At 53.9% G+C, this 67327-nt stretch overlaps 5 protein-coding genes and 2 long non-coding RNA genes across 18 annotated transcripts; 2 read left to right on the forward strand and 5 right to left on the reverse strand.

Annotated features, from left to right (window-relative positions):
- Nucleotides 1–536: 536 nt before the first annotated feature.
- On the reverse strand, nt 537–7183 carry HOXA7 (homeobox A7). Of its 9 annotated transcripts, XM_033863106.2 has the most exons (4): nt 6579–7183; nt 5753–5895; nt 2267–2854; nt 537–1262 (listed from the first exon to the last, which is right to left on the reverse strand). In XM_033863106.2, the coding sequence occupies exons 3-4, from the start codon at nt 2643–2645 to the stop codon at nt 934–936; spliced, it is 708 nt and encodes a 235-aa protein (XP_033718997.1). In that variant the 5' UTR covers nt 2646–2854; nt 5753–5895; nt 6579–7183; the 3' UTR covers nt 537–933. The 9 variants fall into 9 exon arrangements, 5 of the variants coding, with proteins under 5 accessions (XP_033718997.1, XP_033718999.1, XP_033718998.1 ...); XM_033863108.2 differs by lacking the exon at nt 5753–5895; XM_033863107.2 differs by lacking the exons at nt 5753–5895; nt 6579–7183 and adding an exon at nt 5350–5692.
- Nucleotides 7184–8539: 1356 nt separating this feature from the next.
- HOXA9 (homeobox A9) lies at nt 8540–11911 on the reverse strand. The gene is made up of 2 exons (XM_019926425.3): nt 11003–11911; nt 8540–9922 (listed from the first exon to the last, which is right to left on the reverse strand). Exons 1-2 carry the CDS (start codon nt 11580–11582, stop codon nt 9684–9686), a joined length of 819 nt encoding a protein of 272 aa, XP_019781984.1. The 5' UTR covers nt 11583–11911; the 3' UTR covers nt 8540–9683.
- A 2617-nt stretch (nt 11912–14528) lies between these two features.
- LOC141279553 (uncharacterized) lies at nt 14529–18098 on the forward strand. The gene is made up of 2 exons (XR_012334008.1): nt 14529–15914; nt 17013–18098. It is a non-coding gene; the product is annotated as an uncharacterized lncRNA (long non-coding RNA).
- HOXA10 (homeobox A10) lies at nt 16768–21333 on the reverse strand. Its single transcript, XM_073809765.1, has 2 exons — nt 19513–21333; nt 16768–18338 (listed from the first exon to the last, which is right to left on the reverse strand). Exons 1-2 carry the CDS (start codon nt 20468–20470, stop codon nt 18064–18066), a joined length of 1233 nt encoding a protein of 410 aa, XP_073665866.1. The 5' UTR covers nt 20471–21333; the 3' UTR covers nt 16768–18063.
- Nucleotides 21334–24491: 3158 nt separating this feature from the next.
- LOC109548539 (uncharacterized) lies at nt 24492–35546 on the forward strand. 3 transcript variants are annotated; one of them, XR_012334012.1, is made up of 4 exons: nt 24492–25993; nt 29107–29213; nt 30027–30127; nt 34771–35546. It is a non-coding gene; the product is annotated as an uncharacterized lncRNA (long non-coding RNA). The 3 variants fall into 3 exon arrangements; XR_012334011.1 differs by lacking the exon at nt 24492–25993 and adding an exon at nt 28309–28416; XR_012334009.1 differs by lacking the exon at nt 24492–25993 and having other exon boundaries at nt 29027–29244; nt 34771–35540.
- On the reverse strand, nt 27412–31413 carry HOXA11 (homeobox A11). The gene is made up of 2 exons (XM_004312984.4): nt 30687–31413; nt 27412–29257 (listed from the first exon to the last, which is right to left on the reverse strand). Exons 1-2 carry the CDS (start codon nt 31411–31413, stop codon nt 29025–29027), a joined length of 960 nt encoding a protein of 319 aa, XP_004313032.3. The 3' UTR covers nt 27412–29024.
- A 3376-nt stretch (nt 35547–38922) lies between the features above and the next one.
- HOXA13 (homeobox A13) lies at nt 38923–46554 on the reverse strand. 2 transcript variants are annotated; one of them, XR_012334013.1, is made up of 3 exons: nt 45419–46554; nt 41046–44711; nt 38926–39735 (listed from the first exon to the last, which is right to left on the reverse strand). XR_012334013.1 is itself a non-coding variant. In XM_019930381.3 (2 exons), exons 1-2 carry the CDS (start codon nt 46332–46334, stop codon nt 44467–44469), a joined length of 1161 nt encoding a protein of 386 aa, XP_019785940.2. In that variant the 5' UTR covers nt 46335–46554; the 3' UTR covers nt 38923–44466. The 2 variants fall into 2 exon arrangements, 1 of the variants encoding a protein (XP_019785940.2); XM_019930381.3 differs by having other exon boundaries at nt 38923–44711.
- Nucleotides 46555–67327: the final 20773 nt, after the last annotated feature.

The following is a 67327-nucleotide window of genomic DNA, read 5'->3' on the forward strand; positions in this document are numbered from 1 at the left end:
TGCCTTACAAATGAGCTCCAAGACTATATAAATGACAAAAAAAATCTTGTTCAAATATACAATATTTGCCATTGTAGGAAAAGTCAGGGTGTACATATTCAACATGGCTGGACAGCAGGACACAGGGGCCAGGGGAGGGGCAGGGAGGCTGGGAGCATCTCTGCGAACCCAGAGGCCTTCAGCTAGCTTGAGAATGCTCCCTTCCAGAAATAGGGGGTGATGGGCCTGAACATGGGGTGCCCAGGTCAAAGAAGGAGGGATTCTAGATTGCAACACTTAGAATGCTTTGGAATAAATATATTATTTTTCCATTTAAATAGAAGCCAATGCCCTGGTCCCCGGACACCAGTGCCTTCTCAGCACAGCCTCAGAGACCCCAAAGACTGCTAGCCCGGAAGCAGCAGCGGCCTGGCTGTGGAGGGGGGAGGGTTCGGCACTAGGTAGCAGGCGAGCCAGCCAGCACAAAATAGGTAGTTTGGGGCGAGTAGGTAGTACTGAGAGTCAGGTCCTTGCGGGTATGGGGGAGGTGTTGGGTGTCTGACAGTGTTGGGACGTGTCTGGGCTTCCTGGGAGTGGAGGCCCTCTGGGGCTGGGCCCATAGGTAGTTTGGGGGTGCCTCTCCCCGAGGTCTGTGCTAGGTAGTATTTTAACCGTGCCAGAGCAAAGCTGATGGGACTGGGATTGGGGGTGTCTGTTCGGGGGTGGTCCTCGAAGGCAGAGGGGATCCCCAAGGGGCCCCAGTCTAGGTGGCTGCTCAGTCCAAATAAGCTGGGAGCCGGAGCGGGTAATGGGGTAGATTGGGTGCAAGTTGGGGACTGGGGTGTTTTTCTTTTTAACATTTTCTTTTTATTTTTTTCCACTTTTGTAAATAAAATCAGTCTCTAAAGACACTTTCCCGACTGTCTGGTGCAGCCAGGGCCCTGGCTCCAGCCCTCATTCCTCCTCCTCCTCCTCCTCCTCCTCCTCGTCATCCTCTTCGTCGTCCTCCTCGTCGGCCTTGTCAGCGGTGGCGGCTGCAGCGGCGGCGGGCACGGCACCCTCGGGGGCGGCGGAAGCGGCCGGAGCCTCATCCTTATGCTCCTTCTTCCACTTCATGCGGCGGTTCTGGAACCAGATCTTGATCTGGCGCTCGGTGAGGCAGAGCGCGTGGGCGATCTCGATGCGGCGGCGCCGCGTCAGGTAGCGGTTGAAGTGGAACTCCTTCTCCAGCTCCAGCGTCTGGTAGCGCGTGTAGGTCTGGCGGCCCCGCTTTCGGTCCAGCCCTGAGAGCAGACACACACACACACACACACACGGACAGACAAGCGACAGGGACACAGACAGGACAGTGCATTAGCCAGGCCGCCATCCCAGAGCGCGCACCTTCCTCCCGGCCCTGACCTAGGCGGGAGTCCCCCCTCCGCCCCGCGTCCCCAAACTGAGCTGGGGGAGGAGCGGGAGTGTTAGCTGAAGACCCCGACTGCGGTGCCAGACGCGCAGGCAGCTCTGTGAGGAGGGAAGGCGCAGAATCCCAACTTTACAACCGCCCTTTCCAGCCGGCTAGGCTTCCACAATGTCCTGCTTCCCCCTGACAAAGGGAAATTGTAAATATAGAGTGTGGGCAAGTGGGAGATGCTGCGCTTTTGCCATTCAAAGGAGAGCCGGGCCGCTTCCCCGCCTAGCTAGGCAAAAGGGAGACCTTCTCCGGCGGCCAGCACTCCAGGGGCGCCTGCCCTCCCCAGCAGCCCGCGCCCCCAACCCCGGACCTTCCCAGGGAACTCCGGCTCTCTGTCTCCACTCCCACACACCCATCCCCGCCTTTAAATGGCCCCTGGCACTGGGGCGTGTGAGGGGCCCTAAGGGTTTGGCTCTCCCTGCTTTTGAGAAAAAAAAAAAGCCTGGCTGAAAGGAAAAGGAGGAGGGAGGGAGAGAGAAGAAAGGGAGGGAGAAAGAGAGAGAGAAGAGAAGAGCGAACAAACTTAGTGTTGAAATTCCAAGGCAAATGGAGTTAAATAAATTTACGAGGATCGAACCCATTAATTGGGCAATAAAAAGTTTTATGAGCCTCATTTACATACAATGCTATGAGCTCTCCACGCTACGGCGCCTTGGCTCTAATTAAAACCAGAAAGGCAGAGCCGCCAAGAGTCACGGGGCAGCCGGCTTGCAGCCGCCTTGCTCCGCGCTCCTAGCCCCGTGCTTCGCGCTCCCAGCCCCGCGCTCCCAGCCCTGTGCTGCCAGCTCCCAGCCCGCGCGCCCACCCGGCCCGCCTAGCGGCTTCGCCTACCTGAAGACCGCATCCAAGGATAGATACGGAAATTGGCCTCGGCCGAGCCGTGCAGCGCGCCTTCGTCTGCCTTGTCGCAGGCGCCTTTGGCAAGGTCACTGCAGAGCCCCGGGATGTTTTGGTCGTAGGAGGCGCAGGGCAGGTTGCCGTAGGCGTCAGCACCCAGGCCGTAGCCGGACGCGAAGGGGCTCTGATAGAGGGGGCTGTTGACATTGTACAAGCCCGGTACGGTCGAAGGGAAGGCGCCAGCGCCCGCCCCGTAGCCGCTTCTCTGCGAGCTGGGCGCAAAGGAGCAAGAAGTCGGCTCGGCATTTTGGAATAGAGAAGCCCCCGCAGTATATTTGCTAAAAAGCGCGTTCACATAATACGAAGAACTCATAATTTTGACCTGTGATTTGTTGTCCGGCAGCTTTCAGTGTCGGTTTTACGAGGTAGCGTGATATATGATAACATTACACCCCCAGATTTACACCAAACCCCATTTTCTTTTGGACGGAGGTCGCCGCAGCACGTGACCGCCCACATGATCGCCTCCGCCAATCTCAGCAGCCCTCACAGGTGGTCTGGCTTCGCGGGGCCCGCGGCAGCCTAGAATGGAAGGGGAAGAGGCTCAAATATGTGGCCAACGAATCTGTCCGCGCCCGGCCGGCCTGGCGCGTCCTGCTGGAAAAGGACTCTTGAGGCTCCGCGCGGGCGCTCAGCCCGCCGCCAACCTGGACCCCTGGCCTGCAGAGGTCGCGCGGAGCCGGCTGGGCGCAGTCCCCTCTTGCTTATTACCGAACGCTGGACCAAGCCTGCGGGTCCTCCCTGCCCCTCTTTCTGCCCATTGATGCAGCCCAGGGAGGGTCTCTGCACTCCGAGTATCCGCCCGCCCCACGGTGGCCGGGTGGGCAAATCTCGGCTCTGGGAAAATCGACTCTTTGCCTGTGTCTCCCCCCTCCCAGGTCCAGTGGGCCGGAGGCCGACTTAGACTCTGATCCAGATGGGGCAGGCGCAGCGCCGCTTTCAGCTACAGCGAGAAAGCCACCGCAAACTGGAACCATGTGGTTGGAATAAAGTCAAGGTCTTTCAGCTTCCTTCCCTTAATCGGCAGCGCACTGTTTATCTGCCCTAAAGGAAACAGTGAAATATTTATCTATTAATGAGACTCATTTGCCAGCAGATTTATTAACATGAGGTTCCCCCCCCTCCTCCTGGACACCTCTGGCCCGGCAGGCTCTGTGCGTTCTCTCCTGGGCACCTGGCTGGCCTCTGGCAGCCTAAGAAATGGCTGGACACTCTTTTGTCCTCCCTGCAACCCTTGGTTCCCCCTCGCTCAAGGGAAACCAAGTCTCTTTCCCTCAGCTTGTTGGAACCTCAGGCCAACACTTTCCAGGTGCCAGCGGTGCTGTAAGGTTTCTGGTAGCTTTCACTGGGGCCACCCCTGGGCCTCAACTGGCTCCTCATGGGCCTGGATGCCTGCGAGCAATACATGCTTTAGAGCCAATTTGGAGAAGAGAGCGGGCCCGGGCGCCTGGGGACTGCAGCCCACTATAGATCTCCATTTCTTTTGGAGACCCCCAAAACAAATAGGGGGACCTTTCCCAAAAGGCCACCTAGCTCTGGCGGCTTCACCTTTCCAAGGACTGGCTTTACCTTTCCAAGACTGGAGCTCAAAATAGTCTCACTCACTCCCACCCAGGGCCTCAACTCTCGGCGCTTACCTTCCCAAGCCTCCAACCTCTGCGCAGGGTCGGAGCAGCAGAATGCCCTGCTGCCCACCACTCCCTAGAGGGTGGTGGGGTGAACCCTTCCCCTAAACACCTCATAAACTGCCCAGGCTTCGATGGAAGCCCAGCAGTCAGGTCAGTACGCATTTTACTGCTCAGCTCTATTGCACACCATAAACCCGACCTCACAATGGAATTGCCCCGGAAATTCTCTGAATTATAGAGTTTGATTCCTTGTATACAAAACGCTTCCCATCACTTTCAGAGGGTCCAGGCCGCCCCTGTTCACCGCACGCTCTCAGGGGGTCCCAGAAGCACAAAAGGTGGCAGAAGCGTTCATGCTTGGATGCAACGGAGCCCGAGCTCTGGCCTAGTGGACTGCCTGAGGCGTGGGTGGGGAGGCGGGGGCTGTCTGGACAGGTGGGTGCCTGGTGGTTTCCCCTGGGGGCACAGGGGCCATAGTGCGGCAATATCCAGGGATGGCCTTTATGGAGGACCAGGACGATGGTGTGTCTCCGCTGGGGAATGGTGGGGTAAGACTGGAAGAGAAGAAAATACCAAATATTCCAAATAGCATTACTCTCTGGCAGGAAATAAAAGCCTAAGAAAGTTAAAGGAAGACCAAACAAACAAGAAGAAGGCTAGGAGATCAAAGAGGCGGAATTAGACAGCTTTAGACCAATAAATTGTTCCTCGGGTGACACGGAGCAAGACGCAAAGAGAAAGAACGGGCCCCGCCGCCGCCGTCTGTCTAGACTCCGGTGGCTGCAGCAGCCGACAGCGATGGCGGTTAAAGTAGAACCTGCCTTCGTGGGGCGACCCGACAGACCGGGGGTGGGGGAGCGATTTCTGGGAGAGCAGGAAAGAACGCGTTCCCAGCCAAGAGGGCTGGGAGCCTGTACCATAGGCTCACCCCTGCCCGGGTTTTGTCCGGCGCAGGTCCAAGCCGTCCTGGCAGGACGCGCTGAACCTCCTCCTGGGCCAGAGAGGATCCAGATACTGCCGGCAAGGCCTCGGCCTTTCTGGGCCCAAGTCAGCCAACTGGGACGAGTCCCGCGGGTGCTGAAACCTCCCTTTCGTTTCTGAGCTTCTCTCTCCCCTCTTGCCTTCTGCAGCGGGGTTTTAAAACGAAAAGGCCAGACAAAAGCAGGCTTTCAATATGGCCTCTTGAACCGCGTGTTCTGGAGCCTCTGGTTTTCTATTTATTTGGCTGAAGAGAGACACCTGCACTGGGTTATATGTGATAATATTCACAGAAATACTCGTTGACGCTCGACTTGGGGCAGGCATGAGAAGGCGAGTTTCTAAGCAGCCGAGCTGTCTTTATTGAAAGACATTTTCTCAGCGCTCTCCTGGAGCTGGGGTCCTACCTACCAAGCAGAGAGTGTTTCCCCTGCTTCTCGTTCCGAAACAGTCCTCAATATTTAAATCCAGCTAAGAAGGTAAACCCAGTTTTGGGTCAGCGAATGGAGCCTGCCGGGAGTCGGGCGGCTGGCGATTTGCTTCTGTAAACTTTTCCACCCGCACCCGTTTCACGGGCTGCGCGTCTCTTCTCCACCTAGTGCGCAGTCTTCCGTCGCGGCGCGGGGGCGGATTCATCCGTGACAAGTGCAAAGGAGCTCCGCCTGGCTCGGGGTCCTGTCTGCGCGGCTCAGAGGGAACCGGTTCCCTGGCAGCCGAGAGGGGAGAGCCGCCTCCCAGCCACCGGCAGGCCAAGGGCAAGAGAGGCCCCGCCTGGCAGTCCACGAAGCAGAGTTCCCGACCGGCCTGCACCTACCTGGAGCCTCTGTGATCGGTGGTGAGAAGCGGTCGCCACCGATCTGCTCCTCCGCCATTTATTTGTAGTTACATAACTCGAGCTTTGTATCTGCGGCTTGGATACACGGCCACGGGCGGCTCTTGGGGAAGCTATAAAAACCCCTTTCAAAAAAAAAAAAAACCCTTTCATCAGAGGCTGTGAAATTTTATGTATTATATAAGGAAATATAATGAAGGCGTGTGTCTGTAATACCAACGTGTGTATATAAACAGAAAAGGGCAGAGAGAGAGAGAGAGACAGGAGAGATGGCAGCCAAAAACCCAGTCCCCGGTTTTACAGCGTGTACAGCGCGGAGATGCAGGTTGTAAATATTTGGTGGGCTTGATGGAGATTATTACAACCCAAATAAATGCACCGCGTGGTGTGTTCACAGGGCTCGGGAGTGCTTCGAAGTGTTCCCTGTTTGCTTTTGCGTTTTCCCTCTGAAACCATTCTGCACCCGGGGCTGATCCTCGCACCCGCGCTCCGTACCGCCTCCTGGAAGGCTCTGAGGCGTGTTACCCCGCCCAGGGTCGAGAATAGGCTGGGCCTGGATTGGGGTTCACTCCCTCCTCCTCCTCGCTTCCTGAGCAGGGGACGCCAGAGTAACCTCAGTGCCTCCACTGCTCAGGAAATTCGGGGGCGAGAGAAAGCAAGGGAGGCTTTCACCACGTGAGCTCCTATCCTTGAGCTGGGATGTTAATATAATTATTTTAAAGATCACATTTATTTTAGAATAACTAAAGCAGTTCCTGGTCTTTCTCCCGGGATTTCCCATCCTGCCATACCCACACCAGACAATTACCAAGAATGCCTTTATGCCCAATTTTCAGCCGCCTAATTTTATTGTCACGTTTTTAAGGCGGCCTAGTCCCGGGATCCTGGCTCGCCTGCGGGTGCTGGCTCTCCCGACCCTGTACCGGGGCGCAGACTTCGGGTCTCTCTCTCGGGCCGCCGTAGGACCCTTGGCCACCGTGTATGCCCTCTGCACACCCTCTGGGGGGGGGGGCGGTCACCAGGTCCACGGGCTGTAGGCCTTAGTCCTTGTGTCTGTCCGCCGGTCAGTCGCGTTCTCCGACCGTCGTCGTGATGCCCCGAGGCCTGTCCTGGGCTGGGAACGGTGACCCTAGATCGGTCCCCGCGCCTGGAGCTACTGCCCCATAGCAGCCGGACAGCTGCAGCCCCGCAGCGCTAGGCCCCCGGGATGGGGAAGAAGAGAGCGGGAGCGGTGCGGGTCAGGCGAGGCCCCGCCGCTTGCCTTTTTGTTTCCCAGCGAGGCTTCTGTCCAGGCGTGAGCAGCTCCAAAAATATACGACCACCGTTCGCTCAAATCTGGGTCTCCCATTCCGGAAAAGCTTGCATCAAGTCGACATCTTAGGAACTTCCTAGAGTCAAGGCGGCGGGAGATGGCGGCGCGGGCGCCTTTTGCGTGGAGCCATACTGCCATCTGCTGGCCGCACCCTGACACTGCAGCCAAGCCGCCCGGCCTGAACTTCGCCAGCAGCCGCCGCGGGTCGGGCGTCCCACTCCCAAAGCTGGGCAAGGGCCTATCCCCGGGGGGTCTGCACGGAGCCCGGAATCTACGCTGCCGAGAGGGCAGTGCCCATAAAAGTGAGCTGTTTCCGCAGCCGCTTTATCGGCGGCAGACAGAGCAAACAAATGAAAGGGCTTTGGTGGAAAATCTTAATTGGGGCTGGACAGTTGTAAACTCATTAAGGGCCGAATTCCAGACAGTTCGCAGACCCGGCCTTTATGGCACACCCTTACTGCCCATTCTTTGAAGTTCCTTCTGTCTGCAACAAACAGAGGGCGTCCCAACCTGGCGGCAGGGTGGGTTTGGGAGAGAGGGGACGCCCCATCCCCCGGCGCCCAGGCTCCCCTTTTCCGAGCCCAAACACAGATAACTTCGCAGAAATCGCGGGGGTTCGGGGTGGGGGGTAAGGCGAGAAAAGAAAAAGGGGGAGATGAGGCTGAACCCTCCTCCACATCTAGAAGGTGCTCAGGCCTCCGAAGTTGTGGCCGCTCCCCCCTCAGCCCTTTACACCCCATAAACGGTAACAGCCCTCATTTTCTTTTATGGCGCTTGGGGCTGGTCGGTTGCTTGGGCTCTGCCTCTGTCAGGACTTGTGCTTGGGAGGGGTGCGCGGGGCGGGGCCCAGAAGGGGCCCCCGGCAGGCCTGGCAGGGCGCGGGGGCGGAGGCCTTCAGTCCCCTGAGGGCCCCCGACTGTCCGTGCCCGCGGCCACGTTGGGGCGGCCGGGCTCCAGTTTCCCTCCTGGCAGATTCCTTAGGAGCCAGATACTCAGCTCTCGGTCCTGCCGCCGCCACCCCCACTCCAGCTCCCACCCCCTCCCCCTGCCAGGGAAGAAGGCCCCCCGGAATCGCTCTGGATCCGGTTTGGGAAACTCTTGGGGCTCCAAGATGAAAGAGTGGCCGTTCCCAGCCACTGGCCACCCGTACGCGACACCCCAGCCCGACTTCTCTGAGGCCTCCCCGCAGTCTCGCAAATGGACACAAAGCCGAGAGCAGGGCTTCGCCGACCCTTGTTATCCAGCGTTCATCCGCTGCCTTCATCGCCAGACAGCCGGCCTGGTAGGCAGAGCTGAGGCCCGTCCGAGCCTGGCTGCTGCAGGTTTGGGCTCCCGAAGGCCCGCTAGAGACTAAACTGAGGTTCTGTCCTCCTCCGTTTCAGCCCGCCCCCCACCTCAGACTCTACCCAGGCTCCCCTGTCCCGGAGAAGAAGGTGCAAAGAGCTGACCCGCAAAAATTAGAAAAGAATCAATATTTTATTTGGCAAAAAGTTAAATATTTCAACACAATTTGGTCAGTAGGCCTTGAGGTAACTATTGCAAAATATACAGTGTACGTTCAGCCTGATGGAAACCCCAGATTCATCAAGGATACAAATCTACGGTAGCCCCATGGCGGTTTCATAGTGTATAATTTATTATCAATAAAATTAACTCCATTACAATAAGCATTCATTTTCCCCCAATTAAAATTAAACGTAAACCATAGGTAGTAACCTTCTGCACATACGTATAGCTCCAAGTTTCCTCACTGTTTGGTGCAAAAGCAATATTCAAACTTGTTTGATTACTTTTTCTTTAATATGTGGATTATATATATACAATGGACAAGACAGGTCTATAGAGCATGTGAAGACTAAAATGTCCGCATTTCAAAAATGGAGAAAACCGTGAATCTATGCGTCCAGGAGAACCCTTTCTTTTCTTTTTAAAAAATTTTATTTCACTGGGAAATCCTTACAGCTAGTTTACAATCAAAGGTTAACAGCCTAGTTATACAGAAGACATATTCCACTACAGAGCTATACCCCTATGCAACTGTTTTCTCCCCTCATAAACAACCTGAGTTCAAATCGAATTCTAGCTTTCACAATCACAACGGGTGCATCACCCATCACAGAAGTTTGAGTCACAAAACATAATTACCACAATAAAACACAGTGTTCAAGTATCTGGGCAGATCGTTCTGCCGCACAAAGAGCAAATTAAATTAACTACACAGACTAAACACTATACAGCCCGCCGTCAACACTTGTGCATTATAAAAAGGTAGTTTTTTTTGTTTGTTTATTTGTTTTAAGCCAGGAACAGGTAGATTTTTTAAAAATATACACAAGCTAGCACATACAGCCATCAGCGCTAATACCCCCCCCCCCCTTTTTTTTCTGTCTTATAGAAAATGGAAAGCTTACAATACCTCCTCCATCAAAGCGGCAGGCCAAGGAACCAGCCTGAGCAGGGTTTGCCAGGGGGAGATGAGGCCTGGAATTTAGAGCCGCTTTCTGCGGGGTGGTGGAGGCCGGGGTGGGGTGGGGGTAGGAGAAGGGGACGGGCAGTTCTCTCTCTCTAGCTCGCTCTCTTTTCAAATTAACTTGAGTCACATCACTCGTCTTTTGCTCGGTCCTTGTTGATTTTCTTCATTTTCATCCTGCGGTTCTGGAACCAGATCTTGACCTGCCTCTCGGTGAGGTTGAGCAGTCGGGCCACCTCGTACCTGCGGTCCCTGGTGAGGTACATGTTGAACAGAAATTCTTTCTCCAGTTCCAGCGTTTGGTGTTTTGTATAGGGGCAGCGCTTCTTCCGCGTGGAGCGAGCATGGAGCCAGTTGGCAGCCGGGTTACCTGCGTGGGAGCGAGAGATAGGAGGGATTTAGGAGGAGAAGAAGCACACCCACCCCTCTCCGCTGGGGGTTAGGAAAACTCCTGTGGTCTTCAGCCAAAGTTCAGGACGCTGCTGAATTGGTTAGGGAAGGCAGGCGAGCCTCCAACACAATGGAACCCTGGCCCAGAGACGCAGGGACGGTCACTTACAATTGCATGCCGTAAAACCTCGGCTCCCTCCTCCCCTCTGAGGCCCTCCTTTCTCTTCCTCTGTCCTCCGATCCCCTCCTCTCCTTCCTCCCGCTCTCCGCACATTGTGTAAGAAGTGAAATTTGAAAACAGATCTCTTTCTTGCCACACAGGGGGAAACCACTCTGCCCTGTATTCCTTAGTGAGATTAATATTCTATTCTCCCTCTCACTGACTATCTTCCCTTCCCAGCTTTCCTTCTACTACTCTCCCCACTCCTTATTTTGACCTCCCTGGAAGGCCGTGGGAGCTGGGCAGGCCGGCACGGCGCCCCTAGGCACCCCAAGACCGTTGATCACTTCTCGGGTTTATTTGAATAATCTAGCATGGGGACCCTCGTGTCCCGGTCGCCTGCAGCCACATCTTGGGCAGGATTTACACCGCCCCTGGCTGGAGCAAGAAGTGGAGAGAATCGGCAGTCTTCCCCAGCGTCCCGGGTCAGGCTGCCCCGGCTGGCTGCAGTTGCTGCCGCCGCTCCCGGACAATCTAGCCGCACAAAAGACTTTCTCTGCCGCGCTGCTTTCGAAGAATCTCCCAAAGTGTCTCTGTCTTGGTCCCGGGCAGCCAAGGAAAGGGGCGGTGGGTCTTGGCTCGTACCCGCAGCGCCTGCCCCGCCCCCTCTCTCGGCAGCAGCCGCCTCCCCTCCCCCGGAGCCCGGCGCGCCCGCTTGTCACTGCTTTCAGGACTTGGGGCCCCATCCGAGGCCTCCCAAACAGCAACTTCTGGCTCCCGGCCTTTGCTCATGAGGCTCCCAGCGCGGGCGAAGGCTGGTTCCGGAGAAAGCTGGTGGGCCGGCAGATCCGGGTTGCCGGCGTGGAGGCGGTGGCTGGTCTGGAGGGAGGAGACACTTACTGGGATCGATGGGGGGCTTGTCTCCGCCGCTCTCATTCTCAGGATTGTTTTCAGAGAAGGCGCCTTCGCTGGGCTGTTTTTCTCTATCAACTGGAGGAGAACCACAAGCATAGTCAGTCAGGGACAAAGTGTGAGTGTCAAGCGTGGGACAGTCACCCCTTCTGGCCGACAGCGGTTCAGGTTTAATGCCATAAGGCCGGCTGGAGGGCAAGCCCGCGAAGGAGAGCGCGCCGGGCGTGGGCTCCAGCCAGGAGCGCATGTACCTGCCGTCCGGCGCCGCCGCCGCCACGGGCGCCTGGGGGTGCACGTAGGGGTGGTGGTGATGGTGGTGATACACTGCCGCGGGCACCGCATTGGCGCCCGCCGCGTGCACCGGGTTCCACGAGGCGCCAAACACCGCCGCCTTGGACTGGAAGCTGCACGGGCTGAAATCGGGGTGCTCCGCCAGCGCCGCGGCCTGCCGCGGGGGCTGGCCCAGGGCTCCCGGCGCGTAGCGGCCCGCGCCCAGCTCATCCGCGGCATCGGTGCCCAGCAGGAATGAGTCCACGTAGTAGTTGCCTAGGGCCCCGGTGGTGGCCATCGCCGTGCCCCGCGCCCGGCCGGCCTGGCCCGACCCGCGGAAATTATGAAACTGCAGATTTCATGTAACAACTTTGTAGCACCAGGGGGAAGTACAGTCACCTAATAAGTTGCCGGCGCCCGCGCCCCCATTGGCCGCGCGCGTCACGTGCCCGCCCGGCAGAACAATAACGCGTAAATCACTCCGCACGCTATTAATGGCCCAGTGTTTTGCAGTCATAATTTTTATAGCAAAAGCCATATGTTTTTATGCAAAGGGATCGCAGCGCTCCACGATCGGGTTTATTTTAATTGTGGCCAACGAAGATTAAAAGATCAAATCTGGCCTTCCCGCTGTACTCCCTTCCCCTCCCACCGCCACCACCAGACACACACTTCTTAAGCGGACTATTTTATATCACAATTAATCACGCCATCAGCAAGGCGCGGTCCCGCGTGCGAGTGCGGCCGGCGGAGCCCCTCACATAAAATTAGACAATAATTGAAGCCATAAAAAGGCAGCCAAATCGCATTCTCGCTCTACTGTATTTAAATCTATATTTATGATATTTCATAAGGAGTTATTGTTTCAGAAGCCACACAGGCTGGTGGGAAGTTGGGAACGACCAACAGATCCGTTTGACTCGTCGTGGCTCCCAGCTGTAAAAATTTACGAGGACTTGGAAAGGTTAAATTAAACTGTTGTGTTTGGTTGGCGAGCTCCCTGTAAATAATCCTTGTGGTCCCAGGAGATGCGAGTTTACCCGGGGCCGGTCGAGAAAAGTCAAATTCAACATAGTATCCGTCCCAAACTGAGCCACCACCTCCCCTGTCGGAGGGCGCTGGTCAGGGACGGGCCGCCGAGAGGGCAGCACCTATTGTGGGTCCCCGGAATCTGCCCGACTGGAGCGCAGGACGCCCGGACAGCAACCAAATTCGCCGCTGAGCCTCCAGCGAGGGCCCGACCGAGGAGCGGCCAGAAAGGGAGTGGCCAGCCGTCCCTGAGGCGATGGGCTTGAGGACCTGGTTGTGACGCGCACTCGGCCCCAACCCCGCGCACACGCGAGCCCCTCGCGCCCTGCTCGTGGTCAGCCCGGAATCACTATCCCCCACCGCCCCACCGCCCCACTGCCCCCCGCCCCCGGCGGACGCAGCAGGCGGCCCAGCGCCCTGCTCCAACCTCGAAGGCCCTAACGCTGAGCTCTGCAGGCCTCGTCGCATTCCCTGAATCTGAGCTGCGAAAAAACACGAGGCAGTATCAATGAAAGGCTAGCCCGATGGCAAAAAGGCAGACCCGCCTAAGAGATCCCGCGGCTCCAGTAGCTGGGAGGCCCGCACCGGAGCGGTTGGCCTCCGGGCCCCCGTATGAGTCCTGCAGGGCTCCTTCCTTCCCGGCTCCTATCCCGGGCCCGCCTCGGTTACCCACCCGCACCGAGGCTCGGCAGAGTTTCAAGGCCCGAAGCGAGGGGCCGCAGCTCAAGTCCAGGGCTAGAAATTAAAACGGGGAGGGGCACAGGGCATTGACTTTTAATCCCATTCCTTAGTTTGGCCAAATTGAGGAAGGTATTTCTCACCCCTTAGAGTCTTTCAGAGGTAAATTAAAAGGCCTCGGCCTGGATGTTAATTGAAAAACAAAAACAAAAAGCTACTCCAAACCCGAACAGAAAGAGGCGACTCCTAAAAACGGGGTAATTAAATTCACGTGTGAACACTGTGTTTGCAAGAGTGTGTTTCTCATTAGCCCGCTTCCCTGGCGGCGAGGGCGGGCGGGCGGCATCGGTCGCTTCCATCTTCTTTTTTGCCTTCATCCTCCCCAACTGTTCCAGTAATCCCCCAAACCCTGATACACCCCTATCCCAGGTGGGGACCCTCAAATGCCAGGCTCTCCCCGAGAATAAGGCTGCGAAGCCGCGCAGAGACCAACCGGGTGCCCCTTCCTCGGCCCGCGCCGGAAGAGGGAAGTGGCCGACACAATGAACTCCGACGTGGCCGGTCCTGGCCGCCTTGGCCCCCTCCTCCCTAATATTTTCCTTTCTCTGTAAATTCCTCCGCCTTATCCGCACCCTCACCGTAGCCCAGGGTTTCCCAAATATCGACCTCTTAGATTTTCATTAAGAAAAATTAACCCTGGAGGAAACCTTCACTCCTAATTGTAATTGCCTGCCAACGGGCTGGATACGCCTGCTTGCTGTTTCCTTTTTTTTTTTTGGTAGCCAGAGAAGGCACCAGTGATTATTAGTATTTTTTAAAATTAAAAGGCTGGGTTTCTTTAAATAGCCTTAGCGCCCCCAAATAGGAGGCTTACTAAATAATTAGCAGGCGTTGAGAATTAAGCAGTCTTTACTGATGCCTAGAAAGGAGGGAAATCACAAAACTAAATGTTATCCCTATTTAGCCCACAGGTTTGGGGAGAGAATATTCAGGCTTTTGTGTCTGCTTTTATTTTGGAAGTGAAAAGGATTGTATGTGCATACAGAAACAAGAAATGGGTGTGATTACAAACTGCCTCTTCTAGCCTGAGAGTTCAAAAACCTTGGCCTCCAAAACAAATCCAATACTCAGGTCCTGAAAATGGCAGGGAGGAATTGAGGCGAATGCCCTATGCCGGCCTTTCAGATAACAGGAGGGCAGGCTGAGCAGCGAAAATAGTTCCTGGGCTGCGGGAGCTGGGAAGGGAAGCGCTGCTCCGTGGGCTTTAGCCTGAAGGCCCACACGTGTGTTGGGGGATATGGAGGGGTAGAAGTTGTTTTCAGTTCCCTGTAGCGAGAATGGTCCCTCTGGCTTCAAACCATGGCCTACAACTTGGAACACGGACTCAAGTTTGTATTCCAACGGTTCTGGAATTTAGGATTCCTTTCCCCTATTATTTGAAACAGACTGGCACTGGAAGGGTTCCCTTCTCTAGCATCTGTCCCCACAAGGATGCCATATCTAACATACTCTGAACCTGACAGAAGTTGCTGGCAAGCAAGCAGCCAATCTTTGCCCTAGCGGGGCTCCCTTATCGCGGTTAAAGCCGGAGCCTGGACTCGCAGGCCGGGAAAGCCGAGGAAGCTTCCCGGCAGAGTTCCCTGCGTGACGCTCCACCGAGCCTGGCTAGGCCTCAGCCCAGGTCTCAGCCTCAGCTCCCCAGTGAAGTTGGCGACAGGCCTCCTTGCCCTCGGAGTGGGCACACAGAAACGCCGCGAATGCCCCTAATCAGATCTCCCAGGCCGCCGCGGAGTAGAAACGCCAGGCCGCCGCCATCCGGTCGTGATCGTAACCGAGGCCTTGTCTGCTCCGTGGCATACCAGGCCCAGATCCACAGCCCTCGACAGCCGTGCCCCTCGAGCCCTTCCTCTGCAGATTCTGACCTCTACTTGAACGCGCATACAAAAATAAGCTACCCCCCGCCTCCACCGCTCTCCCCAAGCAAGCCCTGGATCTCTCCCGGTTCCCTCCCAAAGGAATAGTTGGGGAGGAGAGGAGGTGGAGATAGAAAACTGGACATAGACCGAAGGTGAAAGAAAAACAAAGAAAAGGAAAGAAAAAAGGGAAGGCGTAAAGAAGAAAGAAAAAAGAGGAAGGAAGGAGGGAAGGAAAGAAGGAAGAGTCAAAGGCAGCTCATGGGAGTAGAGGGCGGTTTACAGAGAGAAGGGTAAGTGACAATTCCAGAATCCCAGCTCCTGTTAGCCCTGTCCCTCATAATTTAGACTGAGTCTGCACTGGCAAAGGGATCTTTCCTGATCTCGTACCCTGGATTGGGGCTGGAGGTGTCCCAGCCTTGCAGGAGAATGGCAGAGTCCCTAGCCAGGCGCAGGCCTGGAGCGGGGGAGGCTCAGGATTGAAGCGTGCGCCCCTGACCTTGAATGGCCCGAAGCCCAGAATTCCTACCACGCCCCTGGCGTCCGCGAAGGAGCAGCTAACCTGACCGTACCTGCTCCGGGCCAGGTGGGGGCGGGGGGGTTGAGGCCAGCAGCCTGGCAGAGCGCTGAGGAGGCAGCGTCGAGGCTCCTGCGCGGGATAAGCCGAGGTTGCCACCGCAGGCCTGGCACGACCAGGGCCCGGATGCCCCGCCCGGCCCGGCCCCCGCGCGCACAGGTACCTGAGACGATTTCAACTGAAGTAATGAAGGCAGTGTCGTGCTGTCGAGAGAAAGGTGGATCCCAACAACAGGAAACTACCTAAATCACCGACCAGTTCTGGTGCTGCCCGCGCGGAGCTGCCTCGCCCGCCGCCGCCGTTATTGCCGCCGCCGCCGCCAGAGGAGAACCCTGTGATCGCGCCCGGCCCCTCGCCAACCTGCGCCCGCCGCTGTCACTGTGTGTTCCGGGCTGCCGCTAAGGCATCACGGAGGGAGAAGCCACCGGCCCCGGTAAGGTAAACCTGGGAGAAGAAGGGAAGGGAGGTAAAGGAGAGAGAGGAAAATGGAAGGAGGGGAGAAAGCGAGAAGAGAGGAGGGAACGAGCAGTGTGCGGGCTGGCTTCCCAAATCTTGCAGCTCAGCGACCCGGCGCGGCGCCGAGCGGCGGCAGCCCTGGGCGATTCGAAAGCGCAAGGGACAGCAAGGAGTCCGGCTCCCTGTCTGGCCTCGGCCTCCCGTGCTCGCTCCCTGCCACTCGTTCTCCCCCTCTCTCCCTCCCCGCCAGCCAGCCAGCCAGCCGGGGTGCGCGCTCCTGCGCCCCCTCCCCCCTGCTGTCGCCCCCCCCACCTCCCGCGAGCAGGAAACGCGTGGCCCCGCCGAGGGCGACCAGGTCGGGGAGGCCTGCTGGGGGAGGGAGGACCCATGCAGCCCCGCCGCGGTCTACCTAACCGCTGCTGCGGACGCTAGTGACGCGCTGTGGGCCCAGCCTGCTCCCCGGAGTCCTAGGCTGGGGGTCATTTAGCACCCGGAGACCCACGAAATAAGCAGCCTCTGCGAACCTCCCGGGGGTCTCCCGAAAGAAATCCTGTTTGGCTTCCTCTGTCTATGCAGCTCCCCTCTCAACTGAAACCACTGGTCCAAGACAGCCACAATCCAGATATACTAGCAAGTCATAAAACTGAACAAAAGCCGACAAACCTTACGGCACCAGGGCTATAGGGCCCAGACAAATTACGACCGTCTAGGTAATATTTAAATAGATGCCTAAAGTAATTGCAGGGGGCGCGGGCTAGTCCTCCTGTTGTAAAAGTGGTGGACGGGATAAAGTGGAAGGTGAAGATAAGAAGTCAAAAAAAAAAAAGAGGTAAAATTAAAAAGCTTCATTCCACAGCTTTTATTCTATAAGAACATAAACATCGTCTTTTTCCACGCACAGCAGCATTACAATATTAATTTATTCTGATTTAAGATTAGAAGTAAATAGAGCTAGAACTAACATTTATAATAACGATAGAATGCATTTGCATAAAACAAGATTGGCAATTTTTCATAATAATAGACATTTATACAGATTTGTATTTTATAGTTTTTTCTTTTTCTGCACCTACAGGTTTGACCCTTTTATGCATGTAACTTCACAGTATAAAGGAAACCCAACAGTGTCTCCCTTCTCTAGTCTATTCCGCTTGCCCCAGCCCTCCTTGGCTTCCGTGAATTTTAGAAAGAAAAAAAAAGAAAAGAAAAGAAAAAAGGGAAAAACGAGGGAAAAAACCTCCACAAGATAGAGAGAATTATGGTGTGCTTGTTGTGTTACCAGTGGTAACAATTATTTAATGACAAAAAATCCACTAAATCTGCAGGTATAAACAAAACAACATATGATTATTTATCTACAGCCAGAAGGGCATGGAAATTCAGACTGAAGTAATTTAGTCCCACAATGCGAGACCTTACACAAACTGGAAGAGAAGTTTCCTTCTCCTGGTCATTCTTTTCTTCCTTTAAAGCTGGGATATCTTACAGAGGAAGGAAAAATTAATCTTTCTGACTTTCTCAGTTTTGCCAATCAGCCCACGTCAAGCCCTTTTGCCAACCTGTGTGTCCATGCCTGCAAGCCCTTCTCTTTGCCAAGGAAGAAAGGAAGAAAGAAAAAAGAGACCCAGGGGCCTGTATCCCCTGATTAAACACAGCCCAGCACTCCAGGCAGGCAAGCCCGGTGGCAGCTCCTTGCACCATTGACCTCAGGCCAGACACCTCAGCTGCCTACAATGCGACCTCCGCCTTCTGGCTAGGTTTGCCGGCCCTGCAGGAAACCAGCTCGACCAGGAGGACAGAGGCCATTTCAAGCAGTGGAACCCCAAGACAGCAAACCATCCCTGTCACCGCTTTACATTTAGGACAATATCTCTGTATATAGAATTTTAGCGCTATATGGCTTTTTCCCCCAGAAAACAACAAATAAACCAGCACCAAGCAAACAGAAAAAGAAACAAAAAGTCAGAACAAACCAGCCCTGCACAGATGGAACAGCCAGCGAGATGGTGAGTGTGGGAGGGAGGAATGGGGCTCCGGCACAGGTGCGAGTTCCTGGGCAGAGCCGAAGACAGAGGGGGCAGAACGGCCCTCTGGAAGCGAAAAGAACCGCATTGCCTGGAGCTTCATCAGGAAAAATTAAAGCTGGCTGTGAGCTCCCGGATCCGGTTTTCTCGGTTCATTTTCTTCAGTTTCATCCTGCGGTTCTGAAACCAGATTTTAACTTGTCTGTCCGTGAGGTGGACGCTGCGGCTGATCTCTAGGCGCCGCTCTCGAGTAAGGTACATGTTGAACAGAAACTCCTTTTCCAGCTCCAGCGTCTGGTGCTTGGTGTAGGGGCAGCGTTTCTTCCGGCCGCTCTTTGCAGTGAGCCAGTTGGCTGCGTTTTCGCCTTTGGAATTGCCTGGCATTTAAGAGAATAAAGAGGGGAAGGTTAAATCGAGGCCACGCGGGCTGCACACAGGGGTGAATTCGGATCGTGCCTACCGTAAGAGGGATGCCCTGAGTCACACGGAGAGAGTTATGCCCCCCTTTAGCTTGCCCAGGGAGAGCAGCTCCTCCAAAAGTCATGTGCAAAATCGAGTGGGCCTCCAATCTACACCTACTCTCCCAATTTACATTTGCCTCCGCTTTTTTTCCAAACACCTGTTTTAACACAAAACTGCCAGGTGCCTGCAGAAGGAACGGCCTGGGAGGGCAGGCTGTATATGTTGAACTTAACGCCTTTCTGTGCTTCTCGCCCCGAGGCAGACTAGCATTTCCTGCAGCCCCCAGGCTGGGAGCGCAGACTGGTTTCTTGGAAGGGGGGCGCGGGCCACGTGGCTGTGTCTCACTCCAGTTCCCTGGTTGCCCAAGGCCTGATGAGGAGAGGAAGAAGGACATAGATGGGACATGGGGAAGGCACGAAAAACTGATTGGGGGTCAAGGGCCCTGCCTCACGTCTCTCCAGGAGCCAGGGACGTGCAATCTGGGCGATTTCGAGTTCCAGGGGAAGCGAAATGGCCCCTTTCTGACTCTCAGAGCAGGGCCCAGGCATCCGGGCTGCATATGCCTTTTCTTCTCCCCGCAACGAGGATTCCCATCCCTCCGGCAACTTTGAGAAAAGCAAGGGGGATCGTAAACTCGAACTTCGCCGGTTAATGGGCTTATTTATTGGTGCTGGCGGCTGCTTATTTTGGACGCCTTACAAACATCCGCGCTATCTACGGGCGAGACACTTTCCCTCCCTCCTCCTCCCCCCCGCGTGGGCCGCGCCTGGCAGGCTGGGCCCAGACCACCGCTTAGGGTGCTCCGGGGCTCGGCTCGGAGAAGGGCACGCACAAGAGGGGAGTTGCTTGCCGGTGTCCTCGCCCCCAGCCGGAGGACGTCTTGGTGTGGGGCGCTAAGCCTGACATGAATTTTTACTGCGTTCCCACGCCCAAATATTAAAAAGCAAGTTCACAAGGTCAGCCTGCCTGCAGTTCGGGCCAAGGCCGACCGGCTGCCGTGCGGACTCCTGGCTCTCTGCTCCTTCCCTTCTCTGGGTCTGCCTGTCTGCTTGCCCGCCTGACTGAGGCCCTTCAGCGCGCCCTGCTTACCCAGGGAGTCCTTCTCGGGCGAAGCTTTGCTGCTCTCGGAAGGGGCGGGGGAGAGCTCCTCCGCAGCCGAAGACGACGCGTGCGCCTCCTCGTCGCCCTGCGAGCCCCCGCCGCCGCCACCGCAGGCCAGCGTGGGGGGCGGCGGCGAATCGAGGGCTCGCTCCTTCCGGGCTGCATCCGCAGAACCGGAGGCGAGCGCGGGTGGCGGGTCGAAGCCGCGCCCCGGAGGCTGAGCAGGGAACGGGCCGGCGCCGAGCTGCTGCGCGCCGCCGCCGCTGCCGTAGCCCTTGGCGGTGCCATAGGCCTGAGAGAGGCGGAAGTAGCCAGGCACTGGCACCCCGCTGGAGGTGCCCAGGGCGCAGCCGTCAGGCGGCGGGCCCCGCTGGAAGGGGCCCATCTCGGCAGCGGCGGACGAGCCTTTGGGGCATTTGTCAGCCGAGTCGTAGAGGCAGTAGGAGCTCTCCTCTTTGATGTTCTGCGCGAAAGAGCACGAGGTGGCCTGCGGCGGGGGCTGGGGTGGTTGCGGCGGGGGCGGCGGCTGCTGCTGGGGCTGCGGCGGCGGCGGCCCTTCGGGTGGCTCCATCCGGCATGACCGGGGCGCTTCCAGCCACAGATCTATAGGCGCGGGCGCGTAGCCGTGAGCCCCGGGACCCAGGCCCCCGCTGCCACCACCGCCGCCCGGCGACGCCGCCTCATTGCGCTTGCCTCCCAGAGCCGGGAAGAGCCCGCAGCTCTGCAGCCCGTAGGGCAGGTCGGCGGCCGACGGCAGGTAGACCCCGCCGTGGGCATAGTAGCCGCCGCCGCCGCCCCCCGCGCTGCTGCCACCACCGCCAGCCTCGCTTCTGCCGGAGCTGATGAGCGAGTCGACCAAAAAAGAGTTCGCGGCGGGGCTCTCCGAGCATGACATTGTTGTGGGATAATTTGGCGAAGGAAGCAGATAGCCCTTTCTGGCTGACATTTCTTGTGCAAAACATGCTGAATACGATTAGCAATCCCCCCGCACCGCGGCGAGCGCCCGCAGCCAATCCTGAGCCAGAGTTTCCGCGCGACCACTCCCAGTTTGGTTTCGTAGGCGCGGGGCCGCTCTACGAGGGCGCCCTCCGAGCCCGCGATTGATATAAATATGTAATCTGTATTGATGGGCCGCGAGACGCACACCCAATACCTCAGCCCAAAGGCCAGGAGCTGCGGGGGCAACCCCAACGTGGCTGGTGGGGGCCCTGGCCCCTGGGCTCGCTCCGCCCATGCCCAGACGCGCGCCCTCCTTTGGGGCCTGTTTGAAGGGCCCCTGGGCCCCGCGCAGTTAACAAGTGGGGTGTTTACGGTGCGCACCCCGGCTCGCCTTGGGTGCTCCCCATTTTAATTTCGGAATCAGCCACCAGACCTCGGTGCACTCTAGACACTAAGGGGGGCCGTCAGGGCCTCAAGCTCTTCCCATTCAGCCCTGGACCTGGAGCTGTCTCCCCAAGGTGGTGGACCTATTCCTAAGGTCACCAGGATCCTCAGAGTGTCCGAAATCCAGAGCAGACTGGAAGCCGGCAGTTGCTGCTTCTTTCTTGCATCCCTCACAGAACTCTCCCCAAAATGCAACGCCCTGGCCTCTCAACCCGGTACGCGCTCCGCTCCTCCTCCGCCCGTGGGTTGATCCAGTTAGGAAGTTTACCTATGGCGTGCTCACCTGGCTTGCCGTCTCTGCAGCTCCTGTCGGTGAACCTTCGCGGGCTGCCACGAGTGGGGGGTCGAGGCGACTGACCACTTTGACTGAGAGACTTCCCCACCCTTTTACTCCAAGGCCAGAGCGAGGTCCAGCCACCCCGCAGCCACATGGCCCTGGCAGCCTCCAAGCTCATACGCCTTTGGGGGAAGTGAAAGAAAACATTGATCTTCAGGGTTTTTGGCTTACCAGGAGGCGAAGACCTGGAGGGGGAAACTTGGAGGGGGGTGGCAAACGGACACCTTTGCCACACAATTCTCCTGGAACTCTCCCTTTAGCCTTGGCATTCGCACGCTGCCGGAGGCTACGACAAGAACGAATGTCACCACACTCCTGCCTCTTGGTCCCCTCCCCTCTTCCTCCCTCCCCTCCAAACCCACGGCTGGGGCATCCCTCACTCCCGCAGTGTGCGCATTTTAACGAGGCCCGCGGTGAGGAAATCCGTTCTCTGTGAGGCCTGGCTGGGCTCGTGGCCCAGTTATAGGCGCGTTCGGAGGCCAGGCCCTTTGCTCAACAGACACCGGGGCCTCCTTCTTCCCTGGCCGTAGGGACCGCGCTCTCAGTCAACTGGAAACGGCAGGCCCAGGGCGCTAGCCCCCAAGTGTGGGCCTCATACATGTCTCAGGAAATGCGACCTTTTCCGGCCGGATCCAGGGAGCCCAGGAGGCCGCTGCCTTGCCCCTGGCCTACGGGCTAGAGCTCTCCAGGATGCCCCAGGCCTGCCCACTCCGCCAGCTCCGGTCCCTGCAGAGGGCTTGGCTGGAGCTGCTGAACGCCGGGATCCCGCTGCGGGCGGCGGCGGGGAAAGACCCTTGCCTTCCGGGTGACTTGCCAGGCACTTGGCCTTGTTCCTCCCAATATGAACTCAGTCGGAGGAGGAAGCCGAGCCTGAGAGGACACAGAGAGCGCGTATGCGAGAGCTGGCGGCAGAGCCCTGGTGCTGGCTTCTGAGATGCAAGTAAGCAGTTGCGGTCTCTGCCGGCAGCGGCTGCTCGGCGCGCAGCACCCGGAGGCCGTGCCACCGCTTGCGCTGCGCTCCAGCCACTTACACCTCTGCGCCCTGTGGTGACCAGCTCTGCGGACTGGACGTCTGGGGTGGAGAAGAGAGAGATAGAGAGAGAAAGACAGGAACAGAAGGAAAGAAGGACAGAGGGAGAGAAAAGAGAGGGAGAAAAGGGGAGAGAGAGCATGAGAGAGTCGGCTCTCTCCAATCCGACAGGGTCTTGAGGCTGTAGTAACGACGCAGCCGAATCCAGTGAGGGGTCTGTGGCGAGAGATCAGGATCTGTCCTTCACTCTCCATATCGCTCAAACGCCCAAGGCCAAGGCAACTTTTAATCGGGCTAGGCCCACGAGGTCAACGAACTTGAGTACCAAAAGCTTCAGACCAAGCAGCCCAGGATCCTTCCCCAGATGGGCTTGGCCCTTACCCACCTTGCAAGGAGAGTGAAACTGACTGGAACTCTGGTGCTCAGCAGTGCTACTGGGAAATGCCACAAAGCTGAGAACTGCCTGAGAAGGGGGTTTTGCCCCTCAGCACTGTCCATACCTCTCAGGAAATCTCTGCCCAGTGGGAAGTAGGTTCCAAGTACAAGAGAGGGTCCCTTGAGGAGAATGAGCTCCAGCAGGCCAGTGAGCCAGGAGTTGGTGCCTTTTCAGACAAAATGCAGAAAGCGACTTCCCAGCCCACAGGTTAGGAAAGACCAGTGGCCGCAGCAGAGAACGCTTGAGATGGTGAAGGCTAAAAAATTAAGTGAAAGACAACGCTCTAAAGGATCTAAACCTGTCTTTCTTAACCTTTTTGGAAGTTAAAGCCCCCTTTGGTAAATCTAAGGCCACGTTCTGACTCTTATCCTGTGAAAAATGCACATCTGTGCATTCCCACAATTTGACCCGTTATTTTCAGGGAGTTCACAGACCCCTCAAAGCCTTTTCCTTGGGGTCTCCAGAATGTTCCAGGACTCTCCGGGAAATCAGCAGCCCTGCCAGTTTGACTAGTAAGACAAGCTGGGTACCCGGCTGTAGGCAGCTCAGGCCCAGTCTAGTTAGAGCTCTGTAGGGTGGCCAAATGGGCTTCTAGGCTGAACGGGATCCCAGAGCATGCACGCTCCAACCAAGGTTACAAATAGTCTGGTAGCGCATCCGCTATGAGAAGGCCGCCTCAGCTGTGGAGTAGAGGAGGTGGAAGGCCCGCTGAGGGCTCACACACCATGGCATTGGCACTTGGGTCTTCATGGACCTTTGGGGAAAGCTGGATGTTTCTCTCCAGTGTCTTTTCCCCCCTTCTAATAAACCAAACGTGACGTTGAGTTTGTGCTATTTCTTGCTTGGAAAAAAAAAAAGAATATGTAAGCCTGTGTGGGATCCCCTCTCTGGCCCAGACTGCCACTCCACCTCCACCGCTGAGCGGAGAGTGTGTGGAGAGCCCGCAGATGCGCCTGGGAAGCAGACTGGCCTGCCCGGCTGGCTGGTTCGAACAAGAAGATATCCACACAGCAGAAGCTCAAGTAAAACGCCTGCTGCCTTCTCAGTCTGTCTCAGAGCTCCCAGCATCCCCAACCGCCCCCCAAGCCTCCACATTCCCCAGACTGTAACACCGAGGTGTTAGCTTCCTCAATAAAATATTCCATTTATCGATCATCTCAGCTTTCCGGGGGTTCCCCACCCCCAAGAGATTAAGAAAAACAATTCAGTTGCAGCATGGGTTGGCTTCTGGACACTCTCTCTCCCTCTTGACCATTTACCTTCTTTTTTTCTCCTTCACCCTCTTTCCCAGCTGCCGAATTTCTCTCTTGTTGGTCAGGATGCCTTTGACCTAAAACTCTCTGGTGTCTACTTGCTTCAACCAGGCCTGTGCAGCTGCCAGGGCCCACGTTTTATTTAGGAGTAAATATTGCTCATTTCTACCTGGTTAATTACATGTCCCTTCAGCTATGGAGCCGAAGTAAATGCCAGGCTGGTGAAATAAGCCCTTTGGCAAGGATTACCATGCAGTTCACCAGATAGCGGATTGCTTCTCCTGAGTAGGCCCTTGCAAACCACGAGAAACAATAAACTGTTATTACCAAAAAATATTCTTATAAAAAATACCAGGTACTGAGATTGAGATAGCCAGTAAACAATCTGTATCTGGAGGTCACTCTCGATGTTTTCTGGGCTCAGAATTATCTGATCAGCTGTGGAGTTGAGGTGCAGCCCCAGAGAGGAAAAATAAATGCTACTTCCACAAATCCAGCTTTAACAAAAATTCTGGACTTTTTTGATTCACGCATTTACCGCATATTTAAAATTTGGGGGGTGAGCAGTAAACTTCTTCTCCTGTTCATCTTTAAGAATGTCAGCCTTTTCAGGGATACAGTATTTGATGTGTCTGCTTAGAATCAATCAGGTGCAGTGTGTCCCTAAATTTTTTTTCTATATCCAACCACTGAACTGGCCCTTCTCTCCTGATGGGGGGAGTGTTGGGGCCTTTTCATTCACCCCTCACATACACCCCTCAATTGCAATATCCTTAGTTTCATCCATCATAAACTGCCTCTGGCCTTGAAACTAGAGGCAGCTTTGGGATTTTAGGGAAGGCTCAGGCGGCAGAGAGCACCATGTGGGCGCCCACTCAGACCACGCTCAACAAAGACTAGTGACTGTGATCGGCAAAATTATACATGCACACACAGGCGGCACCTACTTTCTCTGAGACTCCCCCCCCCCACCACTCACCCATGCTGAGTATATTTGTGAAAAGAAAATAACCATTTCGAGAAACGAATGAAAACATACTGGAATAAAAAATTTAAAACTAGGAAAAAAGGAAATTTGAAGCTGGCCTCTGAAATGTAAGCGATATGATTATCTTAAACTTCTTTTATGACAACTCTGATGGAGAAATTGTTTGATCAGAGTTTATCCTCGGTGCCAGCCTTTGAAAATGTATAGGTATTTACCAAGACATTTTTTTGCGCATTTGCAAAGTGTGCAAAGGATCTCATTTTTGCATCTAAGAAATTGCTGCGAAACTCCAGCCAGGTTTATAGCGGCACATTCCAAATAAGCAACATAGAATTCCCTGGCAGCCTCAAAAATATAATGCTACTTTTCTGAATTGGCCTTTTTTGGAACAAATGTTACCCCCAATCTGCTGGGCAAACCTAGAGATCACACATAGTAGGAAACCAGCTACCTCCCAGACTTCTGCCCCAGGGAATAAGCCTGCCCCAGTGGCTACGGTCGCTGACCACATCATTGTTTCGAGTAGAAACTTTCAGTTTTCCCCAGTCCCGCCATCTCCCCCCACCCTTTTTTTTTTTTTTTTTTTTTTTTTACCACCACAGTCCCGTATCCCAGCACAGCCGGGACCCTTTTGCTTGGATGCTTCCCACCCCAGGCTCATCCCATTCTGAATATTTCTACAAAATCTAAAGATCGCCTTAGGTGAAATGCTGGCGCATAGAGTTAAAATCGTCAGCTTTTCCACTGAGGCCTCCCCCCCTGCTTTCCAACCTTAGGGGGTGACGAGAGAAGGGGGGTCGAGTGGGCTGAGCGCCTATAGCGTCACCCCCCAGCTCACAAACCCAGCCACTTTCCCAGCCCTGCTCAGACACCGGCCCCACTCCCGCCCCAGCCAGATTGAAATTGCTAAACTTGTGGCCTCTTACCTTGACACATTTCCGAAATCACTGCCAAGGGAAAGCTGGCTTCTCCGCGCCGCGACGCCTGCGAGGCCTAGAGAAGACGCGTTGCTTTAAATTACAGCACCAACCGCTACTTGACGGTGAGGCCCCCTTTTTTTGACACGAAGGAGATTGGGACAAGTGAAATAACGTAACGTGCCGCTCTTAGTATCAGAAGCGAACAAAGGCCAAGAAATGCGCTGGGGTTCCCGGCTCCCCGGCGGCTTTGACATTGATCGGAAGTGCGCCATCTCGTGGCGGCTGAGCGCCTAGGCCGGGCCCGAACTCCAGCCCGGAGCCGGGAAAGGAGAGCAGACTCAAGGCAGAGACAGAGCGAGAGTGTGCCCAGCCCGCTGCTAAAGAGATCTCATTTTTACATCTAAGAAATTGCTGCAAAATCCCAGCCGGGTTTATAGCGGCGCATTCCAAATATGCAAATTGGCCGGCCCCGGACGGGTTTACGACCACATTGTCACAGCCATCGGAGGATAGGCTTTTATAGGGCTCAGAAATCAAACCCGCGCCCGCTTGCCGCCCGCCCTCGAACAGTCCTCCTGGCTAGACTCTCTGTAGCAACTTGTGAGACTTGGTTAATCTTTAACCGTCCCAAAGGAAGTCTCCTTAAATCCTAGGCTTCCCTGCCCACTCCTTCCCTGCCCCCAGGAGAGTCCTTGTTCACCTCTGTGTGTCTATCAACCTAGGCATTCATCTCCGGGGTCCGTCCCATTCCTCTTTGAGTTTGATTTCCCCAGTCGCGTAAGTTAGACAAACACACAAACAAATAAACAGAGCGGGGCTATGGGGTCTGGGGCCTCTCTCCAAATTCCATCCTCTCTGCTGCTCTGATCCTGCCTGAGTGGCTAGGGAGAGAGTGGGGATGGGGGGGCGGTGGGCAACAAAAGGCTCTGGCCTTTCACCCTGCTCCTCAAGGTTATGGGTGATGTCCAAATTTAAGGCAGAAGTTCAAAGGCAGGAAACAAAGAGGAAACCAGTATCTTTCTTTCCCCAAAGGGAAAAGGCAGCCTCAACCGGGAGCTGGGGAGAAAAGAAAGTGCTCTTAGAGACTCCTAAGACTCTGCTCTGTCTTTGTACCCAGACCAGTCTCCCTCTTGCTGCAGGGCTCCCCAGGGCACCCTAGAGTGTTTCCACTTCAGGCCTCCTGGTCTTGAGGTAAGTGAGTCCAGCCTGGGATCAGACCCACTGGCCACCTCAAGCCCCAGGGCTTTCTCCCAGGGCTGGGGTCAGTTTGAGGGGATGAAGCCCCGTATTCCAGGCCCTGAGATACCCCATTCCTGGGACCCCACTTCCCCATGTGAGGGAAGCCAAGGACCTGGCCATTCACCTTGGCTTCCTAAGTTTGGCTTCTAATGGAATTAAATCCTAAGTCACCTCCCCACCCGCTCAGGGGCCTAGTAACTTGCCCCTTTCCTAAGGGGGAGTGGTGTTGGTGTTGGGGGGGGGCAGACATTTGGCAGTAAAAGGCAAGCGGGGAGAGAAATGTCACACCAGGACCCAATACTCAAGTTTCCACAGTCTTTATTTTCCTTGTGCCCTGTCACCTGTATACATGCTGCGACATACGCAGTGGGTGAGAATGGAGGACAGGCCAATACTCCTGTTACAAACAGAGCCACCAGACGCTTCTTAACACAGGGGGGCAGAGGAGATTTAATGGAAGGGTGCCTGCCTTTCTCAGCTGAGGTCCCCAGACCCTGGAGGGCCGAACAACCTCAGAGCATCTCCCTAACACTTTTCAAATATGCAAGAAATTAAAAAGACCATTCCCGACACACTTTCCATCCCCTCCAATACCCCAAAGGCAATCAACTAATGGCAAAAAATATATATATATTCTCAAACAAAATAGGTTATAGTTCCTTTATTTACAAGTCTTTTGAACACCATCCCTGTATGAAGCGTACATTCAAATATTTTTAGCAGTGAGTGAGTTTAACCATGGAACACTGTAAACAGATAGAGCCTTTAAATATTTTCTTCATCTTTTCTACCCCTCTACATTGCATCTTTTAAAATTTGCTTTGGTTCTTTCAGGGAAATATATATATATAATATAATATTTATCTTTTAAAATAATTCCAAATCACTCTCGAGCTCTTGGAAGGTCGCTGGAAGCTTCCAAGCTCAGTTCTGGGGTGACGAAGGGCAGAGCGCGGCGTGGGAACTGGGTGCTTGGGGGGGCTCAAGCCCCTCATAGCTGGGGACCGCTGGCCAGGCCTGCTGCTCTGCTGCTCCGCCGCTCCGCTGAGCAAATCCAAGCTTGATTTAAGCGTGCTGTAGACTTTGCCAAGCTGCCGCACTCCACAGGCATTTCCTGCAGGGATCTGGGGGCCAGCGGCCTGGGTGCAGCCTCTCGGCTTTTTGATGTCTTCCACCTCAGGGAATGGTCTGCTCTGTCACTAGGCTTTAGGCCAGAGTGGCAGGCCAGGACGAACACCCTAATCATAGGAGAAACTAGGTGAGCTGCAGAAGTCGACTGCTGGAAGCTCAGGCCTGGGACAGTGTGGTGAGTGGCTAGGAGGGGGTGGAGAGCCCCTAATGCCACCTGGAATAGTAGATTATTTTTCCCTCAAGGATCAGCAGCCCTCTCCCACCTCACAGCGTCCTCTTAGTCCAGTCGTCTTTCACATTGGCTTTGGAAAGGAGCCCCAATCCGGACGTCTAGGAATCCTCCCCCTTCCTTCTGCTCCTGTTCCCAAACTGAATTGGGTTTGGAGATCTTGACGCAGGGGTCCTGGAAGTGGACAGGCTCCATGTGGAGGGTCCCTGGTCGGGGTCATTCTCCAGGGGGTCTGGAGGGGGCCCAGTCCCTGATGGAGACCACACCCAACCCGAAGCTCTGCAGTCTCCAAGAGTGAACCACCAGGGGCCCCGAACCATTCATTCTCGCTGATGCACAACTCTCCGAATCCAATTATTGTTAGAAATCTTAACCACCGATGCCCAGGAGCGTCCCCGAGCGGCCTCCTTCCAGGCTGTCTCCGTGTAGCCTCCCCTCTCTTGCACATCGCATTTCTTCAAAAGTCACCGCGTGCCGTGACCTTGTCAAGGTCAAAATCTGCATATAATCTCATGTGTATGAAGCCCCCCACCCAGTTCCAGTTGGCTGGAGCCTTAGAGGAGCGGGTTGGCCGAGTAGTACTGTAAACGGTCTCTGTTAATTTTTTTTTCCTTCATTCTTCTGTTCTGAAACCAGATTTTGACTTGACGGTCAGTGAGGTTGAGCATTCGAGACAGCTGCAGGCGCTTCTCTTTGTTGATGTACACACTGAAGAAGAACTCCCGCTCCAGCTCCCGGATCTGGTACTTGGTGTAGGGGCAGCGCTTTTTTCGGGTTCGTTGGCCACCTGTGAAGGGAGAAAGAGGCAGGGAGAGAGCCAGGTGTGACGGCTGCAGTCCATCCCAGAGCCCCAAGTGGAGGAAAAGGGCTGGCCGCAGGGACTGGAGGCCCTGCCCAAGCCCCATCAAGGTCCCCCCAGGTCCCTGCCTCAGGTTCCTACTGCCGGCTGGGGAGAGGCTGCCGGCGGAGGCTCAGCTCCAGATAAAAGTCAGCTCCCTAGATAGGCCCCCAGGGAAGCTGCTTACTCTGCCCCAGAGCAGAAAGGAGGGCTCCTCACTGCAACAGGCGAGTTTGCGCCGCTGAAACCGCTTTCAAAGCAGCGAGCGGGGGTCGCCGGCTGTCTACAGCCTGGCCAGACTAAACAAACAGCCGCCCGCCCGCGGACATTTCACCTTCCAGCACCTGGGCGGCCAGTTCCCGAGGCAGTAAAGGCGGCCCCAGCCCCAGTCTTTCCCGGCTGCGGCGGGACTCGGCCCTCGTTAACATATGGGGCAGCTGCCGGGTCTTCGTCAGCCTGAGTCCTGGCCATCAGCTCCTGCCTCCCCGGCCAGCCTCCTGGCTTCCGCGAGGTGGGGAGGTGGCAGCGGAAGCCCCCTACCCTGGGCCTTTCCTGAACACCAAGGCCACACAGCCATCCTGGTCCCCCCGGCAGAGCAGGGGTGCTATTCCAATAGGGTGGAGGAACGAGGGGTTTCCCAGAGCTGCGGGCAGGCTCGACTTGCTCCCCTTTCAATAAAACTCCACCAGAAGTAAAGAAAAAAACCCGCTTTTGACAGATTGAATAACAACTGTAACATGCAGTCGGACAGAAGGCGGCACGTAATTGCCACCGCGCCACAGGAAAATGGCTTCCTTTGGACAAAAAGGCCAACTTTGGGTTAGTTTGTTTCTTTTAATGTATTACTCGAGCTAAGCGGGCTATTTTATCTGTTAAACACGTTCCTAGTGCCATCGTTAAACAGCGATGTCTTTGAATCCCGGCCGGGACTGGAATCCCGGCGCAACACATGGCTTTTATAAAAATCTCCGGATTACCTCGCTATCAAAGGCTCCGGAGCCCTTGCAAGGGGAATTTACAGGCGCCCACCTCCGGCTCCCCAGCCCCGACCTGGTCCCGAGAGGGGTCGAGCTGCTGGGCTTGGGAGCCGAGAAGGGAAAAAAGGGAAAAAGGCAGTTGTGTGGGGTTTTTTGTTTGTTTTGTTTTGTTTTGTTTTGTTTTTTTTGCAGGCATGCCTCGGCCGGTGGGTATTTCACGGCCAATTTCAGCACTCGCCACGTGATCCCGCCTTTTATAACAAAGTTTTGTTGGGGGAAACCTAAAGGCCCTTCATAAACCTTATATGCTTATAAAACAGCATATAAAAATTTAACAGCGGTGCTGCGCTAGATTTCCAACTCCCCTTTCATAAAGCGCAGGGCGCTGCCTTTATACGTACTGGAGCCGCCGGCCTTGTCCTCAGTGTGGCCGGAAGACGACTCGGGGCTGCTGCTGCTCTCGGGGCGCCGCCGCCGCTCCTTTTCCTCCGCCGCCGCCGCCGCCTCCCGGCAGCCGCCGGCGCCGCTGTCCGAACTTGAAGTTGCCGGCGTGCCCGTGGCCGCTGCCGCCGCCGCCGCCGCCGCCGCCGCCGCCGCGGAGGTCGCCGCGGCTGCCGGGGGCCCCTTCTCGGCGCTCTTGTCCCCAGGGTAGTCGGAGGAGGCGAGGTTTTCCGGGGTGCCGTAGGCCGTCTCGAAAAACTGGTCGAAAGCCTGTGGCAGGACGCCGTTTCGGCCCACGGTGCTATAGAAATTGGACGAGACGGCGGGGGTGGGGTGGTGGTAGACGTTGGCCGAGCTCTTGGCCAGCACGTCGCCAGGCACGCCGGCCGCGCTGGGCGCCTGCAGGCAGTCTCTGTGCACGAGCTCCTCCGCGGAGTAGCAGTGGGCCAGATTGCCGCGGGGGTGCCATTTAGTGGCGGGCTCAATGGCGTATTCTCTGAAGGTCACTTCGCGCACGGGTTGGACCTGGGGCAGGTTGGAAGAGTAGGAGTATGTCATTGGGCGCGAAGACGGGGTCTGGGGCAGAAAAGAAGGGAGGCTGGAGAAATCTGGACCCGAGACGTAGTAAGTACAACTTGGCAAATACATGTTAGAGGAGCAGGGACCACGCTCATCAAAATCCATCATTGGGCTACCTTGGGCTTTCCGCAGTAGCCGAGCTTAACATGATTCTCCACTGCAGCTGCCTCTTTGAAGCGGATCCGTGAAGTAGAAATTTGGAGACGTAAGCTGACGTGGAAATCTATCCCCATCCTTAGCAGGGAGGTGCTGGTCATGTGACCCGATGTTGAAATTGACAAGCTGCTAGCTAGTCCGGACCTTTCCCCCCCCCTTTCCTTTCCTTTCTTCCACACCCCCCCCCCCGCCCCCAGCTTCCTTTCTTTGTAGCCACCTCAGGGGAAGCAACAGATCGTCACTCGGTGTTCTCACCGAAAGCACGTAATCGCCGGTGTAACTCATGTTGGCTGGGGGGGCCTCCCGGCGCGCGGCGAGGCTGGGTGCTACCCCGTGCCAATTGCTTGTGCTCAGCTGCACGGTCCTGGCCCTCGAGTGCGCCGAGGGCGGTGAGAGAGCTCAACTCCTGCCACCCACCACTCCCCGGGTGAGGGAAGCCACAGGCTGGGGGTGGCCGGGTGGGAGCTCGTCGCTGCGTGGCCCGTGCGTGGTCTTGGAATCTATTCGCCTGGAGGCTCGCGTTCGCACCTCCTTCTTCGCTGTCCCCCTACCACAGGCTTGCTTTGGGAACCACCTCTGCCTCCGACTTTGGCCGGACCCCCTTCGGGACAGGGTTTGCAGCCGTGGATGTGCCTGCCTCGTGGCTCGCCCGATTTGCACGGTGACTTGATTACACGCTCGCATTCATGGTCACTTCCGAAGCGCTTTAGTGCCTTCCGTCCCTAAACCGCCAACAACCTGGGCGGCTTCCCCCGCGGTTTGTCAGGGATCCGCAGGTCCCGGAAAGCCCTTCGTCTCACCCGGGATCCACCTCCCTTTCATTCTCCCTGCCGGCCTCTTCACCCCACGCCCTGCCCTTGGAGAAACCCGCTCCTCCTCGCTGTCTGCCGGGGTTCGGAGTGACACCGCAGAGCCAGAGGCGTGGGAGCTGCGCCGCTGCGCACTGGTCCGCCCGCCCCCCTGCCTGGTCTTCTGGAGCTGAGGACTCGGGGAACCATGGAATTGAGGCGAGCCTTGGGCTGCTTTAGAGGCGCTGACATCCAAGGAGACTTCTCCTGGGTATGCTGCACCTTCCGGGAGCCCACAGCTGAGCTCCAGAGCTGTAGGGAGAGTGGGGGCAGTGAGCAGGGGGCGAGGGCCAGGGAGCCGTGGCTGAGAAAGGGGTAACAGGCCACCTTTCCTCTGCAAAGCTTGAGAGCCAGGGATGTGCAGGGCAGAAACTCAGAAGGCTCGGCGCCTTTCCGGCTACTCATCCCACAGAAGGGACACAATGCCAAAGAAAAGAGACGTCTTTCTGAACCTCCCAGCACCTTGGGTGAAAAGAACGCTTTGAAAAGGCTAGGTTTGAGCTAAAGAGAGAGACAGAGGCCATAGCAGCTAGTATGAGTCTAGCTTTCTTGGGAAGAGGAAAGAAAAAAAAAATGAGATGGTGAAAAATGCTTGCCATCCTGCAGGACTGAATGAACAATGTTTGGGAGAAGCAGAAGAGAAGGGCATAGAGCAGCCAGGCAGGGCCAGGCACTGGGAGGGGTCCAGCTCTGAGGCCTCCCCACACCTATCTTCTTGGAAGGAACTGGATGTCGCTGAAGGAAAGTTGAAAAATGAAAAAGAATAACCTTTTCCCTTTCCCCATCCAGGAAATAGCCGAAGGTATTTATATATCTCGGGGAGATTTAGAGTATAACCTCTAAGATCTTTGGTATTTAAGTGTCAACATCGATTTATTTATTTATTGCTGAGCTAACTGTAACTGACACAATAACAAAATCTAATCGTGTATTGCACTGCAAAAGAAATATTCTCATTATGTATTTTCTCTAAATGATGGCTCACCATTGCATTTGAATACTCGCTGTAAATATCAATAATATCGAGTAATTACTCTGTAGTGGAGTACACTAATTTATTAGCATTTATGTTTATGTGGCTCCAACCCCCCCCCCTTTACAGGGTTGCATATCACAAATCAAACTACTCCGACACATTGGTTTAATGAACGCTTTATTCAGGATTTGCTGCGAGAACTTCCATGCCCCTTGAATCCCTGAGAGCTGAACTTGAAATTATTTGTGCATCTCCAGCTTGACATATTGGGGCACTGTGGCTTGTGCAGAGGGCAGTATCGGTGTGAGTGAAAAGGTCTGGTGGGAAGGAAGGTCATTGGGAAGGGCAGCTTGAGACCTCCTAAAGCTGGGAATCACAGTTACAGGATTGCCCTGCAGCGAAAAAACTTCTATTTCCAGCGGCGACCAACAAGGCAAAATATTTATTTCTCCACAGCATCTTTCTTGAAGACTGAATATAAAAGGGAGGAGAGGTTTGCGAACAGCAGTATTTAAGTCATTCCCTGGCTGATTTTGGCTCTCTCAAACTCTCTCCCAGCAGCCCACCCAGTCCCCGCCACCCCGACCCTCGGACAAAAGGAATGCTTGAGGGGTTTCAGTGACTTTGCCATAACAAAGGCGCCACCATTGCGGGGCTTGCCCTGCCCCTGGGTGAAGGCAAACAAATTCTTGCACTTGTATTAGGGCTTTTAAGACTATAATTGAACCCGGGGGCGTCTAGGAGAACCAAAAACTGTTCTAGACAGACCTGGGGTTTTATAGCAGTGTTGGCAGTCAACTTCAGCTTGTGCCTGAGCAGACCGGCTGCAGTGGCCCTCCAGCGGGGGACGCCAGGCTACCTACCCTAGCTGCACGCAGCCCCTCTCCCCATTAGATCGGTTTTCCCCTTGGTGCCAGGGAGAGGGGGGGTCACCACAGAAAGGTTGGTATAGGGATATGTGCCGTTCCGTAGAACTAGTGCCTCCCGTGTTCTTGAGAGCCAAGCCAAGAGGGTGCTGGTCAGTCTGGATCCCATGGGTGTCTGCAGGAGACAAAGGCGAATTCCCGAGGAAAGGCTGGGGCAGGGCAAGGCGCTCTAGGAGCGGCTGGAAGGGCAATTCGGCTGAACCAAAGCGGGGTGCCGGGAGGGTCTTGCAGCCTGGAAGGGGGTGAGTGGGGGCGTTGCTGTGAAGATGGATGAGGATAAAGGCTCTTGATGCCAGAAGGGAAACCGCCTGGAGCGGCGAATGCTTTTAGTTCCCCGGCAGGGACGGGAGGGGGATGCTCTGATCCCCAGTGCTGTGCACTCTTCCCAGCTTTGCCTGCTTCTGCCCCCCTTGCCTGGAATATACTGGCGGTGTGAATGTTTTTTGGGGGGGCTATTCGGAGGTAGGTGCAGCTCTGAAGACCAAATCTTAGGGAGGCAGAGCTTCGGGTCCTTGGTTTTGACTTTGCTCTGAGCCTAATTGACTCTTCCGCTTTGCAGGAGGCCCAACAGCCAAGCTGAGCCCACCCGGCTCAAGAGAACACCCGACGGGGCGGGGGGGCTAAGGCTGCCCTGGAAGGCCAAGTGCGAGTTGCATTTTTTGAAGAGTCCAAGATGGGCATGGCTGTGACATTGGCCCTGGAGACTGGTTTTCCATGAGTTGTTCTTTCTCAGGAGCTCCACGGTGTGAGGCCATCTCCAGAAACGTCTTCAGCGTGTATTTCCTTTTATCGTCAACCCGGAGCCCCATGGCAGCTAATGCAAGAGGCCAAAAATGTTTTGGAGGAAGAAAAACAAAGGCAGGAAGTGGCGGCGGCTTGACGGTGCGTGTGTGTCTGCGGAGAAGGGAGGGAGTCATTTCAATCTCTTCTTGTTTTTCCAAACTTCAGGGTCCAGGCAGCCCTCGCAGGGCCGACCCGTTGCTCCCCGCGCAGCATTTGGAGATGGCCACCCGGAGAGGAGAAGGCTGGCGCCGGAGCCAGCCTTGTCAGGCGGAAACGGCTAACGAGGCGATTTGCTCAGCAAAGCAGACCAAGCCTTTCCAAACTTCATTTGATTTGGCCCTAAAAGTGGGGGGTTGGGGGATTCGGAAACACCTCCCGGACCCTCCTTGGCGGGCGGGCTGAGTGCTCCGTGGCGGGGATTCGGGAGCCCTGCACTCCACGCGCCTTCCCAGGCGGGATATGGGAATAAAGTCTGTCCAGATGCCTCTGCCCAGCACTGTCGCCTCCCCTTCTTCTTGCAGCCGAGGGGTCTGGGCAGCAGCCGGAGGGTGCCTGCTGGCAGTGCCCAGCCTGGGTAGCCTTGGCACGGTTAGTGTGCACCGGTGTTGTCGTGCTGGGGGCGTTTCCAGCAGTCTCATTCAAGGGATGTGAGCAGAAAGGACCATCACTTGATAGGCAGCCTAACACCCGCTCACTCTGAGGGAGGATAGAGCTGGGGGGCAGGGAGTGCCTCCACGCTCCGGGGTTTCCAACCCCAACTGGCCATGCTGCTAGGCTGCCCTCTTCTCTCTTTGGGGCCGGCTTGGCCTCTGGCAGCGGCTCATTGTCCCGGAATCTGAGAACCTGAAGTCCCCGTGCCACTTGCAGCCCTGTGACTGCTCAGTGCATAACCCTTAGTGTGAATGCCAACATCAGGCCGTCCGCTCACTCTGTTTCCTCCTTAGCCATCAGTCTCCATCTCCCTGCGGCTCCTGCTTGCCGGTCTCCTGCCTCTTTCCAGCTGAGTCTCCCCTTCTGCGGCCTCCCGCCTCTTCCGATACCTCCCCTAAGCTGAGCAAGAGCTGAGGTGCCACTGGAGGGCACTCAGTTCGGAAAGCACAGAGAAAGGAGGCTGGTTAAGTTCCTGACTCTCCCCCAATTCAGGCCTCCACCAGGGGTCTGAACTGGACCTCTCACTTCCTTCTTCTGAATACTCCATTCCAGGTTCTGTTTCTCTCCCTCCCTCTCTGATCAACACTCCCTCCTTCTCTTCTTAGGACTCAGCTCCTGCTTTTGTGGGCCTGGCAACCTTGGATGGCAGCCGGCCTGGGAGGGGTAAGGCCCACCTGACAAACCAAAATTCACTCCCAAAGGTCAACAGTTGTTTATCTGTGGATCACATAAGGCACCGAATTTTTTGCTTTTTCTTGCTGGTCGGAGCCCCTACCTTCCTCTGTCCCTAAATGCCACACCTGTTTCTAGAAAGCTATACAAAAGACCATTTCAACCCCTGTGATCATACTGCACACAGGTGCAAGAGCCAGCTGGAGGACCCAGGGTGGAAATGGCTATCAAGCCCTTCACGGGGCTGGAGGCCAGGCCGCCATCTGGGGGCTTTCTCTTTCCAAGTGGGAGATATCCTGGAGGTACATCTGTCCTCCATGGTAAGCCTGGGAGATGGGTTGTCTGGGAAGCTCAGGAGATCTCCTAGAATTTGTTCTTAGGAAATGGTCTATTGGCAGATCATGGCCAACTAATCCCATTTCCAGGCACCGTCTAGAGGAGGCACTGAGGCTTCAGTGAAATATCAGGAGACCCCCTTCTATCACTACTAGGTGGAGGCAGGGGTTAATTTATCTCCTTGGCTTGGACAGGTGGCACCTGTCCCACCCACAAGCTCCTCCTCCCTTCCCTAAAGCAGGGGAACAGGTAATGCCTTGAACTTGACCTTATGGTTGGTTCTCATCAGACTCACAGGTTCAATCTCCAAGGTCCCTAAAGATCTGAAGAAGTCCACATCCTTCCACTGGCCACTGAGGGCTGGGGCATAGGGTTTAGCAGAGGGTCTCAGACACCCAAGCAATCTGGTTATTATTTAGTTTCGTGTGTCCCAAAGTGATGGGAGAAAGAGGGTTACTTCCTTTGAGAAGAACTATTTTTATTTTTATTGTTGTGGACTCATTAAAGATTTTTTTCCCCTACTGAGTGGGAACAGATGGGGGTGGGGGTTGAAGGGCAAAGCCCTGGTTCCCAGTGTCTGCCTTCCATCCTCCCCGCAACTTCGGCCCAAACGGGGCTTGGCTTGCCCCAGCCAAGTGTATCCGTAAGAAACAGGACAAAAGACGGCAGCCCAACCAGAAGGCCATTTCTGGTCCTCGGGGTCTTGATCCGCACGGCTGTGGCTAACAGGAAGCTCCCATACCCCAAGCTTCAGCTGCCACCTAGGGCAGTTCCCCAGGCTCCTCCGAGTTCTACTCGGCCTCGATCCATGGCTCACACTCCAGGCTGGAGAAGAGCGAGCCCCTGCCTAGTCAAACCCTGCCCTTAGGAGTCTCCCCTATGTGCCCTGATAGGCAGTTCTGTGATGGTACCTGTCCACCGACAATCTTTCTACCTACTGTCCCCTCAAGACTCCACCCATGCAGCCCTAGGGATAAAGCTCAGCTTTCCTGCATTCTGTTAAAAAAAAAAAAAGATGAACTCATTTGCAGGGTCTCTTTGATTCACCTGGAGCAATAAGCTCGGCGGCAGACCAGGTTTAAGCGATTGACCACTAGGCCGGATGCGGTGACCTGCTGCAAGCAGGCTATGGGCAGAGGTAAGGGGCCCCGACCCCTCCACAGCACAGTGAGGGGGTTCTTGGGGTCTGGGAGTCAGGGATTTTTACCTTTGGCAGAATGCACCTCAGTTCTTGGCCCATATTTTAGGCAGGAGAAGAAGAGCATCAAAGTTCTCACCAAAGGCCTGCCATGCACTGAGGGAGCGGACCTGGACTCAGGGACCTCAACAGAAGGTCCCAGCAGGTTCCTTGCTTCCCTATTCTATTCCATGTCCAGCTGGCCCGGCTGCCCCCGCCAGGTCCCTTGTTTCTACCGGAGCTCACGACTCGGATCCAGCCGCGCGTCCGCTCTCCTGAGCTTGAAGGCGTTGCCTCTCACCCCGGCTAAGCTTCCGTGGGCTCAGCTCTTCCAGGACTCGACGGGGACATAGCCTGGGCCACCCCTGGCTGCGGGAGCTCCTCTTCAATACGGCTGGGGGCGAAGGAGTTGGTAACCAAGAAAGAACTGCCTCCAGTCCACGATCCCAGGGTATCAGAACCAGCTTGCAGCTGGCCAGTTGTGTGTCCTGCGCCTTCCCGCGGCGACCGGTCCTGGCCATGGAGACAGCCATGGCGCGGAGGACTTGACCTTTACGGCACGAGAGGAGGGCGCTCTCTGAGATGCCGGGAGGGGGGTTCTGCTCTTTCCAACCTCTCCCACCCAATAGCAGCCGGGACAACGCATGCCGCTCACCCCCATTCCCCCCTCCATTTTGTGCAGTGTCCACAGACCCGCAGCCGGAACAAAGCTCCCAGCAGTGGTGCCACCGTCGCCTTTGCGAGCTCTTGTCCCTAACTCCCCTGGGCCAAAAGCCTCAGAGCTTAAGCCCAGCGATCTAAGTTCCCCCCGCCCCCCACCGCGCCCTCTTTTTTTACTTAACCCTCAGCCAGGGCCAGGGTACTACTCTGGGTGCCGGGCCCCCGTCTGTGCCAACTTCCCGTGCGCCGGGTCCTGGCCTCGGGCTGCGGGCGGCGCCGGGCCTACAGCCGAGCCTAGCGTGGCCGAGGCGCGGGATGAAGCGAGGCCGAATCTGCTTTCCGGCCCGCGCGGAGACCCGGGACTGCGCGGGGCGCCCGGATGCGGCCGCACGGGTCCGCAACGTGGCCGTGCGTGCCCCGTTCGCTCTCCGCTCCCTCGGATCTCACCCCACCCGTCAGGCCGGGGCTCAGAAAGCGGAAGTATTTGGTAGAGAAAAACACGGTTTCTTTTCAGCCCGTTTCAGAACCCCTTTTAGAGAAAATGCTCCTGTCAAGTTTTATTTCCCGTTGCAAACCACCTTCCACGCTGCCAAGAATTAAGACCGGGAGAGATTAAATACCCGATTATTCTCATGGGGAAGGAGGGGCGGGTCGGAGAAGGGGCACCCGCACAAAACATTCGTTTGACTCGGCTTGTCCTCATCAAATAACGCCTAGAGAGACCCGCGAAGGCCCGCGCGGGCGGCGGTGACGTCAGCCTGCAGCGGCGGGGCGAGACGCGGCGCGGTGGCCGGCCCTCCGGAGTCCGCCCGGCGCGGGCCTAGGGCGTCGGGGCCTTGACCTCTGCCTAATGTCCTGCTGCACGCCCTCTCCGGCCCACAAGCCGTCCGAGCGAGGCCGGCTCTCTAAGGCTTTGAGCCTCCATTTTGAGGAGAGAGTTCATACCGACGCGCGGAGGATTTCGAGCCTCCTCGGCCCCCGAGGGGCGCGGCATCGGGTGGCTCCCCAGGTCCGCGGCGGTGCTTCTCCCGCGCGTCCCCGTCCCTGCACCTGGGGGAGGCCCCGCGCCGCTGCGCGACCGCCCGCAAAGGTTCGCACATCTCCGAGGCCCCGTTGTGAAGATTGCTGCCGGGTGGATCCAGCTCTTCGGCGGCGCGACGGAGCCAGGCAGAAATGAAATCAACTGTGGCGAGGCCTTGGCTGCTTCCACGGAGGACTTTTCTGTGCCAGCGTCTTTTTCCTTCCCTTGAAAATCAAATTAAAAATAGCAAACACCTTTCAGGCATTCGTCGGCGCTAGGCAGATGCGCTAGGATTGAAGCAGCCGATCAGAAAGTGGGTATTTTCATAAAGAATGAAGCCGGCTGTTATTGACCCGGCGGCCTGGCGGGTGAAAACTTAATTATTGTGTGCGTGTCCTAAAACTGAGGCATAAATCTCCCCAGGCCTCTTGGATAACGTTACATCTTTGCTTATGAAAAATGGGATGTGAGCAACTCGCTGCACATTTCTCTGATTCTCCAGGTCTTGGGCTGCTGACACGCATTCGGTCAACTTTAAAGGAATGAGCATAAATCAGCAAGCCCCTAGCGTCTCCTCCATAGAGGTTCGCAAATCCGGAAGGGCGCCTCTGAACCCCCTGGGTCTGGAGCTTAGCAGTCCCGGGCAGGCTCCGTCTCCCCTCCGAAAGAAACTCGGGAATTCGCAGAGAGGAAACGAGTAGCCGCATCTTCACCAAACCCTCCAAACACACTCAGCAGAGTGTAATCCGCACACGTATTATCATTCGGTGAAACGTGTCATTAGCTACCCGCACACACATGTATCATCCTCAGCTGAATTTCGCTGCCTCGTGAATTTTAAGAAAATATCTCAATTAGGTTGAATTTTTAAAAAGAATAATTTTCTCCCTCTTTCTTTAAAAAGTTGTTTTCTGTTTTCAAAAGAAAAAAACAACAACAACTTAAATGGATGGCTTAAACTCTGTATCAGGCATAAATAGTTGTGAAATGCAAAGTGGCGTTTTACAATCGTCCACTTAAAATACCTCAATAAATTTGACAGTATTAAGAGCAGATGGAAAAAGTAGATTTTTTAAAGTACCATATTTACAATTTTTTAAAAATGGTCACATGACAGGCCATTACAGGATTAAAAATCATTGCTAATTTAATAGACGGAGACGGTGTCTAGTTGTTTCCATATTACAATTTCTTATTCTGAAAGTGTGTCCCTTTTAGGAAAAAAAATACTTGAATCAGCTATTCACCAACACTATCCCAGTATTTGGTGTTATTATTCCTACATAGTGGCTGGCATCCTCCTGGATGTCTTTTTTCTAAAGGTTCAGATTAATTGCTATTTGGGTATTGGGGAGTCATCATAATCCGTGCTTACTTCAGGTTATCTGGTAGATCCAGGGGAATTTTAAGTAAGAGGTAAGATCCACATTATCAACATCTGTTTCAGAACAGGCAGAAGAAAGCTCTGAAATATCTTCTGTCATTAGTTTCAAAAGCTGAAGGGAGGGAAAAAAAAAGAAAACTACTACTTTACCCAGAGTTCCTGCAGTGGCGATGGCTTGTGAAAGGGGTGGTATTCCGGCTGTAGAGCTGCTGTTGGCCTCCTTCCTAGGCCTGAAGCTCAGAATATTTCTTACATCTAAAGAAAAATATCCCCCAGTCAACAGAAGAGTCCCCTTCGGAGCTGTTCGTAAACACACAGTTTGATCCAGCTTTGAGGGGATTTTCCACCACTTTAAACACTTTGGGAGAAAGCTGTTATTTGGGCTTGATGGCAGCTCACTTAGAAACGGAGTGCTGTGGAACAAGCTGTGGGGACGCTGATCTGAAGCATCATTTTCATTTGCTCCCACAAGTGGAGTGAAAATCCTCGGGGCAGCAAAATTTGATTGCACTTCACAAGACCACTCCATGCGTACATTTCAAGACCAAGCTTTAGAGATTCTTTCTGTAATTCTCCACCAATAAAGGAGGTTTAAGTCTTCAGGTTGGAGAGGTTTCCGTCAGCCAGGTTTGTAACCAACCAATATTATCTTCCATAAAATGATGAATACGTTTACTCAGTTCACAAATACTTTCCTCTAACATAAAGATAAAATTAACCTCATCTTGAAATTCTGCACCCTAAGGATCCTGGTTCCACCAACGTTTCAATACATATTTGCGTAGCATGTTTCTGACAAAACACATCACCTTATGTTTATATTAAACATATAAACATACATATGTGTTAGTTACGACTCTAAACACATCTGATGTATTGTTTGGGGTCAATAAGTAGTAGAGATGATTATTACCAGTATAGTTTTGATGGTGGTTGTTAATATTAAATGTATATATTTCTTCCATAAATCAAATGGCAGCTTAGAAAACATCAGTATAAGATTGCACACCACCCAGGCGCAGCACTCAACCCTGAGCTATCCAGGATAACTCTCCTTCTGCATCCGTATTATGGTCATTTTGTAGATATGAGATCTTTAAGCTCTCCATACTGACCTCTTAAGAGGTGAGTTTCTTTGAATTTCTGAAATGTAACTCTAGAGCTCTAGAGTTAGAAAGGCATCTGAAACTTTTTATTTACCGTATAGATTCCCCTATAGCTCTAATTAGGATGGTAGATCACCTTGGAGGGTGAGGGCCAAGAAAGAATGATTATTTAAGAACACCTCTTAGACTGTAACAAAAATGTACAGCTTAAAAGCAGATCTGCAGAAATCCGATGCAGAGCAAGCCACTGTGAATACAAATCAAACTTGGCCATTAAAGAAAAGGAGCAAAACTTCATCAGGTACATTTTGTACCTGAACTCTTGAAATCACCTTAAATTATATCATCCTGGGTCATCAGTAATTAATGATACTATATCTGTACAGATTCTACAAATACATATACAAGCACACACAAGCACTGATATGCAAATGCATACACGTATACACATATGATATATATTCACATATATACAGGCACATGTATAACTTACATATATTCAAATTTGCTCCATCTGGAGCCAAAGAAATGAGTACTAAATCTCTAAAACAAGGAGTCAAGGAAGTAAGACTTTTGATTCCCTTGAAGCTGAAGAATTACAAGGAAGCTTGTCAACGCGAGGTGGCGCCCTTGATCTACTAATCCAGCCGAGGCCAATTCACGAGCTGTCAAAAGTCAAGGTCACAAATTGTCTTTTTTCATCAAGGTCAAGGTTTAAGGCCTTTCCTAGTCCTGTCATTTCAACAAATATCAAAACCTGCCCTCTCAGACACATGCAGACCCAACAGCAGACTTTAAAATACGACAGCCTGGGCATCGCTGATACTAAACAACTGGTTTTCATTTTCCACAGGGAGCCTGGGAATTTATATTATCTCTTCCTCCTTTCTTTTCTCTCCCTTTTAGAATACCTGACACTTTAACCTTCTTGAAGCACTTATCTAAATTTTTAGGATTTTAGTTGTGAGGGATTTCTCCTTTTGCTTGAAAAATTTGTAGCCAAAAAACAAAACAAAACTGAATAATATAGAAAAGAATGGTCCTTGGTTTGTATAGGACAAACCTGCTCCTTTTCTTTCTGTGCAGTGCATGTTTAGCATAGGAAAATAACGAGTATTTCCTTCAGATTTTAATGGCAGTGACTACTTTATTAACATAATTAATACCACTATATCAACTATCTACAGGTCTAAGTTGTTTCTTTTTTACTATTATTTTTAGTAGAAATATTTGAAAAGCAGGTGCACAAATACATTTTCACAGTGTGCTGAATGTCTTTATTTACAAGATAGCATTTTATAGTGAATATGAACAAGATGAATGTGCTGGTTGAAATAACTGCTTGATTAAAGATGTGCTGTGAAGATGAATCCCTAAACTTTCTAATGCAGTCTCATAACACAATAAACAAGGAAAAAATACTAATCCCTTAATAGATCAAAATATAGAAAGTAAACATCTAACTGTCACAGGGGAATGGATTTCCATTCTGACTTTTCTAAAATATAAAAAAGGAAAATTATTTCTCCAGCAATATGTTTATTAAGTATTGGGAAATATCAATTTAAATGAAAAATTGTGTTCAAACCAAAGGCCACCATGTTAGGGTAGGACCTCTCAGGAGATCTGACACAAAGTGAATTCCGTGAATTATCTGATGCTTTAAATATTTTTTAAAGCTATCAAATCCCTTGAAAAGTAGATTATATTGGGGCGGAAAATATTGTCCAAATGCCACAAAAGATCTTGTCATAAGCAAGTAAAAATTATTATCAGAAGGACATTCCCAACCTGGGGTTCCTCTGTAGCCTCAAAGGCTCAGCTGGTTGTATTTACTACCAAGGCAAATGATCCTCGGAAGAGCTTTCTCTCCCTTTGCCCCTTCATAGTAAATAGTCCAAGATCATTATTTCAGTACCTTCTTCTCCTTTCCTTTCTAAATCTATACATGACACGTTTTGCAGAATATACAACAATGGTAGGACTTTCACTGAGATTTACCTGAGCAGTCACTTAACATGCAAAGGGGATTGTGATGGTGACCCAAGGACAAGCATACGTTTACAACAGCCTCTCGCATTTGTAACCAACTTTCGGATTATTATCGTATAACATACTGTCCTAAAATATAACGGTCACATAAATACTTACAAGATTTCAGTAAATGTGTAACTTATCTGAAATTGCGTATTTCGGGGTTGATGTTTGACTCTAGAGTTTTTCATTTAATGGTCTGGTGGGGTTGGCGGGAGAACTGGCAGTCTTTACCATTTCTTAGAGTAAAGTTTTAAAAGAGTTGTAGATTCCACAGGAGAAAAAGATTCCCCTTAGGAAAGCAAAATGCCAGTATCTCTCTTTCTCTTTCCCATTCTTCAATTATTATTAGCATTATAATCATTATCTGGACAAAGCAACGAGTTCTGAAGCATTTCTTCAAGTTGCCCTCTAGCTCCACTTTTAATCCATTAACTAGTGGTCTTCAGTTTGTTGATAACTTTTTTCTCTTTGACCCTCCTGTTCTGGAACCAGATTGTAACCTGCCGCTCGGAGAGATTCGTGGTGGCTGATATCCGCCTACGTTTGTCCTTGGTAACGAATTTGTTTGTAGCGTATTCCCGTTCGAGTTCTTTTAATTGCACCTTGGTGTAAGGGACGCGCTTCTTTCTCCCCCTCCTGTAGGAGCTGGCGTCTGAGGGATGAGAGACCACATCTGGAAAATAGGGAAGGCAAGTTACAGAAGGGTCAGATCCAGGCCAGGACACAGGCAACAGCTCTATCTGAGACACCGCCTTGCAGTGCCCGGCTGCCCTTTGCCAGGCTGTACAATCCAGCCTTTCTGCCAAAATCTGGAGGGCCAGTGGGGAGGGTGGTTAGTTCTGCACTGAAATGAAATCGCCCAGGGATCCAATGACCACCCCAGCCCAGGCCACTCTGCCCACACAGCAGCGGGCTTTGCTTGATCTCCTGGCCCAAACGTTAGCACCACGCTCAGGGGACAACACTTCTACGCCCAGATTCCTCGCTGTATCCCCAAAGCCCCAACACTTGATGTTTCTACACTGAAGGATTTTTGAGAGAACGAATACGGGCAATTTGGTGAACCATTTCCAGGTCAATTTCCCATCCTTACTTAAGTCGATGTCAAGGGCTGGCGAGGGCGGGGCGCAGAGGGAGAAGGAAGCCAGCTAGGGTCCCCACAAGCTTCTTCTCAGCTATCCCTCACCCAGGGAGAGCCAGGACCAGCCCAACTCAAGAGCAGTGCGGGCAGGGCAGGCCAGCCGGGATCGGGCTCCCAGGGGTGCAGCACCACTAGGACAGGCCAGGGAGAGAGCAGAGGGGCACGAGGGTGACCCAGGAGCGAGCGGAGAAGCTGGAGCAGAACCGGAGGACCGGGACTGAGAAAGGGGCGCCATTTACCGGGCAGAGTGGACTTCCAGAGGTGGGAAGGCTGTGCCTGCTCTTTGGGGCAGTACATTTGGCCGTTCCAGCCGTTGGGCAGCGCCCAGGGCTGGTAGCTTTCCATGGGAAGACCCAGGGGCTCGTGGCGCGACTCTCCAGGGCCCCCGAGGCCGGGCACCACCGGCATATCCAGGTAGCCAGGCACGGGCTGATGGTGGTGGTAAGGCCCGGGCGCATAGCCCTGGTGGTAGAAGGCGAACTCCTTAGCGCGTGAGCTGAACTCCTCGGCCGCGGGGCCAGCGGTGTCCATGTACTTGTCCGCGAAGGCAGCGGCGGCGGCCGAGGCTGGCTGCGCGCACGACTTGATGGCGTTGGGGTGCGGGCCCATGCGGGCGCAAGGGTAGTAGCCGCTGCCGAAATAGCCGTAGGGCAGCGCTGCGGGCCCCGACGAGCTCTGCGCCGCCGCTGAGCAGGGACTGCACTGCTTGGCGGCCTCGGCGCCCGCTGGGCCCGCGGGGCCCGGTCCTCCCGAGGACGACGCCGCCGCCGCCGCTGCTGCAGCTGCGGCGGCGGCGGCAGCGGCGGCGGCGGCCGACGGGGGCGCCTCCCCGGGCGCGCTGCTGTAGGCGGCCGCGGCGCCGGGCGCCAGGGGCGCCGGGTGCGCCATCAGGTTGCGGCACTGGTTGGCTGCGGCCGCCGCGGCCGCCGCAGCCGCCGCCGCCACCGAGAAGTTGCCCCCCGCGGCCGCAGCCGCCGGGTGGGGGAAGCCCCCGCCCCCGGCCCCAGCCGCAGCCGCCGCCGCCGCCGCCGCCGCCGCCGCCGCCCCTTCCATGTTCTTGTTGAGCTCGTCGGCCACCAGGCCGCCGCCGTTGTCGTAGAGAAACATGACGGTGGGCTCGATCCAGCGGGGGTGGAGGAGCACGGAGGCTGTCATAGCACGAGCCGCATGGAGAAGACCCCAGTGGCGCTGTTTTAAAAAGCCCCCAAGAAGTGAAGAGCGCGCGGCGCGGGGCCGGGGCCAGAGCGAGGGGGGCGGATCGCGCCCCGCGGGGTCGCGCCAGGCGGCCGCCCATTGGCCCGGGCGCCCCCCTTCCCGCTCCGCCCATGGCGTATGCAAAGCGGGCGGCTCCAACCCGGGCTCTGCTCTGTACACCCGCGGTCCCTGCCGCCGCCCGCGAGGTCCCCAGCGCCAGCGCCCGCCGCGCGGCCGCGCACCATTCACCCAAGGGAGAGGCGGGGGGTGCGGAAGGGTAGGGGCGGAGGACAGGGCGGGCGGGACCTGGAGGGAAGAGCGACCTCCTTGCAGCTCCCCTTCCCTTCCCATCTCCCAGTGAGGCTCGGAGCAGCGTAAGGCGGGGAGGGTATGGGGCGAGATGTTGGGTTGCGACCTGAGGCGATGGGAACAGGTCAGGTAAATCTGCGGACGGCTGGGGACGGTAAAGTAGCGAGGCGTAGACCAGGCTGGGTGTTTCTTGGGGCCTCCGGCGCTGTTTTCTTTCCAGGTATCCGCGCCTCTTTCTGCAGCGAGACACCAGCACGGACACTTGCGCTTTCGGCTTCGACAGCGTCGCGATTTGGCTCTCTTTCCGGGGGAACCGTGGCGGGGCGTTTGTGGATGCGCCTGGCTTATGGGTCCCAGGACATCCCACTGGAAAACTTGGACTACATATAGAAGCTTCCTCCCCTTCTTTGTCCACAGTGTTGGTGGGCAATCTCCTACACTCGTATTTAGGCCCATATGCTCAGAACGACCCATCACACCCACACGGACACACGCGCACACACACAAACCCAAGTGTGCTCTGATCACACACTCACACTTTTATATACAGACTGTTCCTCACTTTGTCCCAGTAACAACTCTTCCTCCTCCAGAGACTTTGAGATGGAGAGAGCGATCTTTGTGCACCGTTATTCAGTGCTCCCACATCTCCAGCCTGGCTGGCCTGTCTTGGAAGGTTAAGAGGAACAGGCCCCAGCTGGGTGCTGAGCTGGGACTCGAGCCCCCCTTCTGGGGCTTTAATGAGGCTTCACAGAGCCTGGGCCGGAGCTGACTCTCCAGGCACCTGGGCACTCTATTGCACTCCGTTTGGGGACAGGAGAAAGGGACTCTTTGGGGCCACTTCATACCTTCCCGCCCCCCCCCAAAGTAGGACTGGGGAGAGCACTGTCTCCAGCCTGCAGCGGGTGCCCGGTCCTCCTCTGGCCATGAACCAGCTCGAGAAGCTTTTTTTCCTCTGTGCCTGGGAAATGTGACCCTTTCCTGAGAGCACAGTGGGGTGTTGGTGCTGGAAGAGGCAAGCAGCTGTCATATTTTGGAGAGGGATTCTGGGGGTCCTGTCGCTTTCGGTCACATACTCTCACCTCCGATGTGGATGCTGTGAGCTGGTCAGATGCCCAGAAAGGGAACATGCATTCAAAGTGAACATGAGTGCATTCCACCAGAGCATCAGAGTTTGGAAGAGTGCTGGACTCCCTTCCATCCCGGGCAGACTGGTGAGCAGCCAGGCTTGGACCTGTCTCCTGTCTCAGCTTGCAGACTCAGCCCTCAGATCAGGGCGCTGCGAATATCCCCATACCCTTACCAATATCCCCTTACCCCCGCCCTGGTCTGCTCTCTTAAGTTTCCTGTTCTTCCCAAAGTGTCCGGACCAACGAGGCTGGGCTCCGGCTTTTATCCACCCTAATCCCAGGTTTGCCCGGACTAATGTTAAGTGTTGCCCAATAAAACCTTCCATAACCCGCCCCCCACCCCGCACCGCCATACACATACCCAGTGTGCCCTTTCCCTCCTGCCTTTTTAGTAGCTCCGGGTAAATATTGATTTGCCCCCAGTTTACCTCCTCCCTGACTGACCATTTGCAGACTAAAGAACCAGCCTCTGTAGGGACCTGATTTTTGTGTTACTTTCCGGCCCGTTCGCCCCCCTTCCTTCCTCCAAGTGGCATTGTAAAACTCATGATGACAAAGAGACAGGGTAGGGTTTGAGGCCCCAGTTCCTGAGGACTTAAGGGCTGTTTTACATACAGGTCAGACACGGCTGGAGGCCAAGGTCAAGTTGAAAGTTGCAGTCTAGCCATCTTGAGAACTGCCATGCAAGCCTGGAGACCCAGGCAGCTCCTAAAGGCCCACTGCCCACCTACCCTCACTCTTGATTCCCTTTTCCTTTAGAATTCCTCCTGTTTCTGGCTCTGTTTGGTTACCCAGCAATTTTTGCTGCCTTTGTGGAGTTTTTGGGGCGGTGTTTACAGACTCTTCTTCTCTGCCTCCGCCCTGCTCTTGGCCCAGGCTTCGTTCCTCTTCTGTTTTCCAGCCAGACCCGGAAAAACGAAAACACAGCTCGGGGAGCCCCCACCAGCCAGCGCCTGTGCCAGCTCACCTCTGGCCATGGTGCAGCTGCCTCCCGGTGCACACCGCGGCCAAGGCCAGCTCCACATTCCTCCCTCACTCTCCCCACTTCACCGGAGACCGAGCCCTGCATGCAGAGGAAGGGCCCCAGCTCCACAGACTGCCAGAGCCAGCTAGGTCCCTCCTCACCAAAAATGGTGAGACAAGATTTCTGCTGAGGAGCCCCAAGAAGGTTTGTCTGGGAGGGACGGCACTGGGGGGAAGGCTTTGGATTGCATCTCGAATTAAGCTTTGCTTCCTAAACTCGGTAACCCCGCAAAGGAAGGGCGTCAGGCCTGAATTATTTATTGAGCTTTGTGGTGGATCTTTCGTGATCAAGTTATTGGGATATTTTCTTAGTTCTGAATATCTCTCTATCAAATTTTAAAAACTCGCGAGATGTGATTACTTAGAGGGAGGCAGCCCTGCCTGTTCCCTTATTGTCTTGGATCTCAATATACACAAAGTGATTTTTCTACCAGGCAAGTTAGTGGTGTCCTGGTGTGCCTTCACTGTTTTTAAAAGTCTGCCGGTCCCTTTAGATACTGAGTTGTAGCCACCAGTGGGGATGGTTTATAGAATTTGAATGAACTCCATGAATAATTTTGGGTTTCTAGAATTTCTCCTTACTTTGAAGTAAACCTCTTTCTCTCCCCTTCTTGTCCATTGCTGAGAGACCCAAGAGATCCACTGTAGGTTCCCAATATTGTTTCTTAGCCTCTTAGCCCTCCAGGCAGCCACCAAACCTGCTTGCTGTGGAAAAAGAAAGGTTGGAAGGCAGTGAAGAACTGGAGAGTGCTCTGGGAAGCAAGCACAGACTCTCCCAGCGTTCTTCGTCTTTTCCCAAGGCAAGGTCAAGACTCACGTGCCTGCGCAGCTGGTTGGGTCTCATCCTCTGAGCTGTCCCTCTGCTTTTTTGTCTACCAGGCTCAGGAAGTCCTATGGGATTGCAGGGAGATGCCTCAACTTGAATCCCGGCAATGACAAGTTTATCCTCAGACCCTTTGTAGGCTTTGCTGGGAAGCCATGGCACTCATTGGGATCTGCGGGTGGCAGTGGCCCCTTGAACAAGAGGGTGGCAGGAGTGGAGGTGGACTTTGCCCGGCGCTCCCTGATTTCCTTTAGAGGAGCCCCGAGTGGGCAGCACGGCAAGATTGGAGGGCAGCAGCTTTTGTTCCAGGAGCTGCCAGATCCTCTCTCTTGCCAGTGCCTTGGCAGGCATAGCTTCCGACCTCCTAGGGCAGGCTGGGGTGCCCTGAGGGACTTTGGTTGCTCTGGAGCTGAAGAAAGATACTGTGGCTGGGTTTTTTTGGGAGGGGGGGGTGGGGACTCGCTGCCAGCCTGAGCTATGAGGCCCTGGGTTCCCAGGGTTGGAAGAGAAAAGGACAAAGGGAAACCGGGTTTTAATCGAGTTTGATTTTCACTAGCAAATGAAATTTACCTGCTCTCACTTTAACTTGGAGGAGGCTGTCAGCACTGCTCTCTGGCACTATTTCTCTGCATCCATCCAGCATTAGGATAAACATTCCTTGGTTGGTTTTAAAGACACTTTGTATTTCAGGATATTCATGTGTTTCTAATGTATCCAAGCAGCTTTACGAGCTGCATTTGCAGAACATCTTAACCCTCTCTCTCCCATTGCAGGAGGGGTAGGGGCTCAGAGATAATGGCAAAGGAAGAAAGATCCAGACGGGGAAATGGCTGAGGAGCTGAGGCTAGCTAAGAGAGAAAGAAAGAGAGAAAGGGGGCAACACCAGAACAGGATAGCACTTCCAAAACTGTAGTCAACCAGACTGTTTGGGACAGATGCAGTTGAGGGACAGCTTTGTCCATGGTGGGCTTTATGAGTTTCCCCACCAGGGTAGAAACTGTACTCTTTCTTAAGGAGAAAGGGTAGGTTCTGAAGAAATCTGGGCCAGCCCTGGCCAGTAGGCAGAGAAATGGCACATCCTGAACCACTTGCTGAAGCTTTTGTTCTAGATTTTTTTTCTTTTCTTTCTTTCTTTCATTTTTTTTCTTTTCTTTTCTTTTCTTTTCTTTTTTTTTTTTTTTTTTGCCATTTGAAGGCAACACAAGGCCCAAGGCTGTAGGGACAGTTTTGGACTGTGGGAAGTCACTTGGCACTGTGGTGACCGAACGCTAACATGGTGAAAATGGGAGGATGAGCAAGATGCAGGAAGATCCACGAAGACCCCCACTTTGCCTTGAAAGATGCCCTCATCCTGTGGATTTTGAGGACAGTGAATTTTTGGAGGAGCAGCTGTCCCTCTGCCTGGTGTGTTCCTTCTGGTACCAGGCCTTCAAGGCCACCAGTGCACAGAGCCCCAGAAAGGACCCCACTTCCAGCCCTGCCCTGTGGTATTTCTCACAGAAAGTCCTTGAGCAGGAATAGGGGCGTCTCCCCTTTTAGAACAACCAGGCCCAGGTCCCAGGCTCCCTTGAGGAGCAAGCCCTTCTGCACAGTGCCAGCCAGCGGTGCCCAGACTCCGCAAGCTTGGCGCAAACTTGGAGTGAAGGGTGCGTTCCCACCTCTGAGACCAGCGGCCCTCCGGCTCAGGGAGGCCTAGGTGATTCCCCCAGTGGCGGCGGAGGCAGTGATGGTGAGGGGAGTGCTGCCTGCCCCGACGGTGCTGCCGCTGCTCTGCTGTTAACAGGACCTGGAAACTCAGCCTCCACTTAAAGGACGGGAGCCTGCGTTAGAAGCAGAGGGAACTCAGAGAAGTGCTCCTCAGAGGCAGGAAGCGCCTTCTCGAAGTCCTCAGTGCGCCGGCCAGGGTACCGGTCCACAGGACTGCTGGGCCCACGCCACCCAGGGGGTGAGCTCCCCGTCACTCCGCCGGGGCGCCGGGAGAGCACAGGAAGGCCGAGGAATTCTGGGAGGCTGCGGTGTGAAAAGGGCGAGAGAGCTCCGTCCCGACGCTGTCTGTTTGTCCCTGCCACAACCCAAGAGGAGTCCCAACTGCCGGCCTCCACCCCCATCCTAGCTTGATGTTCGGGCCCGCAACAAAACAGGAAACCAGCTCTGGGGGCTGTGGATTCATTATGTCAACAAATACACCGAAGACATTCGAACATTTGAAGGAAATAGGGGGCTTGGACGTAAGCCTGGCTCCGCGGGAGCCCCCAGCTTTCATGCCGAGAAACCGGTGCAGGCGGCCACGCGGCCTGGGCCCGGGCCCGCGTGAGTCCGTCTCTCCCCAAAGACTCCCACGTCCCTGACCCGGGTGGCAGATTCTTAATGCATAGAGCAGCTAAGGGAAGAAAACTCACCAGCGCAGCCACGAGAAAGGGGAACTCGGAACAGAGCATCGAGAGGTGTGATCAGACTTTTACGTGCAGGTTATATGCCCTAATCGTAACGATGTGTGTGCACACACAGATTCACGCATCAAATGAGCGCACACACCCAGTGAACGTGGACATCCAAAGTCCTGTGGGTGAAATACAGGCATCATACCAAGTCTTGAGGAAGAATAGTTCACCCTGTCGGACCAGTCTGGTGACATATTTCGGGGTGGCTGGCGTCTCCCTACCCTTGCTGATTTTTCCAACCACTCACCGTTCCCTCCCCCGCGGTTTTGCAAATACACCTGTCCCCAGTGGAAGGCAAGCCCCCGATTGGCATTTACCTGGTTCGGGTGTTCTCCCCAGAAACTTTGGCTGGCTCTGGGGACCCGCGCTGAGCCGATCAGAAGCACCGACGTTACTCGTGGCGCAGCTGCCGCTCCTTTGTCCCGCTGCTCTGGCCCCGCTCGCCCCAACGCTCAGGGAAACGAAGCAGCTCAATAAAAACTTTTGATATTAGTTTTTATGGGTATTTACACTCTGGTCAGAGGAGCTGAGTACGGAAGCTCCATTAATCAGCCCCCAACCTCTGGTTCGGATGCTCAGTTTATGGGTTGGGAAAGTGAGCTTGCCGGAAAGAAAGCATGGGGATGGCTGGCTGATTCCAGAGAAATGAAAAAGGGAGCAAGGTCGTTTACCGTTTTCGGAAAACGAAGATTAAAAGGGTAACTCCAGGTGCTACCCGACGGACTACATTTTTATTTGACCCCCTGGCAGGGATCATTTTTCCACCTTTGCCTAGCGCAACATTTTTTAAAAAATCTTTTTATTATGGAACTTTCCAAACACACACAAAAGTACAACGGACCCCTATATACCCAACTCTTAGTTTCAACCATGATTATCATTTAGTCTTTCATGTTTCATCGTCCACTTCCACTCTTTTTTCCCCTGGAGTATTTTAAAGTAAATCCCAGGCATCACATCATTCCACTTCCAACATAGGATTTTGAAGATAAATTCAAGGTTAAGCAAAATTGCTCAATAAAATGAATCCTTCCTATGTCTGAGGGTAAGAGGTCAGTGTGTTTGAGCTTGAATTTTTCTGATTACAATCTAGAAAGGACTTGAGGGTCCACCCAAGAGAAATCTGGACAAAAAAGGAGAGTGGCGTGTTGGGCATCTCTCCTGAAATTTTATGTGTCTCTTCATCAAGAATACATATGTATGAGTGAGACACATGTTACCCTTTACCATGAACGTGTCGTCCTTTAATTGAAGATTTCTACTGCTGCATCAGGATTTGGGAGGAGAGATGAAAACCATGCCTCAGTCCTTTCTATGTCCTAAATTGACATCTATTTCCCTCTTATTGGACAAATAATCATTTCCCATTTCAACACACCTCCTCCCCTTGTAGAAAGCACAGAGAGACTTCTAATGATTAATCTAGGAAGGGAAAGTTTGTTCTGCGTTGATATATCATTGCAGTAATGACAGTTTTCAAGAACAAATGCAATTCTATGTATTAAAAAAACTCCTCAGCAGTAAAATATTTTTTAAAAAGAATTACTAAAGGTGTTGTGGCTTGCTTTGTTTTAATTCAGTGGTCTAATTGACAATGAGTATGATCCTCCTCTGAGGCGTGATTTCACTAAAGCCTTGGCAATTTTAGAAAGCAAAAAGGCAAAAATGGAAAATAGCAAACCGTTGAATCTGACAAATTCTACACCACCCAGCTACTTAATAAATTCGAATCCCACTTGTCTGCGTGGATATTGGCCATCCTTTCTGGGGCAGAGTATTGGGTTATTTTGCATTTGGATTGTTTATGTCTCCTTAATTAATTTTTTTGAGGAGTTGTGAAATATCTGGGACACTTTGACCCTGGGATGCTTTTATGCTAATAATATATACTAAGATGTATGCTAAAATCACTGCTCATCACAGTAGAAAAGAGCTATTTGGCTAAACTCATAAGAGATGTGTAAATTAAGCAAAAGGAGAAATTACGTGCACAGATTTTATATAACTTTCTGACAACTCCAACTACACCCAGCAGAAGCCCCTGGAGACGTTGGCCTCGAGTCCCTCCCCTGCAGGCTATGGAACATCAGCGAGATCAGTCCCTACCAGGGATCTGGGCAGCTCCTTCAAGGGTCCCTGGTCTCCTGATTCTAGGATGGAGTTCACCACCACGGGTATTACTGTTTGGGTCAGGGTCACCAGTGGAGACTGCAGAAGTGGGAAGATTCGGAGGAAGAGGGAGAAGGGACGAGAGATACCGCAGCAAAGCTGGGAGACAAAGAGGAAAGGGGAGACGGGAGGGTGCAACATAAAAAGGAAACCATAACTCCCATCAAAAAGTCAAGCCATGCAGCCCAAGTCAGGCCCGTGTTTTTAAAGCTGCACAGAAATCCATTCTCTGCGGAAGCCTGTTCTCCGAGGAAGCCTGGCTGGGCCCCCCACCCCCACCCCGCTGGGGTGGAGGGGACGCTTAGGCTGTAGGTCTCCCTGCGATTTCTTTAACGGCACAAAAATAATCTGAAGCTTGAAAAACCGATTGGAGTCCAGAGTTAAATGTGAGCATGAACTTCTGCCCATAGAGAGTGGGAGCAAGGAATTCTGGCTGGTATCCGCTGCCCCGGCATAGGTCTTGAGCCATACTTGGGACAACCCCTCGAGCCTGCTAGCAATTATGTGCTCTCAGCCACTTTTAAAAAGGCCATATTTCTTTACATTTCTAGGACCTAATGTGGGGTTATGTCGGGTCATGGGACCCTTGGCTGGTGCAAAGTAATTTGATGTCACTGAGAGCAAACAGACTCGTTTGTCACCCAGAGGAATAGACATCCCCACGGGCCTGAGCTGGGAGCAGAGCAGAGCGGGGCTGGCTGGGGCTGGGGGATCCAGCCATGGGTCCAGTGCTGGCTTAGCCAGGTGGGCTGGGAGGGGGCTTTCTGGGTTGTTCATGTAGGTGCAGGGGAGTGAGGAGTCAGCTCTGTTCCAAGCACACATATCAGCCCGTTGAGCTTGTGTGGGACCCAGATTGTTTCAGGCCCTTGCATCCCAAGTTCATTTTCAACAGGACCCAAGTCTCAGTTTTTCATTCCCTGAAGTTAAAGCTGGTTAAACCAGGAGCAGTCCTTTCCCCCTCACCCCACTCCACTCACTGCTGCTCTCATGGTCTGTATCGGACTCAATAAAACCGAAGGGAGTCTCTCTACCTGAGGAACGAGATTCACCCAGCTATGAGGTATGAAGAGGAGAGGGCACAAGGCACCATACATCTTATACTCCTTTGGGGATGACTTCAGTGTTGACAGGGCTGGCTAACATCTTGGTGAAGGGCTTCAAATCGTTTGCCTACAATTGTCTTATCCACTGTTTCCAGTTCCTTTCATTTGGGGGGAGTAGGATAACACAAAACAAAAGAACAGGATTCCCTGAGCCCTCCTTTGAGAATCAGGGAATGTTTAAGCCCTGGAGTATGGGTAGGTGTGGAGAAGGCAACTTGATGGACAAAAGGAGGAGGGAAGAGGCCACTTCTGACAGCCCTGGACTGAGCATGAGGTGGGAGTCCTCCTATCAAGGGCAACTCTCAGCAGTCATCACTGTCCCCTGCAGGCCCCACCCCAGAGGGCCTGGAGGGTCTATCAGCGGGGCCGCAGGCCCACTCTTGGGGGCCCCAGTCGCGGATCCATGAAGTCCTGGGATTCACACATTGCAATGTGGCACATACATATCCCTTGGCCTCCTGTATCATAAGAAGGCATCCCGGGGCTGCTCCTCGTTCCTGATAACTCTTAGATGATGTAGTGGAACAATCGATGGAACAAGAGGGAAAAGTTAGATCCAGCCAAAGTGGTCAGCCATGAGGGCCCGAGGAGAAGACCCTGCTTTAAACAGGTGAAGCCAGCCAAGAGAGAAGTTGCAACTGGCATCTCTGAGGCAGATGGGGAGGCCTGCAACAGAATCCACCTATCTTTCTGCCCACCTCCAGGTTAGGAAGAGGTGCTGGCGCAGCTGGGAGAGCTAATGTAAGAGACGGCATTTCATGGCGGGGCCCATGGGTTGTGAAAGGCGCCCAGTCCTCCATAGAAATGAGACAGTCTGGGCAAGAGAAAGAAGACAGGGCAAGGTCCAATGGCTCTGCAACAGAGATGCAGTGAAAACACACCTGTGCACCCTGGGAAGCTGGGCTCCTACAGCTCTGCAACGTGCCTGGCCAACACCAGCCCGCAGGTGGCGAGGGCTCAAAGCAGACCACTGGGTGGGATGGCCTTCAGGGCATTTGCCTCACCTGAATTCTGCAGCGATCTTTTGGTTCCCAGAGTCTCTCGGTACCCTGGAGGAGGAACCACATATGTCGCTCCAGCACTCTACTGGCTCTGGGTTCAGGATTTCCAGGAAGAGTTGAACGGATATCCGAGGATCCTGGGCCCAGATGCCCTCCGTTGGCTGACCAGGACCCCAACCTGGAGAGAGGAAAGCCAATGAGAGCTAGACCTTTCCTCTCTGAGGTGGAAATAGTGCCTCGGTCCTGAATGGGATCCCTGCCCTGGCCCGGGAACATCGAGGCAGCCGCATGCTTCGAAGGGGCGGCCGGGGAGAAAGGGTCTTCTCTTCTAGGTCCTCCCACCCCCGCACAGTTTAGCGGCAGTCACGGTCGCGGCCGGCAGAGGCCGAGGATGATCTCAAGGCGCCGCTGCAGTTGCGACCTCTTCCCACTAGATGTCTTCCCAGTTAATCGGAATTGAAGGGCGTTGTCTGTTCCCGGTGCCCGAGACTCGATTTCCCCCGTTGCTTTTTGAAGTCTGGAGTTCCGCTGGGAAAGCAAACCTTTTTCTTTCTTTCTTATGGCCCCTGCCCCGCCCCGTGCTCCAAATTCTGGCTCTGGAAATCTATCAGAATTAAGCGCCGGCTCCCTATGGGCCCACTTCGGACCCGCTCAAGGCATTGGAATCTTTTTATGACCTTTGATGTGTTTAAATAACATGGCAAGGCTGAGTACACACCTCGGATTAAACTTTAATCGGCTGCAGTCAAGGTCGCCCAGGTGGTAAACGCGTTTCCTCCGACGTCTCCTGGCAGACACTGCGGGGTCCAAGGTCTGGGGCTGAGGCCCTCACTGTGCCCTCCTGCCTCTACCCAGGCCTGGGTGGGGGAGCCAGGGCCAGGGCCATCCCACTGTGCCCCAAGGAGTACTGAAGAAATGGGATCGGAGGCAGACACCCAGGGTGGCCTAATGACCCGAGCACAGTTTTTATAGCTACTAGACAGAAGAGTTAAAAATTCCAAGAGGCACTTCCAGTTTCCCCTGACTCCAGAGAATAGCTGTAGGTCCAAAGTCATGGTCAGCGCCTTGATTGTCTCCCCCAGCATGGTTCTGGTCGCTCAAGGAGAGAGGGGTGTTGCTGGTAATGATGGATTGAGCAGCCAAGTTACTGATTGTTTTTAAGGTTGCCAAGCCCTTGAGGGGTACTTCTGGATCTAGAAGCCAGGCCCTTCCCCCATGCCAGGCTACACAAAGTTAGCTTGAATGGTCAGCTGGATTGAGTCACCAGGGCTGAATATAACTTTCTGAACCAATATTCGTGTCATGGAGAATTGTCTTGGACAGTTATTTAGGAAAAAAAATCCAAGGCTAGAGCAGAATGTATATTGAAGGCTACCAGTGTGGTTTAATAAAAGGGGGTGAGTAATAAGGGCTGGAAGGATAGTCAAGCCACCAATAACAGTGGCTTCCTCTGGGGTGAACTGGGGGTCAGAGGGTCAGATGGAGAATTCACTATTTTTATATTGTTTGTAATTTGCACAAATATCATGTGCTAGCCAGTGGGGTAGCACTTGTCAGGAAATAGGGTGCCCTGTTTATCTCATGGTCAAACATCCTAGGAAATTCCCTCCACATATCAAACCAGATTTGGATTCAGAGGAGACATTGAAATAAGGCACCTCCAAACTTAGATCTCAGCCCTACAGGCATCCACTCAGATTCCCATCCCCTGGGAGAAGTTCTCAGGTTTTTCTCTGCTGGGCTTGCCCTGACCTGGAAGTGAACATGCCACCCCAGGATATAGAACCCCAGCTATTCACAGCAACAGGAGAACCCCACTGTCTCAAAACGAATTAAAGCCTTATCTTCAATTTTCCCCCAACTCACGAGTGCCTGAGGGTTTGTAGACAAAACCCCTCTATGCTCCTTCAGTCTAGAGTGCTTACAGCCCCTAACCATGGTGTGGATAGTAAATATCCTTTCTGTGTATATTTGGTTTGTCAATTTTTGTCTCTAAGGGTCAAGAAGCTCCACATACTTGGCTGGGGTGTTGACTTCTTGAGTTAGAGACAATAATATTATCACTGACTAAAGTTAGTTTTAAAAGTGCTTCTTTGTGGAGCCTTTTGGGGGTTGGTAATGCTCTATATCTTGATCTGGGTAGTAGTTACACAAGTGTATACACATATAAAAATTCAGTGAGCTGGGTGCTTAAGATTTTTATGCTTTGCTATATATGTAAGTTATATGGCAATAAAAAAATTTTTAAGTGCTTCCTCATAACAACCTGCGAAGTAGGTCCTGAGGTTATTATAATCATCTCCATTTTACAGACACTGCAACTAAGACTCAAGGGAAGCTAGAGCGTCCCTGGCCTCCGTGGGAGAAAATAACCACTCCCAGCTTCCTCCTCCCAATCTGGCTGCTTCAACAGGGAACTCTTTCTTTCCCAGCAGATTTCTCAGGTAACAGGAACCAGCCCAGTCTAAAGACGCCCTTCTCAGGGTGGTTGTGAGGCAGGAATGTGATAGCCAGCTCCCTCTTCAAAATTTTTAGGCTTTGAGTAGGGAGAGGATGCGGAGGACAGTGCCCAGAGGCTGTAAGGCCTAGAGGGCCCCACTCGCGCCCCTCTAATGAGGAAAAGCGGCCTCTGGGGCTCGGAACCTATTTTCTTCTCCTTATTCCAGTCACCCCTGCCCAGGCACCCTGCACCCTGCAGCAGAGCCTGCGTCCTGGGAGAACCCTCGTCCCGGGAGACGCCTCCAGAAGGCTGCACCCTCCCGCCTGTACCCGCCCCCCCGCACCTTTTCTCAAAAGCACTAGAGGGGGTGGCGTGGGGTGTTCTGAAATTACGGTGGCAGCAGCGAGATGGCCGAGGATAGAGAAAGCGGTTGTTGTTTATTCCAGGCACAGTCGCAAAAGGCTTCCAAAAATATCGAGCCGAGATATTTTATTGTTCAGCCTGTCTGCAGCCTGTAATTATGCGTTCAAGATGTTTAATGTGTGCAAATGCATTAGCCGCTTTCGCTGGTGAAAACCCTAGCTGGGGGCGGGGGAGAGGCAAGTCTGGAGATAATTATGTCGTACAGTCGCAAACAGTATTCTGCTCTTACTGTAAACGGCCCCGGCCACCTTTACGAGAAGCCAGGAAAACTTGGAGAGTGACTCGTCGCGTTTACGCGGGCAAACTGGTTTCTTCCTTTCGTTTTCTCCCGTATTGTTCGAAGTGTCTATTGGGCAGCGTCTGTGCCAGGTTCAGGGGCTCGCCAGAGAGAAGGCGCCGGCCGAGGAGAGCCCGGAGCGGCCGGCACGGGCGTGCGGAGCCCGCGGCCCTCGGAGGCCGGGCCTGGCGCGCGGGCCTGGCAGCGGGAGGCGGCAGGGCTGGTGGCCCGGAGCCCTGACGGCCCCAGGCAGCCCCCGGCTTGGGCAGGAGCGAGCACTCCCGCTCTTCCCGGCCGTTCGGGTCTCTTCCCTCCTCACCTCCTCATCAGACCGCGATCGGCACACCCGCAAGCCCACTGCGAGGCGGCTCCGGCTGCAAATGCGAACGCTGGGCCGAGGCCCTGGGCCCGCGAGCCCTTACTGGGGAGGGGTGCGGGGTCGGCTAGCATTGGGCTGACCCGGGGTGAACTGGCTCTTTTGGGTCCCGGGTGCTGAGGGGCCGAGAGAACAGCTGGGTTGGGGGAACCCCGCCTCCACACCACCGGGCCAGCCTGTCGGCGCACCCACTCCACCCGGCGGAGGCTTGGCGTGCGGCGCCAGGCGCTCTCCGGGAAATTTGTAAGGTCCTGTGCTGGCACCTCCCACCGCGCGACACGTACATCTCGGTCCCCATATTCAGGCAGCGGCTCCGCCAGCCGAGCGAGAGTGACCAGCGCAGGGAAAACAGCAGTCCAGGACGGACACCAGCCCCCTGAGGGACCAAGGCGTACGTTTGCAAGACAACAACAGCTCCCGACTCCCCAGATTTCTGTTTCAGCTCAGGCTTTTAGGACAAAAACAAGGCCGCGGTGTGGAGCAGAGGCGGCTCTGGCCCGAGTGCCAGGCGGGGCGCATCTCTGGCTCCGCGATCCCCGAACGCGAAACCCCTGGAGCGCGGGCCTTGGGAGGCGGGTCTGGGGCAGCTGCGGGAGGCTCCTGTTTGCTGGAGGCCGGCAGACTCCCTACGGCAGTCACTGGGTCCGGGGTCCCATTAGTGCAACCTTCCGCCGCGGACCTGTGTCCTCTCATTTCTCCTTAGGAAACGACCGGATTCTGAAACTCATTTTTGGCCGCTGATTTCAAACAAAACAAAACGTAAACATTGGGCGTTCATTCCATGTTGTGGGACACGTAAGAAAATCGGTGTAGGATCCAGGGTGCATTTTCTGAGGCCTGGCAGCGCTGTTGCCCCTGCCAACCCCCTGGCCCCAGGGCATGGAGAATAGGCGGGTGTGGAAGGATCCGGGAGGATGACATAATCCCATAATCCCAGGAAGGGAAATACTCTCACAGAGCAGAAAAACAAAACCCACCAGAGATGATTTGTTTCTGCTTCAAATGCATGATCCATGGAGAATCCCTTTGGGCTACAGTGACTTGGGCTCCGGGGTCAGGGTCCTTAGATCTACCAGTGTTGCGGAGGCTCCCGGAGATGTGAGCTCCCAGCCTCTCCCCTGCGGGTGCAGGCTCCAGCTAAGGGGGATGAAAGGGAGAAGGAAAGCCTAATGGGGTCCTGGGTGGCTACAACCCCAAAGCAAACACCATGCCTTGGATGCCTCCATGAAATGAATTTGCCAGACTTGGAGGAGGTTCCCAGACTTGGAGGAGGCAGTAGGTTAGTGATGCAGCAGCTAGAAATCTGGGGACAGCCAGACCTGGCAGGAGGTGCAGACTGAAGCTTTCAGACTCCCTCGCGTTGTTCTTCCTCCTTCCCCTTGTGTCTCCCTTTCTCTCTCCTATCTTTACCCCACTCCAGGGGGTCAGGCCTCCAGGTGCAAGTGGCTTTGTTCCCAGGCTCTACTTGGATTGGATGGAGAGACTGGGAAGTTTGAGGAGGGGTCTCACTAGTGGTTCAGATTTCGGAGACTCCAGAAGTGGCCACCTCCTACTCCCCCACCCCCCAAAAAAACCCTCACAAACTTAATCACTTTCAGTGTCCCACAGGCTTGTGCCTGGAGGGCCTAAAAGATGCCGTCTTCTAACCCAGAAGTTTCTGGTTGCCTGAGCAGCTAAACAGAATTTTGCAAGCAGAAGGGAACGGGGGTGGGGGTGGGAAGCCACTGTTTCTGTTGATTTCCTAACTTAGTTCAAAATCAGTGCTCACAGAAGAAGGGCATGTGTCCCGTTACTGCTCTCTTAAATGTAATTTTTCTGTCTCTCTTTCTCTCTCATAGAGTTGAGGGTTTCTAAATGCCCTCACAGCAATTCAATATTTGATCCTCCCTCTGGGAAGTGAATCTGATCAGGGCCTTCCTTGCTCTCCTCCTCCTCTGTTTTCCAGCCCCTCAAAAGAGCCCACAGAAAGTCCCAAGGGGAGTTTCTTGCTCTTGGAAGTGACTCTGCCTGGGACCCAGAATCCAGAAATGGTGAGTGGTTTCTCTTCAAAGGCTGCCTGGGTCCTGGGGCTGGGGGAAGGCTGGGCTGGGCTGCCAGGGGGCCTCCCTTGCAGCTGCACCCAGCCAGGGAAAAGGGTGGGCTCTCAAGAAAATGGGTGAATATAGGCCACCTGGAAAACTTAGATTTCTCAGCTCTCTAGATTGCCCGGAGGAGGAATTCTCTGGCTGGGACTGATTGTTGCGAATTCCACTTTCCAGATTTGGTTTTCCGGCCCAGGAAAATTGGGGCCTTGTTTAAGTCTTTTCCTAGAAGTTGTATGCTCGTTCTTCGGCTTTCTGTTTCCTATTAGCCAAAGAGAGACTACACATAAGATAATCTCGGTTTCTCCCTGCGACCTCTGAAACATGTAATTTGGGGGAGATACTGTATTTAAAATGCCAATCCCCATAATGAGCCCAGCTTAGCAGTGTGAGCTCCCGCCCTCCCCTTAATGAACGGAGCTGTCGAGAAATAATTTCACTTTGATCTAGTTTGTGACCTGATTTTCTGGCTTAAAGAAGACTAGGCAGCTAATTGGATTCTTCAGGTGCCTTTAATCTCCACCTCAACACTTGGAACCTGACCAAGCTGAATTAAAACGAGTCTGATAAACAAGATGTAGCTCCCAGGGTAACCGCAATAAGAAAATCCCCCATCACGGTGGGGTTTAATGATCACAGCGTGGCTGGCACCTCACAAAAAACATGAGGCTGTAGGGCCCCAGAACCTGCAGCACAGAAGTCTTCAGAATCCTTTCCCCTTCCCTCCCAACACCCTGGATGTGGTTTAATTAGAGCGAGAAGGCGGGGTAGAGGGAGGTGGGGAAGAAAAACTTACAGTTGGTGAAAGAGGCAGGGTTTGGGGTATCGTCTCAAAGGGAGGCAGGACGTTGAGGAGACTTTGTCTCTAGGAGAGGAAGCAGGCCGAGCCTTTGAGGGCTGGACAGTAAAGATTGTAATTTGAATTTCCAACTGTGCTCCAAGAGTGAGGGGTGCAAGAGGGAAATAGGAGATGAGGGGCAGGGTTATGCAGCCTGAGGGGCTGGGAATCATGGGTTTCATTTAATCTTTTCAGATGCCAGGATTCTGTGTTCTGGACGCAGAAGCAGGAGGAGGATGGAGTCTGCTGGGACCTCCCCATTCTTAGTGTTGGGCCTGAGAAAGGGTTCTCTTGGGCTCCCTCCCCCACCGCCAGCCCCATGCTCCAGTTTGCTCTCTGCTTAACTTGCTGGAAGAGTTCTGAGGGATTACTTCCTCCAAGGCAGGGAGAGTTTGGTTTAGGTCCGGATCTCTCAGTCTAGGCACTACTGACATTGTGGGCTGGAATATTCTTTGCTGTGGAAGGTGTCCTGTGCAATGTAGAATGTTTGGCAGCATCTCTGGCCTCTATCCACTAGATGCCAGTAGCCCCTACCCCAGTTATGACCATCAAAAAATATAACAAAGCTGATTCACTTTGTTATAAAGCAGAAACTAACACATCATTGTAGAGCAATTATACTCCAGTAAAGATGTGAAAAAGAAAAATGTCTCCAGACTTTGCCAAATGTCCCCTGGGGCCATAATCACCCCCTGTGGAGAACTACCAGTTTAGGCCTCGGTGAAGCAGGCATTTCTGGGAAAAAGAGTGGAGTACTTTGCTTGAAATGATCTTTGTAGGTTCTAGAGAGCCGGGGGAGCAGGATGGGGGACTCTCTCTTCTTTTTTGGCCTTTTGGCCAGCCGGGTCATGAACACCTTCTCAAGGATGCCTTGAACCTCCATTGCAACACCTCCATGAAGCCTTTCAATAACCGTGTAGCTTCTAGAGCATATGATCCAAACCTTTAGACATACTGAATCTAGGATAAACGTGTGTGTGTGTTTAGATGCTGCAGGAAGGGGATCCAGGCCTCACCTTTTCGGGCAGATTTGAGTGAATGAAAGCTCCTTTCCTTGGCACACCTGGCCTTGAAGTGGGAAATGGCTGAGCTTTTGTGCAACCTGTGCTGTTGATGCTATCAGGGAGTGGAGGGCCTATTGCAAGTGTGGAGGTGAGAGTCGGTCTCTGTGATGCTGGTGGGGAGATACTTATGCAGTAAGGGGCCCTATAGCTTTGCAGCCATTGCTTCCCTCCAGCTCTGAGACCCAGCTGACCTGACTCTGAGCAACGTCTTCTGACCTAGGTTTTCTAGAAACTGTAAGGTCCAGGAAATTATGTTGGGCATAATTTATTGAACATTGGGCATTATTATTCTAATGCTGATGGAAAGTAATTTAAAAAATAAGAATTGGGCTTCCCTGGTGGCGCAGTGGTTGAGAGTCCGCCTGCCGATGCAGGGGATACAGTTTCGTGCCCCGGTCCGGGAAGATCCCACATGCCGCGGAGCGGCTGGGCCCATGAGCCATGGCCGCTGAGGCTGCGCGTCCGGAGCCTGTGCTCCGCAACAGGAGAGGCCACAACAGTGAGAGGCCCGCGTACCGCAAAAAAAAAGAAAAAAAAAGAAAAAAGAATTTTACCACAATCCAGCCATCTCAATCTGATCCTTCCTCCCTTCTTCCCCTCTCCCTCCCCTTCCTTCCTTCCTTCCTTCATTTCCTTCTTCCCTTCCTTCCTTCCTTCCCCCCGTTTTCCTTCCAGAATATGTCCACGTATAACACAAATGAAGGAATGTAAAGATTGAGAGAAATTAATTTATTCCCAAGGACAGTTCTTTCAGGGTTAAATATCAATAATAAGACCAGGGTTAGACTGGGTAGTCCTTATGTATATTTTTACTACAGGCATCCTCAGTCTCTCCTCCAGAGCAGGTTATAACCATTTCGGGCTAGCTAGACACCTTTAGTAGTCAGGGTCTCTAGGTGCATTAAGCTTTAGGTATTTGACAAAAATCACTGACCGAGTGCTTACAGAGTGCTAATCGATGTACAAAGATGAACTCATTTAATCTGTTGAACTCTAGGAACTATTCCTGTCATCATCCTCATCTCACAGATGGAGAGACAGAGACACAGCCAGGTTCAGTAACTTGCCCAAGGTCATCCAGCTAGTAAGAAGCAATAGGATTGAACCCAGGCCCTGGGTCCAGGGGCCATGTTTTCAAGCACTCATGTGCTGCCTCTTGTTAATGTGCTGTGTACAGACAGTGGCCCAGAGGACAGAAGTTGGGGAGGTGGGCATCTCTGTGCTAAGCAGGTAGCCACTGCTCTAGGACCCTTACTCTGAGCTTCAAAGCCAGATTCCTGGTCAACAGCAGGTCTAGTAACTGAAGCTTTTCTGATCATCGAAAGTAAGTTATGGGAAATGTAATGCATATCCCTGGTATTTACTACCTCAGGAACACAGGAGATGTAATGAAGGAGGGAAGGTTGTAATTGTAGAAAAACATCAATTCTAGTAACAGAAATCAGTGGCAGCCAGAGACATTCTCCCCAGGTTTCTGGCCCTGCTGGTGGCCCCTCCACCAGGCTCCATGCCCGGCAGGAACCCCCCAGAGGCGGAAAGGGGCCTGTTATAGGAGTCATCAACCTGTCACCATGGCTAGGGTGAATATGGCTTCTGAGTTGGGGGGAGGGGGTGGAGACTTAGTCTTTAGCACCACCAGCTGCAGGGAAGGGGGCAGGGGGCTGTGGGGTGAGGTTTGGGAGGGGGAGGCTGGAGGTGGAGCAGGCCTTCTCTACCTACAGCCCCCAAACAGATATTTATTGAGTCAGCAAGGCTCTGTGCTGGGCACCACTTTGCATTTAGCACTAGCAAGGTGGGACATCCTCAAGCAGCCTTAATAGTCCATAAGTGTGTGCACGTGTGGGTTTCTGAGAGAAAGATGGGGTGACCCAGCTACATAAATGATTGCACTGAAGGCTGAGATAAGGACCCAGGGACAGAGCAGTATGAATAGTGCGCTGAGAAGGGCGAGGGATTGGGGTCCGGTTGGGGCAGGCAGCCAGGTGGCCAGGGTGCTTGTTCTGGGCCTAGAGGGTGTCTCTGACCTGGGGGCAGGCAGAGAGGGGGGTTGTTGGGAACAAGCACAGACGGCAGTTTGGCTAAGGGTCAGGGAGGGTAAAGGAAGTACTGTCCGGTGCCCACTGTGTTCTAAATGATGTGCTTTGCAGGATTATCTCATTTAGCTCTCAACACACCCCTATGAGTTGGGCAGGGTTATTATTCCACTTTTACAGATGAGGAAACTGAGGCAGAGGGTCAGGGACTCGTGCCTGGTCCCAGGGCTGGGTGGCCAAGGCCAGGATCTGTGTGACTGGGGAGCCCCCTCTCTCAGCCACTCTGAGCCAGGTCCATAGGTGGCCTTGTGTAGCTAAGTCCAGGTCAAGGGGAGCCCACGTGGGAAGTTTTCGTTTGCGGTTCGCATAGGAAAAAGCTGTGTTGTTCTTACAGTTCTGTATTTCCCTCCTGCCGCCGTCACATCCTACGTTTGATATCCAGTAGTGCTGAGAAATTGGGTCTTTTTTTTTTCTGGGGCGGGTCAGACGGCCCCGTCGCTCGGGTAAGGGGACCAGGGAACGGAGGCCGCGAAGGGTTGGACGGACGGACCGGAGCGGCCGGGAGGACGGCAGGCCCGGCGAGCGACCGCGAGAACGCGAAGCCCGGGGGAGCGCGGGCCGCGGGCGGAGACCGCGCCGGCCTGACCGAGCGCGCTGATGCCTCCTCACGCCCGCCTCCGCCGCGTCCTCGGAGCTCGCTCGGGGCTTCGGGCTGGAGAGTCGCCTCCGGCCGCCCGGCTTCTTCCGGCCGCCTCGCCCGGGGCTGCAGCAGGACGGGCCGGCGCGGCGGCGAAATCGAAATGGGGCAGTGATCCACCCTCTTCCGGCTGGGGGACAGGAACCGAGGCTCCCGGCTCTGCGGCTTAACCAACTGCGTGGTGGGGCAAAGTCCTGGAACGTCTTCTAACCTGTGAAGAAAGGTTAGTAATGACAACAGTATCAACAGCACTCTACGCGTCTGCTTATCCTACGTGATAGGATCAAATGCGGTCCTTTACTCCATGAACACATATGAGATGTCCACCTACTATATGACACGCATTACGCTCGGCTCTTTTCATTCCAAACTATTTTTCATTTGTGCCTTTTCGGATAAATTTTATTGAAATACTATGTACCCAAAAGTGCGTAAGATCAACAAAATATCCCAAAGTACCTGTGTAACCAGCAAGCGATCAAGAAACAGAACATAGCACCTTACTACTCCCCAACGGGAGCCACTATCCTGACCTCTAACACCAACAAATAGTTATTTCCATTCGACGAATAAATGATGTGAAAGGGCACTGCACACAGGCAAGAAAATGCTATCATTATCAAAGTTAAGTGCTGTTGAGCCAGGGTGGCATTTATCTGAGCACCTGCTTCTCCTGGATCTTTCCAAGGGACTGGAAGATTTGGTTTCTCATCCCCAGAAGACCTA

This window comes from Tursiops truncatus, chromosome 9 (assembly GCF_011762595.2).
Source record: "Tursiops truncatus isolate mTurTru1 chromosome 9, mTurTru1.mat.Y, whole genome shotgun sequence".
Taxonomy (NCBI): Eukaryota; Metazoa; Chordata; class Mammalia; order Artiodactyla; family Delphinidae; genus Tursiops; species Tursiops truncatus.

Bases quoted from the DNA above. Each gene is read 5' to 3' on its own strand.
- HOXA7 (XM_033863108.2), bottom strand. From the start codon at position 2,645: ATGAGTTCTTCGTATTATGTGAACGCGCTTTTTAGCAAATATACTGCG. The intron at 1,263-2,266 runs GTAGGCGAAGCC...GTCTGCTCTCAG, and splicing joins TCCTTGGATGCGGTCTTCAG to GGCTGGACCGAAAGCGGGGC.
- HOXA9 (XM_019926425.3), bottom strand. From the start codon at position 11,582: ATGGCCACCACCGGGGCCCTAGGCAACTACTACGTGGACTCATTCCTG. The intron at 9,923-11,002 runs GTAAGTGTCTCC...GCTCCCACGCAG, and splicing joins CAAGCCCCCCATCGATCCCA to GTAACCCGGCTGCCAACTGG.
- HOXA10 (XM_073809765.1), bottom strand. From the start codon at position 20,470: ATGTCAGCCAGAAAGGGCTATCTGCTTCCTTCGCCAAATTATCCCACA. The intron at 18,339-19,512 runs GTAAGCAGGGCG...CTTAAATGCCAG, and splicing joins GCCCGAGAAGGACTCCCTGG to GCAATTCCAAAGGCGAAAAC.
- HOXA11 (XM_004312984.4), bottom strand. From the start codon at position 31,413: ATGATGGATTTTGATGAGCGTGGTCCCTGCTCCTCTAACATGTATTTG. The intron at 29,258-30,686 runs GTACGTATAAAG...CTCCCTTCACAG, and splicing joins GGACAAGGCCGGCGGCTCCA to GTGGCCAACGAACCCGAAAA.
- HOXA13 (XM_019930381.3), bottom strand. From the start codon at position 46,334: ATGACAGCCTCCGTGCTCCTCCACCCCCGCTGGATCGAGCCCACCGTC. The intron at 44,712-45,418 runs GTAAATGGCGCC...CCTATTTTCCAG, and splicing joins CTGGAAGTCCACTCTGCCCG to ATGTGGTCTCTCATCCCTCA.